The sequence below is a fragment of the Crotalus tigris genome, unplaced genomic scaffold (genome assembly GCF_016545835.1).
Source record: "Crotalus tigris isolate CLP2741 ecotype Arizona unplaced genomic scaffold, ASM1654583v1 scf7180000017800.2534000, whole genome shotgun sequence".
Classification (NCBI taxonomy): domain Eukaryota; kingdom Metazoa; phylum Chordata; class Lepidosauria; order Squamata; family Viperidae; genus Crotalus; species Crotalus tigris.
The window spans coordinates 2,061,013-2,122,169 of NW_024096645.1; the positions used below are offsets into that span (position 1 = coordinate 2,061,013).

The 61,157-nt window shown below is 36.4% G+C and overlaps 2 protein-coding genes across 5 annotated transcripts; one reads left to right on the forward strand and one right to left on the reverse strand.

Annotated features, from left to right (window-relative positions):
* The first annotated feature begins 8,426 nt into the window (after positions 1–8,426).
* SRP14 (signal recognition particle 14) lies at positions 8,427–12,025 on the forward strand. The gene is made up of 5 exons (XM_039342656.1): positions 8,427–8,581; positions 9,449–9,521; positions 10,487–10,599; positions 11,332–11,364; positions 11,558–12,025. Exons 1-5 carry the CDS (start codon positions 8,558–8,560, stop codon positions 11,645–11,647), a joined length of 333 nt encoding a protein of 110 aa, XP_039198590.1. The 5' UTR covers positions 8,427–8,557; the 3' UTR covers positions 11,648–12,025.
* Positions 12,026–14,965: 2,940 nt separating this feature from the next.
* Positions 14,966–58,636, reverse strand: EIF2AK4 (eukaryotic translation initiation factor 2 alpha kinase 4). Of its 4 annotated transcripts, XM_039342657.1 has the most exons (39): positions 58,394–58,636; positions 56,053–56,168; positions 54,593–54,695; positions 51,987–52,160; positions 51,412–51,492; positions 50,046–50,194; positions 48,967–49,082; positions 48,058–48,215; positions 46,709–47,244; positions 44,567–44,676; positions 43,887–44,044; positions 42,699–43,123; positions 41,362–41,431; positions 40,944–41,027; positions 39,812–39,934; positions 38,516–38,620; positions 38,114–38,174; positions 37,055–37,134; positions 36,091–36,192; positions 35,286–35,336; positions 33,757–33,993; positions 32,111–32,186; positions 31,398–31,519; positions 30,987–31,036; positions 29,778–29,946; positions 28,023–28,139; positions 26,106–26,171; positions 24,416–24,586; positions 23,811–23,945; positions 23,620–23,727; positions 23,068–23,196; positions 21,158–21,244; positions 20,585–20,697; positions 19,912–19,970; positions 19,461–19,558; positions 17,172–17,240; positions 16,018–16,062; positions 15,652–15,764; positions 14,966–15,252 (listed from the first exon to the last, which is right to left on the reverse strand). In XM_039342657.1, exons 1-39 carry the CDS (start codon positions 58,553–58,555, stop codon positions 15,195–15,197), a joined length of 4,986 nt encoding a protein of 1,661 aa, XP_039198591.1. In that variant the 5' UTR covers positions 58,556–58,636; the 3' UTR covers positions 14,966–15,194. The 4 variants fall into 4 exon arrangements, 3 of the variants coding, with proteins under 3 accessions (XP_039198591.1, XP_039198592.1, XP_039198593.1); XM_039342658.1 differs by lacking the exon at positions 56,053–56,168 and having other exon boundaries at positions 58,394–58,528; XR_005556600.1 differs by lacking the exons at positions 14,966–15,252; positions 15,652–15,764; positions 16,018–16,062; ... (2 more) ...; positions 19,912–19,970; positions 20,585–20,697 and having other exon boundaries at positions 21,224–21,244; positions 23,588–23,727.
* Between the last annotated feature and the right edge of the window lie 2,521 nt (positions 58,637–61,157).

Here is a 61,157-nt window from a genome sequence, read left to right on the forward strand (position 1 = left end):
TGATAATAGAGTAGCAGTAGCATTAGCAGAATAACAGTTGGAAGGGACCTTGGAGGTCTTCTAGTCCAACCCTCTAAATGTCATTTGCAAATAGATATTGACCTCCTCTCAAAAAAATCACATTATCCAGTCAGCCACTAGATTATTCACCACACTGTGTGAAAAAAATACTATTCTGGAAGGGAAACCCTACCCAATTTCTCCAGGGTTGGCCTAGTATCCCACAAGCTGTTGCACTGGAAATGTACTGATAAGGTTTTACAGCATCATATACTGTATAGGCTTTCAGTATCTGATCAGTAGATTTGGCTTCAGGATGGACTGTGATTTAGACAACCGATTTCATGATGTTCCATCGGCAACTGTCTCTATGGAGATTCTCCATAGTCATCCAGGTCAGGGTTGTACCAAAAATGCTTTTTCAAGAGACAACTGGACTTTCTTGTTTTTCTTTGAAGACATTTTGCTTCTCATCCAAGAAGCTTCTTCATCTCTTCAAAAGGGTCAGAAGCTTCTTGGATGAGAAGCGAAACCTCTTCAAAGAAAAACCAAGGCAGTCCAGTTGCCTCTTGAAAATGCATCTTTGGGTTGGCAATTGGGGCACATTTAAGACAATCTGCTTTGCTGACCACAAACAACTGAGCAGTGACTGAGTGAGCACCTATCTTTATAGCCAGGTGCCCATAATCCATTAGTCCATAGCCTGACAGTAGGCTTACTTGCGTACAGTACAGGAGGAGTGATTTATGCTTTCAGTCCTGGATACTGCATTTTGTAACAGGCTTGCCTTTTCAGCTGTTCTTTTGCTTCACTTCATGTTCTGGGAGAGAAGCTCTGTACTGCGTGTCAGTGGACTGGGTTAAGTATTCCCACTGTTGCAAGAATCTCCCTGGGATGCTTTCTCTGAGGGGAAAAAAATGCAAAAGGCAGCTGCTTGGAAAGAAGGTACTTATTTTATTTGGGTCAGAAACAGTACAAAGCTTGTTTCTGGGACAGCTGACAACACACGGGCACACCAGCAAGGTTTATATACAATTTTTAGCCTTTGGTGTGAGTGGAATATGTTTTTATGATCACGAGAAAGCAGGAAATATAGCTTTTATGGATGAAGGAAATCTTCTTTATCAGCAGAGATCTTCCTGACTCGGCAGAAGTGTAAGAGCATGGGCCCAAGTGTTTAAACTTTCATGCCTTTTAAATGTTGATTGGTTCCAAGGCTGTCTGTCAGCATTCTATTGCCTTTAAGGAAACACTGTATTTTATTAGTGGAGATGGGTTTTTCTGACTTCAGATCTGAAGGCTGTTAAAAAGAGTGGGGAAGGGGGGCTTCTATCACCATAATGTGGTTGACCGGGTGGGGTTAATTTAGCTGTGGCTGCAAGACCCAGGCTACCAAGTTCTAATGATGAGTGTATGACAATTGTGAATTAAAAATTTCTGTTATCTTTTTACAGCCATCTTGTGGTCATTTTTTAGCTCAGATCTGGTAGCCTAATGGCCATGCAGAAAATAATTGTTATTCCAAGGAGTTTAGTGGCATATTTTGATTTCTCCTTCGTGTTAAGAAAAGTCTAGAAGTTTAGAGCTCTTTCTGAAGACACCATAATTGGATCTCTCCATTTTTAACAAATGTAGATTGGTATTGAATTTGCCAATCAAGGCCCTTCAGCTGTATGATCACTGTTGTCAATAAAATCACATGACTTGTCATAGGTTTCTATGGTAAAATTTAAACAGTACATTGTTGATTCTATATTATCACTATATTCTTGAAAATAAAGATTTATTGGAAAAATATTTTGATTGAAAAATCATCTTTCTGATGCTGGAAAACACCATACATACATACATACATACATACATACATACATACATACATACACACACACACACACACACACACACACAGACACACACACAAACCTAAGCACATTTTTTTTGCAGATTTTTGCTGTAATTTTGTGAATATTTGCTGTAATTTTTGTTGTGAATCCAAAAAAAGTTAGAGTGTCTTTCTTTCCTCTCCTCTTTTCCATGGAGACCTATGGAATTCTTCCTCCTAACATTGTAATCTGTTGCTACTTTGGTGTGTTTAAGATTTTTTTTTTAATGACTTTTTTTGTCCCAGAGAGGATATGTTTTTATCCACTGTCTAGTCTTTTAATTTTAATGTGATTTCGTGCTTGGATATATGATATTTCTGAATACTTTTAAATTTTGTAGCTATTTACTGTGGTATAAGTTTATAGCGTATATATTTGAATATGTTGTCATTTACTAATTTTTTTAGACATTATTGTGGGCTGACTTTCCTGGGATTGTATGGTATAAAAAATGTTTAGATCAGTTTCCTCCAGCAGAAGTTCCAACTACTGATGTGTAAGGCAAATCACAATCAGGTCTTCTTTCCCACGAGCCTGGTTCTCAATCTAGATCTGCCATTTAATGTCAGAATGTTCCATGAACATCATAATATCTCATTTAATTTGAACCTCATAATCTATTATGACTGACTTTGCTTTTCTCCCATCCAGTTTCTCATAATAGCGTCTTGTTCCTGGACATAATGATCAAAGGGCTTTACTCAAATGAGTCATGAACTACAAGCCATTATCTGTTATTAACTCATCTATAATATTCTGGCAAGCAATCCATGAGCTCTGATGCTTCATAGTCTATCTAGTGCTGTACTCTGTCTTTGAAAAAGAATCTGTGACCCAGTTTGAAAAAGTAATCTTCTACAGTTCAATCTTCACATTTTCAGAAATATTAGCTGGCTTTTTACTTGATTATGTTTAGAATTTAACTTTCACGTTGCATAAAAAGTGTATATACATAGATCTTCACATTATCAATATGAGGAAGACGTGTAAATATGTCCTTGTGCTTTTTAAAGATAATCCCAATACTGTAAATGTTGCAAAAACCATGGAAATCTCTTCTCAAGCATGCATATCTGTTAAATTCACCAAAAGAAGGTATTTCTGTACTTATTTGGTTATTTGAGGGACCACCTATCTCCTGTGCCTATGGCATCTTCTCAGCCAGGATTGGGTTGCTCTGGGTTCTTTTGATTAAACAATGTCATTTCTCATGACCCTAGAAGCCCGCTTTCTCTGTAGCAGCCCTGTTTACCCTGACTTTACTTCATCATGTTTGCTATTTTTATTTGTTTATGTTGCATATTTTATTGCAATTTCCTTGTTTGATTGTTTTGAGCCACCCAAAGTTGTTGAGAGTCAGTGGCATACAAACCAACTAATGTATAACATGGCTGCAATTATAACTGAATATATTGAATGCAAAATCAACTAACAAGGGGAAAAAAAGACAAATAATGAATGCATCACCAAAATGGAAGATCAGGTTGGAAAATAAGATCAGATGCAAGCAAGCTAGAAATGAAGATGAACAAGAAGACCAAAGAATACCAGGCCTAGGAGGAAAGATCAGCTATCTTGTTTGCAATTGCCTCAGCTTTTTAAAGGACACTAAGTTCATAAATCTCTTTCTAATCACTTTTGGAAATTATGCATTAATAACTGTTAAGTTATTAGAGACCCTCAAAATGATATGTTTGAAAACACCAGATAGGTGTGCCTTCAATGAATGAATTAAAGAAAAAATAATCATAAGCCTAAGAATGTAAAGAATTTAAAATGAACAGCAAACACCTAAATAAGGTTTTGATCTTAGAAAATTATAAATGAGCCGAGGTGGCGCAGCAGTTAGGGTGCAGTACTGCAGGCCACTTTAGCTGACTGTGTTCAGCAGGTCAGCAGTTCAAATCTCACCGGCTCAAGGTTGACTCAGCCTTCCATCCTTCCGGGGTAGGTAAAATGAGGACCCAGATTGTTGGGGGCAATGTAAATATATATATACATTGCTTACTGGGGTACACCGCTTAGAGAGTGTTTGCACTTAAAGCGGTATATAAGTCTCATAAATAAATAAATAAATAAATGAACTAAGGGTCCAGATAAATTTGTGATATTGAAACTTTTACAATAAGATTTTGGAATTAATAACAAATAGCTTCTTGAAATAGATTTGTTTTGGTTTTTATAAGACAAAACAAAGATAAGCAATTTATGCTTTCAAAAACTGGACAGTAAAGGGGACTGAAATTTTTAGGCAGAAGGTAAGATTTACAATCTGGAAAAATGTTGCAAAATTTTGTACCAATAAAAATAGTGAAGGGGCATTTTAAAGAATAGAATCAGAAAATAGTAACCACGATATTATTATATTCTTACTTTTCTCTGTATTTTCACTTTTTTTCCTGCAGTTTTAACTCTTTTTTCCATCGCTATCATAACTGCAAAAGATTGCTAAATGAGGCAGTTGCTGAACAAGGGCTACCTGTATTAGCTTTTTAATCTCTGCTTCAGTCTAAATATCCTTGTCTTTAATGCTGAATAATTTTACAGTCTAATCCTGCAGTGATATATTCGAGTGGAGGCAAATCAGTTTGTCATCTCTGTTGAACTGTGAGAAATTCAGGTCTTAGTGGAAATATAAATCTATAACTTTATAATTTATAATATGCATCTAATAAATAAATAAATAATAAATGTCACTTGTCCAATCTTCTACAGATTTTCTCCTAAACTGTGTGCAAGTCAGATTTGTTTCTCTTTTAGCGGTAGAATATCAACTTCTGTTACAGCAGAAGGCAGGCTAATTCAGGGGACACTAAGTAGGTTGTGTGTTGCAAAGAGTTCTACTTTCTCAAACCTTGCATCTGTTCCCTTCCCCATGTCTACACGCTGAGAGGCCGATTCACAGTCCCTCTTGCTGATGGGGCCAGACTTGTTTATCTTCTTTTCAGTAGCAAAGACTACAACCATTTGGATTTGCTCAGTGTTATATTGGATGCAGCTCCTGCAATCTTTTATTTTCTCAGGAGCTTGTGAGAACAACAGTCTCCAAATATCTGTCTCTCACGAACCAAAGAATTCTGGCTTTTCTAGGATCTGTTACAAAGAGTGACCTAGAAATACTCTTTGCTGCTTTGTATTATGCAATTCCCCAGTGTAAACTTCTAATTCAGTCTTGCCAGTTGACCTACAAAACTTTTGATTTGTTTGCCAACTGTTTTTCCTTTACATCTTGCAAGATCTTTTAACACTTTTGTGGCAAGGAGAAATCAATCAAGTGAGGAAAAAAAACCACTCTATCTGTCAAATCTATAGCTATAACACAATTATTAAAGGCTCAACAGCCTTATTTTTTTAAAAAGCTTTTTTTATTTTAATGCCAACTTGTAGTTTATAGTCTCCACTTGGATTCATAATATTGACAGCTTTGAAAAGAAATGAACTATAAAGCTAATTAAGAATGTGATGGGCTTTTCTTGATCTAGACACCGAATGAGAAGCAAATAAAATGGACAATTAAATCATAAAAATCTGATTATTATTTAAATACCTCCCACTAAAAACAGCATATGCTTAGCAACCATAGGAAATAGCTCTATTCTGTAAATAATCCAATGACATATTATTCCAGAAATATTAATAGTGCCCTTGGAAAAGAAAGTTCATAAAATTTGTTTTTAAATAAACACATTTTCTAGTTGTTATGGTTCTCCTTAGACGATTTTAAAAATGATGGCTGTTTATCACTGAGCTTCCTATGATAGCACTAACATATTTTGAAGCTGATTTGCATTACAGTAATGAATTAATGCTGTTAACTTCATTTCACCATCCTGGGGGAACAAAGTATAATACTGTAGTAACTGTCATTTTGTTGTGAAGCCACAGCGCCTCCCCAAGATACAATGGTAAAATGCATTTTTATCCAAAGTTGATTTTCTGGAAGGAGATACCACCTGCTTTATTTCACACTATGGTTTAAAGACAAACTTATTCAATAATGCTCACTGCTGGAACTGTTTTTCAAACTTGTTTCTTATCTGTTATGAACCTGTGATATCTCATTATTAAATAATAATGAGATATCATTATTGATATCAAAATATTGATATCTGTGGCCATTTATTATTTCAAGAAAACAAATGAAAGATCTGCTAAGTTATAAGGTGCCAGAAATTAGCCTAGGTTAAGGTGTGCCTTGAAAATCTCTGAAAATGTTAACTCCCACATCTCTTCGGTAACCCATCTGGAGTTATCTCGAGTGAGTTCAATGGCCATATAAATTTTTGTAACAAGTAAATAATAATAATACCATCTAAATATGGCTTCTAGAGCTCTAAACCATTCTAAAGATGATCTTAGCATCTGGGAAAATTCATACAAAACTGAGTGATCCCCAACTTTTAAACTGGCACTGAATGGGGAAGTGTCATCCCATCCCATCCAGAACGAAGGGTGAAAAGTCTCCAGAACTGGATCCCAGCCCCCTCACACCCTCCGACAAATCCATAGCTACTCATTCTTGCTAAGGTTGAGTCATAACCTGTTTTTCTCCATCCAGATCTTCACAGCCTCCAAATACTGGACAAAACCAAGACAGCTTCACTGGGGCAGCCACCAGCAGATGTATATAGGGTAGGATAACCTTTATTGTCATTTTTTACTGTGAGCACATTGGCACACATTAAAAATGAAATTTAGTTGCTTGCTCCCACAAATGTACACATAACACACATTTAAACATGCTATATACAACATATGTATAAACCTTCACCCTTACATATAAATAACATATAAATATTACTCACTGATCATCTTGAATATGTTACAAAAAGAGGAAGCTTTAGAGTTCACAAGGTTAACACTGTATGGAACAAAACTATGACTGAATCTGGATGTTCTGCTTTGGATACCATGAAGCCTCCTCCCAGAAGGTAACAAGGAAAACAGGTCGTGAAGAGGATGTGTAGTGTCCCAGACAAGTGGCTTTCCGAGGAGTGTGCAGGCTATTGGTTCTTTTAAAGATAATGGAATCCCTCATTCTTGCTAAGATGCATTCACCATCAAGTGAATGAACCACACATCACCTCCCAAGATGCCTTAACTTAGAAGTCCCCAACCATTTTATGCACCAGGAACCAGTTCCGTGGAGATTTTTCTGCGGCTTGGAGGGGACATAGTTTCATGTACTGCCTGCATTCCGTGGATGGGGTTTTGATGGTTTGTGCAGACCGGTTTCTGGCATGCCGCAGACCGGTGCCGGTCCACGGACTGGGGGTTGGGGACCCCTGCCTTAAGCTACTGGAAGAGGCATGGGTCTGTAACACAGGTGGAGATGACACTGGGATTCTATTCAGTTCCTCAGGACTAACAGGCTCAAATTCCTCCCAATCAAGTTAGAGCTTGTCTGAATCAACTCCATTGAACCTACATAACAAGTGTCCAACTCAGGCTAGATCTGAATAACTTTATTTGACAGATAGCACCCTTGCAGGTAAATCCACTGGTTTCTACTTATGCAGGAGGGACCAGATCACCTAAAGTAATGGGTGACAGGATGCAGACATTGTTAGAGCAGAAAAATATATTTTGCTACTCTTATGGCTATGAGATAATCCATAATAAAGAGAATCATTTGATGTAGTCAGGGCTTTTTTTGTCATAGAATGCCCAGAACAGAGTTCCGGCACCTTTTTTGGATGGAACCTTGTAGGATAGGCAAGGTGGGTTGTATGAGTGTGTGAGTTCCGGCTTTTTTTTTTTTTTTTTTACAAAAAAAGCACTGGATGTACTGGTTACAGCATCAGGTTAGAAACTGGTAAATCATGAGTTCTCTAGTCCCATCTTTGACATGAAGCAGGGTGACTACTGGGCCAGCCATTTTCTCTAAACCTTAGGAAGGAGGCAGTAGCAAATCACTTCTAAAAATCTTGCCAAGAAAAGTGCAGGGACTTGTCCAAACAGTGGCCAGGAATCCAGTGACTGGAAAGAACCAAAATAAATAAAATAAAATATAAAATAAAATAAATACCATAACAAAGGCTTTATTAGGTTTTAATATTGCTCCTCACCATCCCCCCTCCGTTGATGGTAATTTTCCACAGTTTTCAAAATGCGGCAACGCACCACAACCAAGGATTTTACTGGATCTGGGTTGTCAAAACTTAGTTGATAGCAAAGAGACACTAAAAGAAAAAGAAAAAACAATTTGTCTCTGTAATCTTGTGGCCATACAGATTTTTGGCAGCCCAGTTCCAGCAGTCCCAGTATTGGTGTGGCTTTTTGTATACTTTTTCAAAGCACTATCAGGAACTCTTCTATATCACACTACTGGGATTCTTCTCTTTTTACAAAGAATTGGAGAGCAGAACTGCCACCTCATAGATTTCAGCCTTTGCGTGCACAGCGGAGAAACCGTGAAAAATCAGGCCGATCTGGGGCTCCTTCCGAAGCCGACCCACGCGACCAACCTTCGATTCCGAGAACAGTTCTGTATGCAACTCTGTCTGGAGCCCTGAAGGGGGCAGCAGAGAGATGCTGTGCGCGGTGGACGTTCTGTCTAGAGTTTCCGACTCGTGCTCTCGCTACTTCTGTTTCCTGGCCGGTTGTCCGTCAGTTCGGTCGCGGTTGTGAGTTGGCTGAGTTTGCATCAGCTGCTGGGAAGAAGCCCGCGAGCGATGGTGCTGCTGGAGAGCGAGCAGGTGCCGTGGCCTAACGCTCCGTCCCGGGGGTGCCTTTTAGGAAAGGGGCCGCTCTTTGAGCTCGCAAAGCCCGTTGCTATGAGCGGAAATGTCCTCCGACCTGGCCCCTTCATAGGGAAAAGCTGTCTTCCAGCTGTTCCTTGCTGTGTAGAGCAGATTAGGCGGCAGTGGGACGGGGGGGGGACGGGTAACAAAAAAAGGAGGCAGTTTCAGAGGTCTTATCTCTTTTCCGCATTGGGTCTGTTCAAAATCTGTACTTGGATTCTAGCAGCCGGACTAATGGTGCATAAGGCGCTTGGACAGGCAAGGAGGAGCGCCCATCCCTTCCCTCTCATAGTATTATGTCACTCTTGAAGGTTGTTTAGCCCCCCCCCCGCCCCAGCATTTCTTGGCACGGGGGGCGCTTTAAGAGCGCAGTTAATGGTGAATGCCAGAAGCTCCAGCCCATGGCACGAGTTCTTTGCTACGTGCCAGTTCGTTTCCTGGCCCCATCTCATTTTGCAACTGTTAACGTGCTTGTTGGAAACTCCTTGCCATGGAAAATTAATTATCATTACAAGGGGCTCATTTGAAGTGGCTTACATGGCACTTACTTTAAGAATATTGGCTGTGATGTATCAAGAAGTCTAGCTTAACGCAAATTAGAATCTGTTTAATAGGGAGGTAAGGGGCAATGAAAGATGTAGATTGAGCGCATATCTAGCTCCATGAATAGATTATAATGCTGTGGGTTAATAGTCAAATGCAGCGGTTTCAATTCAGTTGGCGTGACTGAAAGCTTTAGGATGGAATTGTTCACTAGCTAGAAAAAGAAAATAATTCAGAGTTGTGATCTCTGTAACAATTAGATGCTTTGTTTGTTTACAGTTCTTGACAGAGCTAACCAGGCTTTTTCAGAAATGCAGGACCACAGGCAGTGTCTATATAACATTAAAGAAATGTAAGTGTTACATTACAGTTTGTCTCACATTAGCTCATCAGTATTTTCTCATAACAAAATAAAAGGAAGATTCTGCAGTACTGAGTAGTTGAACTGCAGTTCAGTTAGTAAGTGGGTAAGCAGTAACTTCAGTAATTTCAGTAATAATATAGGAGTTGATTACTTCAAATTTAAACTTTTTTTGGGAGGGAAACCTGATTTAGATCTGTACTAAGTCAGGGGTATTTAATGCTTCCTAAACATATTTTCCCTTAATCTGAATATTTTCTGCTTATTGGATAGAAACTTCCAACTTTTTTCCTGATATAGTTTTCACAGAGATAGGTGATCTGTGGCCCGCTGTACCCATTGTTTCTAATAGTCTTTAACTGGGAATTTCTGACAGTTGAACTCCACACACCTTAAAGTTGCTACAATTGAGAAACGCTGGAATAGTGGATTGGAGAAAAGAGGAACATAACAATAATGGGGTTTTCTGTACTTCTAAGGTATCTTGCCTCCAATTCACCTGGTATTGGGGTAACAGAAAAAAAAAGCAAGCCAAATTTTATTCTCCTCCCCTTGCTTGAATCATAAACAATATGAAAAGGTAATAAATTCTCTTAGAAAAAAAAATATTTTTTTTGTCTTGTAGCATGGGAGGAAAAATGTTTGCTTCCAAGTGAGCAATCTGTATTGGCATTGCCACAACTGGGAAGTGAGTTGAGTCCTTTAACTATTAAAGAACAGCTTCATGTGTGCTTAATATTGTGAAACAGTATTATGCCCTTACTATAACAACCAGCATTCTAACAAAATTGTTGCCTCCCAATCTGCAGTTGTAGAATTCTGATATGTGAAGCAGAATTCAAAAATGGAGAAATGTATTTTATTAAAACATTATTTTGCCATTTTTGGATGGGAAAAATTAATTTGCTAGTTTTGCTAAGTATGATACCTAACTTTGATGCTTTTGTTTAATGTAGATGATGGTCGGACAAGACCAATTCCACGGAAGGGCCATCTTGAGAGTTTTGAGCCTGTAGACAACAAATGTCTTCTTAGAGCCACAGATGGGAAGAAAAAAATAAGCACAGTGGTAAGTACTATTCTTTTATGAAAGGATGTTTTTTCACCATTGCATTCTGTAAATTCCAAAAATGGAGTAATCAAGTTCAGAAGAGTTAAAAGGTCTAATTTCAAAATTATTAATTATACCTTTTGAAGTGATTTCATTGGTCTCTTTATATGTACATGATTTACATTATGGACTTGTAACTTTGACTGAATTGTTGGTCACACAGCCATATGATTAGACTAGATTGGGCATTTTTATCCACCTGTTAAGTTCTTCTCAAATACTTAGGGTGGGAAGATGTTACTTGATGGTGTTAAAGGATGCAAACTGTTCCAAATAAAACTGCCTTTTGGAATTGACTAATGGTGATTTTGTCAATGTGAGTGGTGTTCAAATGGTACCGAGATGTTTTGCAATTGCACCTAAGACACTTATTGCTATCTTTGCTTTTTTGCCACGTATTATTCTATTATTTTGTATACTTCACAGTTAGATACATTATGCTCTTCCTGTTTTCTCTATAGTCCTGATATGTGGGTTGGACTGACAAAATATGACTTACCCGGAGGGCTTTCATACCGAAGGAAGATCTAATATTCACTTTCCTGGTTTTTAGTTCAGCACTTAACCAATGCACCAAAACATAATGTATCAATTCTTATTTTTCTGAATTTTGTGATCAACAGAACCAACTGTTTTTGAATATATTGGTTCATCATCTAATAATTTTATCATGTGATTAATTCCCTATAGGTGAGTTCAAGGGAAGTTAACAAATTCCAGATGGTAAGTTTGCATCTATTCACTTAAGACGTCAGATTTTTTTATCAATTAATTTTCAGTTTTTACACTGAATGCATGACTGAAACCTATTATAAAAAAGCGTAGCTGCTTTATCTCTGCAAATATTTTGAGACAAAGATTAGCAGTTTCCTGAAACTTGTTTTTTTTTTTTAAAAAATCTTGTTTTTGATTGCAGGCATATTCAAATTTGATTAGAGCTAATATGGATGGTTTAAAGAAGAAAGACAAGAAAAGCAAAAACAAGAAAAGTAAAGCAACACAATGATATAAAAAAAATTTCTGTAAAAAATGGATCCATGTTTTACCACACATTTTTTCTTTATGTAACCACTTACCTTTTGACTTCATTTCCATCTAGTAACTTAACAATAAGATTCTTATATAAACCGAGAATGCTCTCAGGATTGTGATACACAAAAATAAATATCCATAATGCATACATTTGCGCAGTTGATTTGCTTCATACCTTTGACTTACTTCAATAAGTAAGTTTTACTTAGAAAAATAATTTTGATGTAGTAGTTTGTGTTGAGTATGTACAAAAGTTTTATAAGTGGAATAAAGGTTGAGAACGACTTTCAGTTCTGGCTTCGCTTTACTGTATTTCACGTGACCTTTAGTAAACTTTACTTTTCTCAACAAATGGAGTCAAGGATTGTTCTTGCTTAAAGGTTCAAATTGAGACACGACTGACAAAAATTATTAAATAGCTAATCAGGAAGAGGAAGATCTTCTCAGATAGGCTTTTTTAAAAAAAACTGGAAATAGATTGTCAATGATTTATGGATCTGAGCTTCTAAGAAGCATTTACTATGCTTTAACAGTGTTTTATATAGTGAACTGATGAGCATATCTGTTGCTTTTGTTAAGCATGGCACAAAATAAGTTTTCTATAATTTTAAAATATTACTTTATGGTGGCAGGGTAAACTAATCAAACTAATCTTAAGAAGCAAGTTTTGCACTCTTGAAACAAATCTAGAATCAACAGATTAAAATAGTTATGTACAAGTTTAATTGCTGCAACGGGATTTAGAAGAGGAGCAAACTTAAAACTAAAAATGGTAAAATTTGCTTATCTACATGGCAAAATCATTGAAGTAACTTTCAACTACTAGTATCTTGATTTTTAAATATTTGCTCTTAATGTAACAACTGTCAAAAGTTTGATTCAATGGTACTTGTATGGAAATGAGATTATAATTAGAAACATGCATCTTATAGAAATGAATTTGGTTCACAGCTATAGATGATATTTTTCATTAAAAATGTTACTGTTTGTACATTCTTGTACAGGTTTTTTTTTCAAACTAAACAGAACTTGGCCACTAAAATATTGGAAAATGTGACAATCCATGAATCCCTTTGTGCAAATAATAGTCAATAGAGACTTGGTCAGCAGAAGAGCCATTTTAAAGACCCTAACTGGTTATGGCTCACACGCCTATGTGCAGTTAACCCCTATGATAAATAAATACAAATGATTGATGCTCCTTTGGAAGTATCTTTATACTTAGTAATTCTGTAGTTTTGCGTTAAAGTGTGTATGAATAATGAACTAGCCTGTGTCTCTACACTGAGAGGAGAAAAGTGTCACCTAAAAGGCTTTAGGCAGAATGGTATTTAAAAGTGTATATCCGAGCTATCAGACCTACATGTATCAATCTAGGTAGTGAGCAAAGACAATCAAAATACAATAAAAATTGTCAAAACTGCCACCTCAGGCCTGCACTGAAGAGATCATCCGGTGCCATGAACTTTGTGTGGAGGGTGAGAGGGAGGAGTGCTTGAGGGGAAAGTGAAAGCTAAGAAAGTGAAGATGCCTTTCTGAGGTGGCGTTCAAGGTCGCTCCACTATGAGAAGAATGCAGCTGCAAGCCAGCCTACCATCAGAGTGAACGATTCAAAAACATCTTGGAAATCGATTGGACAGTGGGAGGCCCCAGAACGGGAAGTGCCAAAACGGGGAAAAGTTTTCACTTCCGGATTTGGCACATGAATTTCAGTTCTGGTTTTGCTTTACTGTATTTCACTTGACTTTTTGTAAACTATACCTTTCTCAACAAATGGAGTCAACAATCATTGTTGCCTAAAGGTTCAAGTTGAGGCAGGACCGACAAAAATTGTTAAATAGCCTATTGGGAAGAAGAAGATTTCCTTTTCAGATAGGCTTTTTAAAAATAGGAGGAGTTCCATTTCATCATTGTCATTGGCAGAAGAAACAGAAACATTCCTGCCCAGTGACAGGTTGGAGACCAGGAAAAATACAGCAATCTTAGGACTAATTGTTGCTTAATGAAAAATGATATGCAGTGCTACCTTTCCTATACTTCGGTTTACTTGTTCTGCCATGTGTATGTGCGTATACACTGAAAGAACAACAGCTGGGATTACTTTTTTTCCTTTTCCTTCTTTCTTTTTTTGACAAACACTTGCAACACACTACATTCTAATCAATACCTTTTGTACTTTCAAAAAACCCCATCATTTGTAAGCATTCTTAATACATAAATTCATCCACTTGTGCTAGTTCAGCATTTTCGTATTCCAATTCTTCATTCCATTTTCCATCATATTTTCAGACTGCACTCCATATGCATCATACAATCTCATATTTGCAGTGGATAGCTGAATTTATACTGGATCAATTACACACATGGGTATATGCAGTGCTTTTTTTGTAAAAAAAAAAATGCCGGAACTCACACACGTCATACAAACCGCCTTGTCTACCCTTCAAGGTTCCATCCAAAAAAGGTGCCGGAACTCCGTTCTGGGTGTTCTATGACAAAAAAAGCCCTGGGTATATGTATATTCAGTCACCAACCACCACCTTACAAGTATTTATTCCTTAGGATTCAAGTTATTAAGCAAAATATAAAGAGGTGAGGTGAGAACTCATTTGATAATATTTCTGCAATCTATCTGGATTTGAAGCAGGAAAGGTGTTTTGGAGACAGTATGGGTGTTCTCGCTGGCCCTGCCGGTGTCATTTTCCAGGGCTCACATTGGAATTGTGTGGTCCCAGGGAAGCAGCTGTGAATTCTGGAAAAGAAGTGTCTTCTTAAAGAAGGCTTTGACAGGTGCAGGTATATGTCCGTTCCCCTCCAAAACATCTTGCACTTCAGATCTGCTGTACATCCTTGCCCTTAGATTGGATTAGATCCATGCAAATTATTCATACTTGGATTTGAGGAAGGGTCTTCTCAGAAGGGGCAGAAGCAAAATTCATTACAACACGTTAGAGAAGGAAAATAGATGTGAAAAAAAAACACAAATTCCAGATTTACAAAAGTACAATAATCACCTCCCTTTTAAGAAAAACGGGGTCCTAGAGATCTTAGTTGATTCTACTGAAAAATATATCCAAGTGTCTCAGCCTCTTTCCTATAAATTCCTTTCAGTTCACAACAGTGGGATGACTAGAGATCATTGCTTTTCTGCTTAGCCTTCCTTCCCAATTTCAAAAGATGTGGAAGGAGAGTCATGGGATGAACAGTGAAAATTGCAGCAACTTGACTTTTTCATACCCAAATGCCACAATCTGCCAATTCTATTTTAAGCAAAAACAAGTGCATCCAAAAGTATCAGAAGATTGCTTTATTTTGAAAATGATACTGTACAATATATTTTGAAAATATTTACACCTTTAGATGCCAACTATAGTACATGAGCTCAACATAATACTTAAAGGCAGCGATTGTCCGAGGAACGCCTGGGGAATCAGCAAAAACAAAGTGCAAGTTTCCTTTACATGAATATAATTGGAAGCACATATTTTGTCCCATTCATTATCCTCACTTTAATATAGTAACTAAAACAGGAATTTGTAGTAGTCATCTTTGTAACTGTAGAGAACAAGGACAGGCACTCTGCAAGAAATAAACAGGTAGAAAATTGAGTAAACATAGTCAATTTTGGTAAAAGGTGCTATTGTATTTCAAATTTGTGTTAGGCTTCCTCATCAGAAGACCAAATAAATTTGTCCAACAGCTACTGAACAAATTTAATGTTGTTCTAAAAGATCTTATATCCCAGTTGAAATCATAGTGCCTTATGATTCAGGATTTCACATTATAATGGTTCCAGATTGCAGCTCCTTTAATGAATCTTGCAAAGAGAAAATTCAGCGGCCTTTAACACTAATATCAGTCTTTGATACTATAGAATTCTTGTAGTGTTTATACAATCACCTAAAATCTGCAAAATGATCTTCCAGATTCAGCATGACAGACTTATACTGAATTCCTAGTATGCCTAGGAATACTTACTTTTTTTCGATTTTGATGGTATAGATTTCATCACAAACTTGTTTAATGTATCTTTGCTTCGGCAATCGAGACATCAATTGTTTCACAGTTGTATAGAAAGCTTGGTCATCAAACTGAGAAGATGGAAAATATTCAAACCAATATCTTAGTCTGAAACAGGGACTATGAAAAAAGTAATGCTGAGAACATCAGGGTGTTTTTATTTTTTTTTGGGGGGGGGATATAAATAGAGATTATAATCTTTGATTTTTTTGGAAAAGTAGCTTACGAAAATGGGTATGTTGAATTTCTAATCAAGCTTTTTAAAAACTCAAGTTATTAATTAAATCCACCAGTAAAGGCCAATAACTTAGTTTGTAGGTTTACCTCTAATGATAAGAAGTGTATTATAGTTTCCTTTGGTAGATCAACCTGTAAAAAAAATAAAACAAAATCATTATAATGACATAAACTATGAGATACAGTTACATTTGTTTCATTTAGTCCATGTTAAATTGGGTCTTGCAGAAGGCTAAATCTATAAGGCAGTGGTGGCGAACCTATGGCACGGGTGCCAGAGGAGGCCTCGGAGCCCTCTCTGTGGGCACACACACCGTCTCCCCAGCCCCGTCTCCTCCCACTGCCCCCTCCTCACCAGCAGGCCCCCCTGGAGGAGAGTTGCCCCTGGGCGAGGCCCACGCAAAGCAGTGCAGCCAAGGACATGGTAGCCGGGCAGCGGGGCAAGACTCTGCCCTTGCGCCCCATCATGCGCAGATGATGCTGCAGGGCATGGGCGGAGGGCGTGGCTGCCATGGTGCTGCTGGGCTGCCTGGTTGATCTGTGGCAGGCCGTGGAGGTGGTGGGTGGCCCAGTGGGCAGGGCGGAGCAGGGACGGGGGGCAGTTTTTGGGCACTCGGTCTCTAAAAGGTTCGCCATCACTGCTATAAGGTATCCAAATTTTGGACTGTTTACCAGCACAAAAATTAATTAGATTGAATTTCCTCAAGCTCTGCAAGAAAATTAAAAGTATCAGAAGCCCTGATCTGTAGTCACATAGATTCATACAGCACTCATTCATACCAGGTTCTGATGACCAATAAATAAATACCCAAACCCCAACGAGAACAGAGCTTGAAAGCCTGAACTCCGACATTACAGGAGTTCTAAAAGAGGTTTCCCTTTTGGATTCCCATCAGAATATTCCGGCCCAGGCTTAGTTAGGAAATTAATAGGTCGATGAAGTCCCTAATATAGAGTACTGTCACTCAATGCTCCACATGCCCATTATTACCTTTTGTTGCGGGCAAGTTATTAGAGGCAATCATTACAAGGTTTTGGAAAGACTCAGGATAAAGAAAGTGATTTCAATGGATTTCATATAAGTGAACAGGAAATTTACCACTAATGAAACATATTGATTCCTGGAAATTACATCTGTACCCCCGATACGGCTTTAAATAGTTACTAGTTTCTTATCCAGTTATCCAGCTAACAATTGGCTTGTTGTAAAAAAAAAAAAAAAAAAAAGCAAAGTAACTTACTGCTAAAATTTCAACTTCACTCAGCTTCAGCGGGAAATTAGTAAAGCAAGCTTGGAGTTTGGTTTGTACCTGGAAGTTACATTGGATTAAAATAATTAACAAACCCAGACACAAACACAGAGAGAATATTTTATTTTTATATTAAACAAGTATATCTGTTAACTGTTCTTAACTCAAAAGTGACATGCAGGGAATTATCTTCATATTTATGAGCAGCGGGAGAAGGGGGTGCATTCTCAATTCCATTCTTGAAATCCCTACACTCATGGATTTCCATCTTTCCACCTCCTTTTCCAGATTAATAAGGGAAAGTCACACCTGGACTTTCTCCAGTATATCTTTCTGGAGTGATTTTCTTTTTTCCACACAAAGGCCACCTTATTCCTGGATTTAACCAAGAAATAGCTTCTGAAAGCTATGGCAAAAGACAGTGTATCTGCCCTTTCCCAAAAAGAAATCAATTCCAGGTTCTCTGTTGTTGTTAATTGCGAAGTCATGTCCGATCCATCGTGACCCCATGGACAACGTTCCTCCAGGTCTTCCTGTCCTCTACCATCTTCTGGAGTCCATTTAAGTTCACACCTACTGCTTCAGTGACTCCGTCCAGCCATCTCATTCTCTGTCGTCCCCTTCTTCTATTGCCCTCAATCTTTCCCAGCATTAGGCCTTCTCCAGTGAGTCCTTCCTTCTCATTAGGTGGCCAAAGTATTTGAGTTTCAACTTCAGGATCTGGCCTTCTAAAGAGCAGTCGGGGTTGATCTCTTCTAAGACTGACCGGTTTGAACGCCTTGCAGTCCAAGGAACTGCAGGAGTCTTCTCCAGCACCATAGTTCAAAGGCCTCAATTCTTTGGTGCTCAGCCTTTCTTCTGGTCCAACTTTCATAGCCATACATTGCAACTGGGAAAACCATGGCCTGGACTATACGCACTTTTGTTGGCAGGGTGATGTCTCTGCTTTTTAGTATGCTGTCTAGATTTGTCATAGCTTTCCTCCCCAGGTTCTCTACTTTTAGCCAATTGTCCCCTGCCCCTCCCAGCCCTACTCCTGATTCTGTAACCACCTTCTAACTGTACTGGAGAAATTCTTCCTTAAAATCAGATTTCAATGAAGGAGAAGTGCATCAGCTAGACGGGGAACTGAACTTGCTAGAGGGAGAAAGAACCATTAGATTAGGAAAGGAAGCAGCTCTGAGAGAAAAACATTAAGAAATGAATCATCTCGCCATATCATTTGATCTTTGTCTCCCTCTGTCTTCAAATATAGGACTGGAGTTAAATAAAAGTTTTTCAGAGGAAAGTTTCTGGGCTCAATCTTTAGAATTCCAGATGAAACAGAGAGACCTCTAACTGATATCCTAAGGAGTCACTAGCACAAAGAGTACAAAAAAGTGAAAATAGTGAACTATTATTAATATTTATTATTATTAATGTCTGGCGTTGTTACAGTAGCCAGAAGACCACAATACTACTGCAGAGTAGTACTTTGGCTTGCCAAGGTACCAGCTCTGTTTTAGGAAATGCTTGCAAGCTTCCCAAAGTACGCCACAGGAGGGTGAGTTGGCTTCGTGCCAGAGAAAGATGAACGACTCTTCCTGCAGTGTCACTCAAGATCCACTCCCTTCCTGGAGTTGCCTCGCAAACAGGCGCAAATCTGGGAAGATTCAGAACTATCAGGAATTTGACTGCTTATACAGAGCACCAGTTCATTTCCCCATTGAAGTGATACCTATTTGTTTACTTGCATAGACACATGCTTTTGAACTGTTAGGTGGACAGAAGCTGAGGTGAGTGACAGGAGCTCATCCTATCATGCAGTGCTAGGGCTCAAGCCGCTGGAGCTGAGATCAACCCCAGGGTCATTAAGCTGCTGAGCCACAGCGCCCCATGAATAATGAACTAAAACAGTCGAGGTGGCGCAGCAGTTAGAGTGCAGTACTGCAGGCCACTTTAGCTGACTATGTTCAGCAGGTCAGCAGTTCAAATCTCACCAGCTCAAGGTTGACTCAGCCTTCCATCCTTCCGGGGTATGTAAAATGAGGACCCAGATTGTTGGGGGCAATGTAAATATATATACACATTGCTTACTGGTGTACACCGCTTAGAGAGTGCTTGTACTTAAAAGCGGTATATAAGTCTCATAAATAAATAAATAAAAGAACCAGAATTCTGCTTGCCTACTCACCATTTCTTGTATTTCTTTCAACTTCTATACAGTCTTTGTGGTATAATTTCAAAACTACAAGTCATATTGCAATTTAATTATTGAGAGAAGAGATACATCTATAATACCTGAGCTTCATAACGTCGTTTGACACTTGCTGACAACTTTTCTGGTGGAATAATGCATACATTTGGTATTATCACATTTCCATGTGATTCAGACAAACCTGAAATACACAATGATTTAGTTAAAAGTTCTACTATTTCTCATAGGTGCACAGTAGAACAGGGACTATAAAAAGTTTGTCTGAAACCTCATTCAGATTTTGGATGCTGGACCACAGGTTTTATTATTAAAACTTTCCTTTTAAACTACCCCCACCCCTCCTCACATGTCTTATGTATGATAAACAGCCTCATTTGAATACTAATTTTCAAAATAACACAATTATAGATTCATTTATTTTCTGCATTCTCTTTAACCATCTTGTAGGGTACTGCTTTTCCATTTTAATCTCAACCTCTGCTACATAAATAACTACTAGATTTCTGAAAATACAACACACTAGTCATTGCATACCTGAATTACTGGAAAGTGATCCTTTTAGATTTTGGGTTGTAACATTATCAGAAATTTCTCTAAAATAGGATTCAAAAACCAAAGTTTGTAATTCAGTATTGATTTCAAAATAACAGATTAGGACAGAAACTGATACTTTATTAATAACTGAAAGCCTTATATATTTATTTGTGAATTACCAAGAATTGCTAGGTAGTGTAAAATATATAAAGTGTAAAATATATAAAGTATATAATATAATACTTTGCAGCATATATTAATTGACTATCTTTGTAACATTCACAAAGTTGGATCCAGATTTAATCCTTTGTGGAATGAAGTCATTTGTCAGTATTTTCCAGCCTAGTACCAAATTGTTTCAAAAGACCTCTCAAAGCTTCTACTTTATGGAAGTCTGGAACCAATTCAGTGTATATTACATATAAACAATTTGAATTCCATCCGATATTTACACAGGGAAGATCCCCCCTCCCCAAGCCTACAGCCCCAACGTTTATAACATTTCAGTTCAAGACATATTACAATAAAGCCAAATCACTGTATGGTGCATTGTTTATAATCTTTAAGGTGAATCACTGCAAAAACTACAGCACAACCACTTTGTTTATGGTATTTCATTTCCTGCTGCAAATAATCCTTATCTTATTCTTCAAGTTAGAGTACTTGTCGCTACCTGCTATTTCTTTCATCATAGAATTTGGTCCTCAGTTTCTGGGCCAGATGATCTACTACATCAGACTCCAAGATTCTTTTTTCTGTCTGCCTTTCCCTTTCAAAGGATTTTACCTGCAAAATAGCCCCCAAAAGTGTTAAAGCCTTTATACTGCTAAGCCTAAAGAATGAATTATCAGATTTAAATCAGGAAATGGATGAGATGCAAGTAAATGACCCTTTAAAAAACCACCAGCCTGAAGGAACGAAACTAGCACTGACCAATAAGACAAGTAAGGCCTTTGCAAGTCCTTTCTTCATGCCTGATATCTGCCCCAGTTATATTCATACAAAACTTTTAAATAGGCATGAAAGCTGGCTGGGTGACTTTGGGCCAGGCTTTCTTAGCCCAATTTACCTCAAAGGATTTATGTTGTGGGGAAAATAAGAGGAGGAAGGAGAATTAGGTATGATCTTCTCCTTGGGTTGTTTATAAAAATAATACAGAGGGGATAAAAATCTAGTAAATAAATAAATGCATTGAGTGGACAGAGTTGAGAAAAGAAGTATGGAATGATGCCACCATCACATTTACCTTTACATGATTTCCTTCTTTATCATAAATGAGGGCCACATAGGTGATTCCAGAACATCTGCAATATTCCTGTAATTCTTCCTGGGACTAGCACATTATTAAAAAGGAATAAAAATATTTTTATATCGCTAAAGAGTTTTTTTCTCTTCCCCAAAGAAATTTGAGTAGTACTTAAACAGAAATAGATTTAAATCCCTTCCTTTTTAATAGCTTGCTTGAGGCAGGTCGTTATCTTACAGATTGACCTATCTTTTATCTATTTATCACATTTGCATACTGTTATCTTTTATGACTGTAAGCTCCTCAGAGTTACCCTGAGGTAAGCTGGGGGGGGGGAGGCAGTAAGTTTTGCAAATAAATAAAAATAAGTAAAATAAATTATAATCTCTAAAGACTCCAAATGATCTGCATTGAAACATTTAGCAGTAAAAAAGAATTCCAAATATTAAATAAGTACAGAATCACTTAACAATCTTCTTACTAACTGAACAACTGCAAGTGATTCACTTAACAACTATGGCACGAAAGATCATAAAATGGGGCAAAACTCACTTAGCAACAGACATTTTGGTTGTAAGTTGAGGACGACTTGTAATATAAATATAACATCTTAAAGTAATTAAACTGGCCCATTTTAAAACAGAGCAATGAACAATAAAAATAAATTTTACATGACTGATATGGAAATAATTCCATGAAAAGGAAAGATTAAGGATGATGATCTATCTAATACTCCAACAAAGCCTTTTAACATTCACACAATAATAATAAACTGTTTCGATTTCATTGTGAAAGATAGATGGAATCCCTTCTGAAAAACATAATGCTAGAAAATGCAGATCTTTACAATGGATTCAGTAGATTCTACTAGTGCATCCAGTTTTATTAATAATATTTGTGGAAAACTACTTTAAAATTGTTACAGAAATCAGTCAGTGTCAGGATAGAGCAGGTGTTTGCTTTATTTCAATGTACCACAGAGCAATGGGAGGTTCTAACAGCGAAACTGAGATGCTCTTCAGAGCCCCACAGCTTTCAACAGGAGACAGGCTGATTACATTCTTGTTCAGTGCTCTTTTAATGATCCTTTTACTCTAGGGCAGGGAGTTGAAGTCCACGAGTCATAAAACAGCCAAGGTTGCCTACCCCTGCTCTAGAGTAAATACTTAGGGTTTTGGTAAGCCTGAAGGATGCCATATGTAAAAAACAAAAAAAACACTTAAAACTCCTGACACCTTATAAGAGTGGTGGCGAACCTATGGCACAGGTGCCAGAGGTGGCACTCAGAGTCCTCTCTGTGGGCATGCATGCCATCGCCCCAGTCCTAGGCATTCAGCTGGGTTTTATAAAACCTTTTTGCTTTAGGTCTCCGATGCCGTGTCAAAAAAAAAAAGGTTCAATCAGTCAATTTCAACTTCTTGCGGGAAAAAAAAGATCTTGCAAGTTGGAATTGATTGAACTTTTTAGTCCTACCCAGTCTGCTGTTACCACCGCAGCCACGCCCACCCAATGGGCCACACCCACCCGGCACCCGACGATGCATAAGTGGGTTTTGGGTTGCAGTTTGGGCACTCGGTCTCTAAAAGATTCTCCATCACTGCCTTATAATAATAGACCAATCTGTGATTGGTGGTTTTCAAAGGCAAGACGAATAATTCACAAGTGAATTTTCTGTTGGTAGTTGAAATTTTTCCTCCTTTAATGATTTCTTCTTTAATTTAGCTTTGCTTACCATTCTACTCCTGGTGCGCTTGGAAAAATGCATATAAGCTCAGAAACAACAATAATTAACATATATAATAAATGACTTCTTTGTGATTATATTTTTCTTGTGTTTTCTTTTGTTGCACATTAGTTTGGTCTGTGACCGCAAAATAAAAATTATTATTATATAATAAATGACAACTTACCTGGGACCAGTCATACATAATTTCAGCTGCAATTCCTGCTGTCCAGAGCTTCTGAACAACATTTATGGCTCTTTCCATTGACTTCTGGCCAACACTAACAACTAACAAATCACAAGAGCTCACTGTAAACTGGAAGAAAAGAGAAATGGAAACCAGAATGTTATTTCCTTGGATAGATTGTTCTGAAATCATTTAAACTAGAAAGGCAGGCAATGTTATTCTAAGGTTAAGATATTCTTGGTCACTTAATACAATCCATTTTACAATTTTGATCATGTTTTTGGGGGTATGTGAGACACACACCCCCAAGACAATATCTTGGCTCTTCTGAAGAGATATATTAAGCAGTTTGAAATTACCATTTTCTGCACTGCCCTCTTTTATTTGTAATTACAATTAGGTACAATTACATACAATTAGGTAATGGAAATAGTAATGTCAATTTGAAACTGAGTTATCTCATTTCATTATTTAGATTGCTTGAGAAAGATCTATATTTCCTACCCTTTATGGAGTCTACCTGAAATATGCAAAGTAGAAAGACAAACATACTGGCTCTTCCATATTCAAAACTGTAGAACTTATTCTGTCTACAGCAATGCTGACTCCAACAGCTGAAGGAATCAGACCAGCTGCATCTGGGCCTCTGAATTGTGAAATCTGCAGAAACCAGAAAAAGAAATATGCTAGAAAATGAGCAGGGTCTTTTCGTATGCCTTATTGGACAAATTTGTAACACTTACCATATGATCATATCTACCTCCAGCAGCAAGAATGTCAGTAACTGTTCTTTGTCTCCGTTTAATGTATGCAATAAACTGAAAAATAATTCCATTGTGCTGCTGTATTTTATAAACCAAGCCCAAATTTATGGATATCTGTAAGAGAAAATTCTTATGTCATTATTTTAATCACATCTCAGAAGTGGGCAAGCCTCAAACTACATGTGAGCCGCAAGGCCCATTTTCAATTTCCTGAAATTCCTACAGTGAGCTAAGCTAAAAATTTTGGATACACTATTTGTTTTTCTGGAAAATTTCAGGCACCAATACTAAGGTTGTGGCTACCATCTTGACTTTTTTGACTGGCCCTGCCATGAACACCCTTGTGAGGTAAACAAGTAACATCTCCTTTGCAATGATATATTAGTGACACTTAAACAGAAACAAATAATGTAGTTAAATCTGGAACCTGCTTATTTTTTGTAAAATAATACTACCTCCTTCAAGATTCCAAAATTTTACACCCAGATCCCTCTTTCTCTATGATGTCTGAATATTCTTTACACAGTTGACTGACATAAGCCTGTAAGAAATACCAATGATACAATTCACTTTGTTTTACAAACCTGGAATTTTATGCCAAATTTTTTTAACAGACCCACTGTTTCCTCCAGTTCTTTCATGCCAAGTTTCACCAAGGAGGCAACTCCTGTCTTTTGCTTCACCATAGTATTCAACAACGGGGATATATCTTGCAGCTCCCCTTTTTGCTCGATAAATCTGTAGAGTCGAACAAGCTGAAGAGACACATGAATATGAACTGCTGCATGCTAGAGTTCTGAACTAAAGGTGCAAAGGCCACTTTTATGTCCAATGTAACCTTTGTATTAATTGCTTTGACCTCATTTTTTAAAAAAACTGTGAAACATACAGCTAATCCTCAACTTACAATTCATTTAGTGACCATTCAAAGTTACAATGGCACTGAAAAAAGTGACTTATGACCATTTTTTACACTTATGACTTAACAAGCATGTCATTAACTTTACAACTGCAGTGATTCACTTAACAAATGTAGCAAGAATGGTCATAAAATAGGGCACAATTTACTTAACAAATGTCTCACTTTGCAACAGAAATTTTGGGCTCAATTGTGGTTGTAAGTCAGAGATTACTTGTAATTCAAAGCAAACCTTTGTAAAGACTCTTCTTTCCTCTTCATCCCTTTTTGTAAAATAACTGGCAGGAGATGATGTGGTGAGGTGAGACAGTAAATTTATAAAATAAGCGTGTACACAATCTTGTACTAACCTAATGAACTACTTGATTTATTTGTTCACACAAAACAGCTATGAATTATATCTGCACTCCGCCCATTCAGCCATCTCAGTTGAGACATCAGAAGTGCTGTGCCTCATCTGACGATGGAGAAAAACACAAAGAAAAGGTTAACTATGTTTTCAGACAAATAGAAATATTTGGCCAACGTAACCTTTTGATACTGTGTATGAAAGATAAAAAATGAAAATATTGGGTTTAGTAGTTAACTAGATAACCCATGTCATTCTTTCAGAGGTATTTCTTTACCAGATTCCTTGATGCCTTCAACAAAAATAGAATTTCTAATATATTGCCTCATTGGAAATATTGGGATACTTCAGAGATGTATCTGGGCCATGAAAATACCGTATACATTCCGGCGTATAGGGTGACCCGGCGTATAAGACGACCCCCTAGTTCGACGCCAGGTCGCAAGACGATCGATGCCGAGTCGCAAGACGATCGACGCCGAGTCGCATGCCTAGAAAGTCATCTTATACGCCAGAAACTACCTTATTTCCGGCGTATAAGACGACTCGGCGTATAAGACGACCCCCGAGTTCGGAGGTTGTTTCAACGCTCTCAAAAGTCGTCTTATATGCCGGAATATACGGTGGTCCATGTTGAATTGTATAACACAGACAATCATCAGCATAGGAAATGTTTTATGACATTTTGTATTATGTTATAAACTGTTTTATAATGATTTTAATGTTTATAATTATAAAATGTTTCACAAAACTCACCAAATTTGAATTCCATGGGAGACATGGGTCTCAGACTTTGGACACATTCTGTAAGTTAGCCCATTTGAGATACCTTGGTTTAAAAATTGTTACCCTATTATGCACCATTTATTATGCACCTTTCACCAGCTGAAAGGTTACGGGAATGAGAGTTTTAGTAATGTATACACTAATCAAAGAAAGTTTGCAGGACTGATGAATGGAACATAAATAATGTATAAATAAAACAATGAAGTTAAAAATTACTTACATTGTTTGATGAAAGGGAAAGATTGCAGAACTTGGCCTCTACTTCTCTTTTAGTTAGCTTTTCAGTCTGCAATAACACAAATAATTTTAACAGATCAGTTGATATTTCCTTATCCCTGATTTAAAAAATTATCCTGCAAATATTAAAAGTGGTTTCCATTCTAACAACAATCAGCAACTGCAGGCTAATCATTAGCAAAATTTTAAGTAAATATGGTTAGTGCTACTAATTACCATAAATTTCATTTCATGTAAGATCTCCCAACTTTATCTTGACCTTGGAGGAATGCCTAAATAAATACCTCCACTTGATATTATTTGTCAATTATCATGCCACTTTAAAAATGTATATATAACTGTTTTTTTGAGAATGAGTGTATGTTCAAACGTTCATTGCAGTGAAAGAAACAAAGTCCAAATGGAAGCCACCTATGAGCAGTGGATATGTCAAGATCTAGGAATCACCAAGAACAATGCCCTCTATAAGGCCAAACATAGTTCTGGATGTATCACCCTACTTCTGGTTCTTCTTTTATTCTCCTATATCCTCAACCATCTCTATTATTCTTCCTGCCACCAAATCCACCTTATGAGATGGTGGCACTGACATGTCTTCCATCCCTTTCCTTTAACTCTTAAAGATTTTGAAACAGAATCTTTAGAACAGAACAAAGAAGTCACATGCAATATTTCCATTTCTCCTGTAATAAAGAAAAAGGAGAGGACCTATACTCTCTTTTAAAATACAATCTCCAGTCATTGCCAAGTTTAGCAGCACCTTTTTTTAGTAGAATGACAAGTAGAATGATTGCACCACTGCCTAATTGCAATTGAAATATTTTACTCAGTATCCAACATGGTTGTTCTGATGCAACTTGAAGTCTTTTTCTTAGAATGCCCCATGTAACAATGGATGCATAATCCAGATTTTTCAAAGTTTGCCCTTCATTTATTTCCACCTTTTCTCCACCGTTTTGCTTTGCTTTTTTTTTTTTAATTCCCTTCCTTTGATTTGGGCTACAAAATTCTAAACAAACAACAGATGATGATAAAGAGCTAGAAGTTTCTGTATCTCTCTGCTGTCATTTAATGGGTATCCAGATTTTTCAGTCCAGTGGTAGGACAGGACTGCATCCAGGAATAAGACTGAGTAGGCTGAGTTCTTTAAAGAGTCTATGCACGGGTGAGGCTGAAAATCTGAGCAAGAAAGATGTAGATAAGGCAAAACAAATACTGCAGCTGCACCTTGAGGTAACTTTCCAAGCATTTTCCTTTTATTTACAGAGAGCTAATGCTGTCGTGACCGGCTAGTTTTAAAAAAATCTGTGTATATATGGGGAGGAAAATAAATAGAAAAAGTTGTCTATATAGTGTATGAGTATTTGGAGGGACAGTATGTATCGGTTTCATTACTGACTATTCATTTCTTATTGATAATAGAGGCTTTTTAGTTTGAAGTGCAGTTCATTGTAAAAGAAATAGAGCTTTCCTCTTTTTTTTGTCATAGCTTACTTTTTTGGTCACTATCCTTCTACAGCAGTGGTTCTCAACCTGTGGGTCGGGACCCCATTTGGAGTCGAACGACCATTTCACGGGGGTCGCCAAACAAGGCTGTCCGCCATTTTTCCCCCTTTTCTTTGGCCACGCCCCTGGCACCTGGTGATGTATAAGTGGTTGGGGGTCACCATAACATGGGGAACTGTATTATGGGGTCGCGGCATTAGAAAGGTTGAGAACCACTGTTCTAAAGGGTATTTTAATGGCCATACATTTTTTTTTATCTTTTCTATGAGCCTAGTGAACAACTACTCTTTCTGCTCTTTTTTAAACATCCCTCTTCAGTGACAGAGGTATCCTGTCAGCCCATCCTATAATCTACAACATAAAAGTGCAATTCAAGAACAACATAATGCCTTACCACAGCATCATACAAGATTGTGTAAACTTGATTGAGCTTATCTTCAGGGATCCCACAATGCAGAAGGATTGCTTTCAGCAAGGCAGTATGATTTAAGTAGATACTATAGTTTCTTTCCTAACAGACACAAATGAATTTCAGTTGAATTTCCATTACTTTTTCATGACAGCTAAACTTAAATTTCAGCATTCAGTGTTTCTTCTCCTATCCCACCTCTTTTGTGTGTTATATCACTACTGAGACTACCTATACTAACAGAATCTTACCTGACAATGAATTTAATTCCTAAAGGAGGAGTCTGAAGACCCATGAACCCACAGAGGCTCTTCTGGAATAGAAGCTTCCTTCTTAACAATATTCTGGGATAACATAAAGCTTCTGAATTGGATTTGATCAATGTATATTAGATTTAATTCAATTTAACTGAATTTCATTAATGAATTAAGATTTAATCAAATTGCACTGGATTTCATTAATGAAAAATATCCTTAGTTATGGCCAGATAAGAATAATTAAGTCAAGCATATACTATATCAATAATTATAAGTCACCAATAAATCACTACTTTTTGGAATAATATAGTATAATATTGTATTATATCAATATTGGAGTCTTTATTATACAATTATAGCATTCACCCATCTTTTTTACTATTTACTTTATACATATCAATGTATTTTCTTTGGTTTTTTTCCTTGTTTTATTGTTTATTTTACTTTTGTTTAAACTTCCTATTTATTTCTTCATTTTTTAAATACTTGTGAGTCACCTAGAGTAGCTCCATGGTGAAATAGGTGGCAAATAAATTTATTATTATTAATAATAATAATAATAATGATTTGTTTGCATCTACTCAGAATAGGAACGGCGAAGGAACCAACTCATATGTCTACTAGTCTTAGCAAGTCTTAGGCAAGAAAAACCAAATGCACAAGTACAGCATAGGTGGCACCATGCTCAATAGTAGTAACTGTGAGAGGGACCTCGGAGTCCTAGTAGACAATCACTTAAATATGAGCCAGCAGTGTGCTGCAGCTGCCAAAAAGGCCAACACAGTGCTAGGCTGCATTAAGAGAGGGATAGAATCAAGATCACGTGAAGTGTTAATACCACTTTACAATGCCTTGGTAAGGCCACACTTGGAATACTGCATCCAGTTTGGTCACCACGATGTAAAAAAGATGTTGAGACTCTAGAAAGAGTACAGAGAAGAGCAACAAAGATGATTAGGGGACTGGAGGCTAAAACATATAAGGAACGGTTGCGAGAATTGGGTATGTCTAGTTTAACGAAGAGAAGGACAAGGGGGGAACATGATAACAGTATTCCAATATCTCAGGGGCTGCCATAAAGAAGAGGGAATTAAGCTATTTTCCAAAGCACCTGAAGGCAGGACAAGAAGCAACGGGTGGAAAATCATCAAGGAGAGAAGCAACCTAGAACTAAGGAGAAACTTCCTGACAGTGAGAACAATTAATCAGTGGAACAGCTTGCCTCCAGAAGCAGTAAATGCTCCAACACTGGAAGTTTTTAAGAAGAGACTGGACAGCCATTTGTCCGAAATAGCGTAGGGTTTCCTGCCCGAGCAGGGGGTTGGACTAGATGACCTCCAAGGTCCCTTCCAACTTTACTACTATTACTATTACTAAAGTAGGAGGAGTTAAATCCTGGATTCTCACATAGCAAGTGAAAAAAATAATATTCCCACCCCTGATCCTATGCCTTTTGGAAAGGACATGGCAGAAAAACACCTACTTGCAATACAGGAAATTCCTGGATTATTTCACAGAGTGTGTAGATTGTTTCTGCAATAGGTAAAAAACTATTTCCAGCAGATGTGATTATATCAAATGCACATTCTAAGAGTTCTCTTGGATGACAACGATCTAATTTCCGAGGCCTGAAAACTCTCTCAATGCAGTATCTAAAGAGATAAATGTTTTCAATTGGAACACATTTGTGGTGGTATATATAAATCAATCTTTCCAGTTTTATCTACTCCAATGATTTTCAAAAGCATATTGTTTAAACTTGTTAAGCTATGCTCCCATAATTTCCCCTATATTTTGGGACATGATTTATCCATCAAACTTGACTACAGCTCAGCTCACAACAATTCTGGATGGTTTGCAAGAAGGATATTACAATAACATCAATTTAAAAAGAAGATAAAAGGTAAGAATGACAGAAAGGATGAATACAAAGGGAGGGTTCTCACTCTCCCTCACAAAAAGCCTGGACAAAGAGCGAGGTTTTCATGCCCCTTCTCAAGGGGGTCACCCGGATCTTGGAAGAACCTCATTCCAAAAGGCACGTGCTGCTACAGAGAAGGTGTGTTTCTGGGATCCCAACAGATGACATAGTTTAACTGAAGGAACCTGGAGTGCACCAACCATGTAAGATCAAATCAGTCAGACAGATATTATGGGAGATAGGTGGTCACTAAAGTAATCAAGTCCTATGCCGTGTACATTATAGGTAATGTTCAGCATCTTGAATTATGCTCTGAAGCTAACAGGCAACCAGTGCAGCTTGCAAAGCAGAGGTTTTACATGGTCTTACTGAGGCATCTATTATTGCATGCAATGTTGAAGTTTCTGGGTGATGCCTAAGGGCAGCCTCGAGTAGACCATACTGTAGTAGTCAAGCCATGAGGTAACCAGGCATGAGTAACTACTGTTATTTGAAAGGCCCACAATGACCGTGAATGATGGGGATTGTGCTCCAATATACCTAAAGTGCATGATGTTGGGAATGGTTGCTTCAAGGCCCTAAATAAGGATCTATTCCTGGGGATCCCTTTTAACTATAGAGGCCAAGAAGCTCCATTCAAAACATATGGTTTTCAGTAAATTTTGGTCCCTCTTCTAAGCCAGCTTTATTTTACAGAAGTACAATGCATAAACAATCCATCTTTGTCCAGTTTTAAAAACAATAAAAATATACCTGGGAGATTGCCCTTACCTTTTCAAATTTGTTATATTATTTCTAGCTACATATCTTGCAAATGGAATCTGAAAAGAGGTATAAAAGCAGGTTATAGTCTGAAACAAGCAGTATAAAGCAAAACATAATTGTCATGGTTATGAGCAGCAATCTTTAAGTAAAAATATAGTTTGTAATATAAAGAAATCAAGATGTTCTACTATGCATATAAACTTATTTTCCTATCAAGCACAGAACTATACTGATATTTCTTTTCTTTCTTCCCAATGCATCCCCCTTGTGTAAGCTCTTTAAATCAGTTTCTAATCCACAGTAGTTGATTTGGCCATACTGCCCTGGGAACTACAGGAGCTGTATTCCAAGAAGTCTGGAGGCCACCAGACTAGGCAAGGCTGGTCCAAGGTCCTTGAAGATGAAAATCATACTCACTCTGAGATCATAAGGAAGCATCACCAGCATTCCACTGTGGTCCATCAAATATGAAGCTTCATTGTGCTCATACAGTTTTCTATTCCTGGGCATCAGCAGGGGAGTATGCATCTTGACAGCGCCTGCGCAAGAGTTCAAACCACTTTTATAATTCCATACAACAAATAGAAAATAATGTTTAAAGAAACTGTTTCAGAAACCTATTGTTTAACATTTTCATTTTTCAAATAGTTGTTTTTATGATTTGTTACAAAGATTGTGTGTGTGTGTGTGTGTGTGTGTGTGTGTGTGAGAGAGAGAGAGAGAGAGAGAGAGAGAGAGAGAGAGAGAGAGAGAGAGAGAGAGAGAGATTGTTGATTTTGCTATTTTCTTGAGATTATTCCTTGGCACTACCAATTTATTTAACTTTTTGGTGATTTTTACTTAATTAATAATTTTTGTGCCACACATTTCCTTAAAGAAGCCTTCTTATATAAAGTAGGGACATTGAACTTCTGTGCAGTGTTTGTTTACTCATTATTTCAATAAATCTAATTATTTGAGAACTGAAAACTCATATACTGTAAATGTAATACTGAATATGTCTGAAATTAATTCAAGAACAAGGTAGGAAGAGTACAGTACAGCATCTATTTCTGCTCTCAGAATAATAATGCTGCCTATTATCAAAATATCTCAGTCTAATTCAAAAATATTCAACAAAGCATACATACCATGTCTTTTAAAAATCCGGCTAATTGTCTCACACACATGTTGTTGAATCTTGGTTGACCAAACTGAAAAACTACCCTAAAATTAACAATGATCAGAACGTAAGCAATGCATTTTTTTTCCCTCTTCAGTTACAAAAACCCAGAATGCATCTAGACCATGAGCAGCAAATCTATATTAGTTCAGCTTAACATATAGTATTAATTAGCAAAGATATTTTCAGTAAATATTTGCAGTTTCAAAGTATCAAATTAGTTTTATATTCCCAAAAAGGGAACACCAAGTAATGTTTATCTGTTACTTTCACTTCATTAGCCTTTGAGAGTTTGTATGCTTGAAATCTGGTTCTCATCTCTGCAACTTACTCCCACAGTCCATCTCAGCTCACAAATTAATACAGATGACTTTGAAAACAGTGCCTGAGTCGGCACTTCAGTGCTTGCATTTTATTTGAACATATTACAGTGAGTTTGTCCTAATAAACAGGAAATAGAGCCTAAGATTTTTTAAATTAATTTTTTGGATTTTTTTAATGTGAAACATGTTTCTGCAATGAATATGTATCATGTCTTGATTTTTTAAAGCTAACGAGCGGTAGAATGTTTAAATACATCTCAGAAATTCTGCCTTGAAAGAACTGAGATTGAAAAGGAAGCACTACCTACTTTATGTTAGTTGGGCAGTATACAAAGTTAATAAATTATTATTAAGCAATAATATATCAGATTAGCCACAACTCTGTCAATCTTCTGTAAGTCTTAAAGACCTGGTTTGTCACTAGGCATAAGGTGGGGTTGAGCATTGGCCATGTTAAGTGTTATGGGTGGGTCTGTTTTTACTCTGGCTATTGTTGTCGTGTGTGTTTTTTTTCCCTTTGTTATACTTTTAACATGGCTAGAGCTATTAATTTGGGATGGGCAGCCCTATAAATTGATTAATAAAATAAAATTATTATTGTGGCTTCAAAAGCAAATACCACTACCAATGAAAAGAGCTTATAAGACATAATAGGAAGCCACAAAATAGCAACCAAAACATTCACTAACATTTTCTTCCCCTGTCAATATTCATACTTTGTGTACGAAAGTTCTACATTGGAAGCATTAGAGCAGTGATTCTCAACCTGTGGGTCAGGACCCCATTTGGGGTCGAACGACCATTTCACAGGGGTCACCAAACAACGCAGTCCACCATTTTTTTCCCCTTTTCCTTAGCTGTGCTACTCCCTTTTATTCTATTGGCTTTTGAAAGCCAATAGAATAGACTCTCTTGAATAGAGTCTAATTCTATTGGCTTTCAAAAGCCAATAGGAATTGTCCAGGCTGTCTCTGCCCTGCTGAGCCCGCCAAAAGTCCCATTCTGCAAACGGTGCTGCACCAGTTGAGTAGTCCTCGACTTACGACCGGTTGAGTAGTCCTCGACTTACAACCGGTTGGGGGTCGCGGCATTAAAAAGGTTGAGAACCACTGCATTAGAGGTAATCAAAGCAATATTTCCCAATATTTTCCACTTTTCTTTCCTGTTATTTTGTTCCCTTTTTCTCTTCTGTTTGTTGTTTCTTGTCCTGCTATTATTTTAAAAGCAATAAAACAAGATTCCAATCATATCTAAGTCGCTGCTTCTTTTTAATGCAGACTTAAGAACACACCTTGAGGATATCACTGTCGTAGGTATAATCTATTGCAGGAGAAATGCGCTGGGAGAATATTTGGCCCATCATGATCCGGTATGCTTTTCCATCCACATTTGCTAAAGTATGATGAAGGACTTCGTGAAGTTCAGACTCTTGCCACTGAGGAGGTGGAAGATGTTCACTTTTTAAGAGCTCCATAGCAGTTGGCCGTTTTGAAGGATCGTGGTTCAATAGCCAAGCAATCACCAGTTTCTAAATGCATAGTGACATTTTAAATATATAAATTAAAGAGTTTTCTTTCTGACTTCTATATTCAGATATGTCGTCCTGGTTGCACACCAGGAAGTGTGTAAATATATCATATTTACAGCTAATATCAGAAAATACAAAAACATTGAATAATAATTATAACAACAACAATAATAGAGTTGGAAGAGATCTTGGAGGTCTTCTAGTCCAACCCCCTGCTCAGGCAGCAATACCATTTCAGATAAATAGTAGTCCAATCTCTTCTTAAAAACTTCCAGTGTTGGAGCATTCACAACTTCTAGAGGCAGGTTGTTCGCTGATTAATTGTTCTAACTGTCAGGAAATTTCTCCTTAGTTCTAGGTTGCTTCTCTCTTTGATTAGTTTCCACCTGCTGCTTCTTGTCCTGCCTCCAGGTGCTTTGGAGAATAGCTTGACTCCCTGGCAACCCCTGAAATATTCACCCCTAGTCCTTCTCTTCATTAAACTAGACATACCCAATTCCAGCAGCCATTCCTTATATGCTTTAGCCTCCAGTCCCCTAATCATCTTTGTTTCTCTTCTCTGTACTCTTTCTAGAGTCTCAACATCTTTTTTACATCGTGGTGACCAAAACTGGATGCAGTATTCCTTACCAAGGCATTGTAAAGTGGTATTAACACTTCATGTGATCTTGATTCTATCCCTCTGTTAATACAGCCTAGCACTGTGTTGGCCTTTTTGGCAGCTGCAGCAAAATCTTTCAGCCATGCTAATAATCTTTCAGCCATGCTAATAGCATCTGTAAACTAAATATTTAAGTTATTTTTGAAAAATATTACTTCAATATTTCTTTCTAAACATTAATTTTGTTTCAAGGAACTAGATTACTTTGATATGTATTATTTAATCCTAAAGGGGCAAACAGATATTATTTATGATTAATTACGAATAAAGGAGAATATTTGTAACTCAGGGTTGAAATGCGGATTCCTTGGTGCTCTCTGAGCTTAGTTGTTTTCTTACAAATGTTTCATTACTCAAACTAGGTAACATCAGTGATTATCACTAATAATGTTATTTAGTTTGAGTAATGAAACCTCTGAAAGTAAACAATCAAGATCAGAGAGTATCAAGGAATTATTATTAATTATTTTCAGGTTTAAGTAGGAAACAGACCTAATGAATCCCAATGGAGGAAACAGATATCACCTGGAGTTGCTCTGATAGTGAGATGGGTGGTCTCTAAATTTGATAAAGAAATAAATTAAAATTTAAACACACAATGTAATAATTACTTTTTTAAAAAAATGAATACCTGCTTTGCATTTTTCACTTCATCGAAGTCCTCAGGAAATTCAACAGATGGCTGAAAAATAAAACAGAATAAACAAAGATGATCTTAAAAATTATGTGTATCTAAATAAAAATATGTTTACCATACTAGCTACACATTACAAAAGCTGAAATCTATTGTATCTAGAGGGTACCAGACTGGGTAAATATGAAATACAGACCAATAACTATTTAAACCAATTCCTCACACCTGTCTTTCTACTGTTCCCATATAATACTTAACACCAGCAATTGTCTGGTGCAGATCCTGTATCTTTTTCTAAACCATCACTTTGTTAATGTAAGCTAGATGTAAGCAAAGTGTTTGAAAGAAAGAAGTGTTTCATAAAGTACATTAGTGGAGACAAAGCATCTCTCTTCAGAGTGCTAAAGCAGTCACATCTTTCAGAAGGTTACCTTCTATAGGGTACAACAAGGTTCCATTTTAGGCTTAGTACTCTTCAGTATCTTTGTAAATGACTTAGATGTTGCTATTCAACATTATTACCATACCAGATTTTTTAAAAAAATATCCTACAAAATAACAAATTCAAAAGAGGCTAATATCAATGCTCTAAATATTTTGTACACACTGTCCTGGGTATATATATTAAAACAAATACTTCTTTAGGCAGATATGACCTAGATATTTATAATAAATAATGCTATTTATTGTTAGCAACTGAGTTAGTCTTAAATGACCTAGAACAATTGTCATGAAATGTTTTTTTTAAAAAATTGCTTTATCAATTGTTGCTGAACAAATTATTAGTGAAATTTATACATACAAGCCTTAACTGACTGAGAACAAAGATTCTTTCCGATGCAGTAGTCATTGGATGATAGGACATCTCAAAGAATATTACACCCAAGCTGAAGAGGTCCACTTTCTAGAAAAAGAAGACTGGAAGTCAATATACTTGCAAGAAATAGAATTTAGAATCTAAATGGTCCAGATATCTTACTTAATCAAATTGCTTATCTTCCAATAGACACATTTAAAAAAATATTGTGAAGGAAAGTGCAAAGAACTTCTTGACTGCAAGCTGAATTCTAGGACAGTTGACAAAATAACAATGATACTGTACAATTGCTGCCATTATACTTTTATATAATACTAATGTTTGAAGTAAACAAAAAATAGTATCCAAATATCTCACTAGGCAAGAGGAAAGTGTGGAAATAGTCAATATGTAAAATTAATCCTCTCTTCTTGTTAAAGCTTCTATGTGATAGCAAATGCCATTCTAAAAGCTCTTTCCTATGAGTAATAAAATTTTATGAATAATTATTTCTTATATCCTCCTTTTTTGCCTATATTGTTTCTTAGCCTTAACAACTTTAAGAGATGTGGATTTAAATGCAAAGAATTCTGGGAGTTGAAGTCCAGACTTCTTAGAATTGCCAAGATTGAGACACGCTGCTACAGATCATGGGTGTCAAACTCGCAATGTCATGTGACGTGTTGCAACGTATCACGACTTTTTTCCCATTGCTGGTAATGGTGTGGCCATGGTTTTGGCATGACACATCCGGCCTGTGGGCCAGCACTTTGACACCCCTGATATAGACAATGCAGGGGCGTTCAATAAAACAAACCCAATTTACAAGCGCTCCGTGCAGTAACAGAAGTAAACGGCAATTTTTGGATCTAAACAAGAAATCTGGATCCAGAAACCCCTCTGTGGATTTCACATGATGTCATCGAGGCAATTTCCCTAATACGAATGTGAGTCTTACTGACATTTTTACCTGATTGTATGTAGACTTAGTACTTCCTTGGACTTCTGGACTAACATAAAGAGCAGTGCCAACCATTCCTGTTAAGTTTCCTATTTAAAAAAAAGATTTAATTATTGAACTTTATTAATTAATTTAATATATTCTGAATGCTTAGAAAGTAACACATTGCATTATTTCGTATAGTTTGAAAATGCAATTATTCTACAGTCAGTCTGCACGTATGAATCCAAGTAGAGATATCTGCCTAAACATTTTACTGAATCAGACTTTTTCTATCTCCTTAATAACAATAACAATAATAGAGTTGGAAGGGACCTTCGAGGTCTTCTAGTCCAACCCCCTGCTCAGGCAGGAAACCCTGTACGAGTTCAGACAAATGGTTGTCCAGTCTCTTCTTAAAAACTTCCAGTGTTGGAGCATTCACAACTTCTGGAGGCAGGTTGTTCCATTAATTAATTGTTCTAACTGTCAGGAAATTTCTCCTTAGTTCTAGGTTGCTTCTCTTTGTATAATCTGTTCTCTCTGTATAATCAGAGCTGTGAATATGCATGTGCGGTTATGTGTTCTTTTAAAATCCAAGTTTTCAGTATTTATTGAAATTCTTTATGTTCCAGGTATTTACTGTATTTTTACCAATATTATGTACATTATTTTATGACCAGAATTCCTGCTTTCATTACAAAATGATTAGGGAAATGTTGGAGAAAAGTCCTTGAACAGAAGCTAGACTAAAAGAAAAGGCAAGTGAGGTTTAAACTGCTGGTGAATTCAACGGAGCTGCTGTTGACACAATGCTAGAAACACTTGTTAGAACAATGAATGTCATAAATATGAAAATTTCTTTGTGTTCAAATATGAAAAATATTCATACAGGAAGTGATAGAGCATTATTGGGAGTTGCCAGCGACCGGCATAAAGCTTAAAAATTAAGCTTGGTCAGCATTTGAAGGACAAATGCTATCCCTGATCTTGTAATTTGAAAGATATTAATTCATTTCAGTCTTGGAAATCTGCATTTCAAAATAATATGTTTAAAAAAAGCAGGAAAGCATGCTGCCTTATACCTACCCAATGATTCATTTTTAACCACATTTTGGGTGGAAATTTCTTCTCCAGGTTTAGAGTCTACCTGAAAAAGAAAACCCACCATATCTGTTTATATAGTCCACATTCTTAGATCTTTAATGGCTGAAAAGTAAAAAGCAGAGCTGTTTGAAAATTTATGCAAACGGCAGTGCATTAGACTTCAATCCCTGTTCAGTTATGCAACTCATTAGCAGGATCCTGAACTAGACAGTAAGGATACAAAGATGATGTTGACAAGTATGTAAACCACAATATGATACACAGTGTAAGAATTAACATTTCTCCTGAAGATTTATTTATTAGCCATATAAGCTAAAATTAAAACACTGTCTTGTTCAATAAATAATGATATATCACAAATTATATATTACAGCATTCACTTACTGTATTTGCTGGATGATCTGTTGCCAAACCAAAATCACCAATTTTCACCTGATCTTCTGAATCTAAAAAAATGTTGACAGGTTTCAGATCTCGGTGAATCATTCCCTTTAATAAAATCAAATAAAGTTTGATATGAAACAGTGTGTATATGAATCACACCTCAAATAGAACACCAAGACTGAACCCTCCAGTATGAGTTAGTTCAGCCTTTAACAATAGTAGGGCAAACTTCTGTTTATAATTCTATGTTGGATGATGATTGTCAGAAATCTACTAGGGTTCCCATCTTCATTTTGTTTGTATTTATGTGTATGCACGTGTGTAGGATGGAAGTGGAGAGTGGCTGAGTTGTTAATTAAAACATTCCATATCTTTCATTCCGAAAATATTTTAGTCTTTTTTAACTGACTTTTATTTTATCCAAGCCTTATATATTAGTGCAGTATTTCTCAAGCTTGGCAACTTTTACTGTAAATTGTCAAGACAGAAAAAACACTTTATTATTAGTGGGTTTATAACATATAGTCACAATTTTTGAAAACCACCCAGAATATTATAGCATATGTTATAAAAATTCTTATTATTGTTAATGCTACTTGTGAGCCTCATTGGTAGGATTTATATTCTAAAAAGAGGATATACTAATAAATATGTTCGAATATCTCAGAGATTGCCACAACAAAAAAAAAAAAAAGAGAGAGAATCAAGCTATTCTCCAAAACACCTGAGGGCAGGATAAGAAGCAACAGATAGAAACTAATCAAAGAGAGAAGCAACCTAGAACTAAAGAGAATTTTCCTGACAGTTAGAACAATTAACCAGTGGAACCACTTTCCTCCAGAAGTGGTGAATGCTCCAACACTGGAAGTTTTAAGAAGAAACTGGACAACCATTTGTCTGAAATGGTATAGGGTTTCTTCCCTAAGCAGAGGGTTGGACTAGAAGACCTCCAAAGTCCCTTCCAACTCTGTTATTCTATATTCTAAATATAGTATATTAGGATTTTTAAAATAGGATTTAAAGGTTACCTATCTCTGAGCAAGGGAATGGTTAATCAGTTGGTTAGTCAGATGGTTATCTTGTTGGCAAAAGCAAGCATATATTGTTTTGGATTGTTTAAACAGATAAGGAGTTTTATTTAGGCTTAAAGCTGTGGGAAGCACAAATGAAAACTGGAGAGCAATGTAATAACTGAGACTTCCCCTGCCTTTATCAAGGACAGAATAACTTTTTGGTAAATAATTAACTAAAACCCAGTAAAGTACAAGAGGTGTGCTTGGCACGATCATCACTGACCTTTTCATGGATGTAAGCTAAACCATCCAAAATTTCCCGGAAAAGTCTCCAAAGACGATTGGTATCTTGGTATAAACCTTGATCAATAGTGTCTCGTAATGTGCTCTTTTCACAGTATTCCATCTTTACATGCAAGATTGAGGAGGGGAAAAAAAGCTGAAAGCAACTGGGAAGGTCATCACATGTATAACTGTTACTAATCTACAGTTCAGATTTGGGGTGATTAATCATTCAAATATTGGAGGCTTCTCTTTTAAAAGAAATGTATTTAAAGAAATGTATTCTGACTGGCTAAATTTAATCCTCTTTTTGAGGGCAGACACAGAAGGAGACAAAGAAGGAAAACTATGGGTTTGTTTACCTGAATTATATTTGCTTAGCTCCCTGACTGGAAAAATCAGTCCTTCAAAGAAATCAATGCATTTTCATCTTGTTATGCTAAGAGGAAATTTGTATGATTCATAACGCTTCTGCATACTTATATTGTTTGGTAAATTCTAAGGCTGTATGACACCCAGTCATGATAGCCATTATACTTTTCAAAGGTACACAGTATTTGATTAACTCAGGTATAGCAATTTTGAATGTTTCATGCAATGGGATGAGGCAAATTTAATACAAAGTGGTTTATTTTGAAGATTAGCAAAAGCTTTTAGCACCTCCTTGTGGAATATTTCTCACATCAGATGCAACACATAGACATGTTCTCCCACAGCAGGTGGCAGTATCTAGCTGCCTTAAGAAGCTGACATGGAGCAGAGACAATCAGGAAATCCCAAAGCTTTAAGCTAAAGTTAAATATCCCACGGTAATAAGCTACAAATTGGTTAATCAAAACACATCCCAGCACAACATCTCATGTCCTTATTGAAAACAGCATGCATGAATCCATGTAATTATTAAAAGCTGAGCTTGAGCTCAGAGAGATTTTGCTATTTTAAGCATGCTCTGAAAACATAAATTGTTTGCTTCCAAAACTTGTAAGTCTGAAAAAAAATCACTTCTCACTGATTTCTTAGATGGCTTCTGATTCTGGATACTGACTATAACGTTACTTCTATTTCAGAAATAGAAAATGCTCATTTTATTCTGAATACATTTATTCTAGATGTACCAAATGATAATTTCCAACCTGAATATAAAGATGGTGCACGGTTTGTATCACTGATGTTTTGTTTTCTTCATTATGACTATCTTTTTCCTTGTAATCTTCATCCTAGATCACAAAAGTATAGAAGTACAATATAAGCAAACCTAATTCTTCACCACATATATTTAATCAGTCCATAAATCCACTGATAACATTTCTTTCATTTGAAAACAAAGTTTTTATGTGCTGAAATGCCAAAAAAACCCTGCTTTATTTGTATTCTACCATCCATCATCACAACATGATGCTGGGTACAAATATTCTATCAATAAAGCAAATTGCAATGTTATTGTGGCTTTTAATTGCAAGCAGAATCCTGCTATAGCTTTTGATTTTCAGACTATTAATCCACAGATTTGAAAGAAGAGGCTTAAAGATATATTTTCAATAGAATATTTACCATCATCTGATTTCTACTATTGTCTTCTTCATGATCAAAAATGATATCACTTTCAGAATCTGCTGCTGGCCTAAATTAAGAAACAAGAGTTTTTAAATATCCAAATCTTTGCAGAAGGTGAAGAAGGTGGTTTTAAAAATTTTACCTCACATGTTCCACAGAGGTATGCTTAATGATAATTCCTTAGGTTAAAAAATTACTCTATTACTGTGATACTTAATTCTAGCTTCCATTAATTAATTAATTAATTTTGTTGTTTTAATTACACTGTACACTAGAATCAATACGATCTATTTAATTAAATGCAATGTATAATTATATTAGACAGGCAAAAATCCTAAAAGGTGGTTTATCTTCCATTTCAGATACTGTACACAGTTTAAACTCTGCTAGTCAAATGCATGTTTCAAGGAATCTGTTAGTGAACAGAAGGTGGCACTTCTACATAACACAAACTTAACACAGCAGAGAGCCAGCATGGTCTAGTGCAGGGGTCTTCAAACTTGGCCCTTTTATGACTTACAAATAAATGAAAGTATCATTCTGCAGATTTGAGTCTATACTTACTTTACAGATTTTACAGATTTCACAGATTCAATTAACAAAATAGTAAACATGGCAGGGACAAAAATTTGCAGTGATCCATTTTGCAGATGCAAGTAATCTGGGGCCATATCGAGGTTTTTCAAGCTGATTTCCAATAGTCAGTGAAGAAATTGAAGCTGAAAAGAGACTGCACATTTCAACCTGGCAACAATATAAAACTTATAAACCATGAAGTACTTACAAGAAAGAAAGATAAAGATTTTGGAGTGGATTTCAGAGATTCCATGCTGAATATTAGTAAAAATTTATGAGGAAACTGAATACATGCGGTGCATCCAAGGAGACTTAAAAATATTTCTGAATTAGAACTGCAAGGAAGAGCAAGGGGAAAAAAAATTCCAAAAGCAAGAATAGAAAGAAAATGTTACTTCTACCAAAGGAAGTGCTACAAAATTTTAACTGAAAGGATGTCTAAACTTCTGCATTTGCCACATTCTAGTTTTCTTACTCTGAGTCTGAACCTGTAAATATCTGTACATAACTAATAAGTATATGTTCATATCTGCAGAAAGATGTTGCATGTAACTTTGTACCATGTAACCCCTGAAAAGTGGAAGGTTTCTGCAGGTCGGAGGTCTAGGGGGAATCAGCAAAAGTCATCTTCCATTTTCACAGCTGCTTCTACTAGATTCCAAGCATCAAATAAGCCCATCCATGAATGAACAACTCACAACCTAATCAATTGAGAGTAAACAAGCAAAAGGAAAGAGAAACTAATTGTTCCTACTTACAAGAAAGACTGTGAAAAGACTCCTTCCCCTTCATCGTCATCATCATCATCATCACTGGATTCCTGATCAGCTCCACTGAACCTGGCACTGGTTGATCTTTCACAGGAGGTGCTCCACTCCACCGAACTGGTCAGAACAGGAGAAGGGGCATTTGCTTCTATGTCATCCACAAACGCCTGCTCACCTTTCCCATTTTCAGCCAGCCTCTCAGCTACTTTCTTTTCTTCTGTGCTTTCTGATGTGGAATTAGGAAGTAGAGAACCCTCATATTTCTCTATCCAGGCGTTGTAATATCGCACAATGTTCTCATGGTTTAGTCGTGACAAAAGTGTTACTTCCCCTTTGATTCTTCGGAACTGCTTGCTTGTGGGATTTATACGAATACGCTTGACAGCATAACAGCAGCCATCTAGTTTGTTCTGGACCTGCCCATTGAAAAATGATACAAGACAGATGTGTCAACATCCAGCTCAAGAATCCGAGTTCATTCCGTCCCCGAAAATCTTACTGTTTATTGAATACACTGCATGGTAATGTCGAAGCAAAACTAACTCTGAGGATCCCAGACATCAGTTCATAGACTTAAAAACAATAATTTTCCCAGCCAAATCCCAACGTCTTATGTAGTCCATATAAACTTCACTTTGTTATGGGAACTGTCTGCTTCAAATCCACATCTGTTATGATGTCCTTGAAAAGGTTTCAGGCTCTCACAGTCTTCAGTGGAATCATACAAGTTTCGTTTCTCCAACTAACCCACTTGAAAGTAACACCTCCCCCCCTTACTCTAAAGCAGGGGTGTCAAAATGGCGGCCTGCAGGCTGGTTGCATCATACGGAGGCCGTGCCCACCCCAGCTCCAGCAATGCAAAAAAAAAAGTCACGATATGTTATGACACGTCACATGACGCAGCGAGTATGACACCCACGTTCTAAAGGCAAGTTGAAACGCAGAAGCACGTAGCTGCCAAAGTTTCATCCTTGACAAGATGCTTCAATGGAGATCATATAAAACAGTTTCTTCAGGGCACCCACTCATTTCCTTTTATCCCAAATAAACTCTAAACCTTTTATTATCTGCAAAGCTGGATAAGGTCAACATTTATTACCCAATCCCTGTTTTATTTACACACATACCTCAAAGAGATTCTACAGAGTAAAATCTGTTTCACAGTGAACGCTGCTTTACCTTGATGACTGCTCCAAAGGCTCCTTTTCCAAGCAACTGTTGTTCTTCAAATTCATTGTAATAACGGGAAAGTTGCCTTTGTGTTTCTGTGACATGAACATCACTAGCAATCTGACTGCTAGAAATAACTGTTTCAATATCATCTATTGCTGGTGAATCTGAATTTGTTAAAAAAAATATAATAGAAAGGGCAATGATTTGTATATAATCTGATATTTAAAACTAACAAAAGCTGGTGTGACCCTCAGTGTGGAAGATTAAAGCCTCTACTGGACTGCAGTTTAAAGTGCTGATTATTACAATGTTTTATTGGCAGGTGTCTCAAAGTTATCCAGCCAGCTTTCAAGCCTAAGGGAAACTTAGAACTCGAATGATGAGGACTATGTAAACATATTTACATCAAGAATATAAGACAGGACCATTTTGTAATGACTCAGGCATAAATAATTGTTTAGAATTATTTTATTGCCTAATGACGATATTGCATATCTGAAATTCAAACAAAATATTTAAATAAACATGTACCAAAAACTAGAAAATCACCTCATTGTTTTGACAAGCATTTTATATTAAAATATGCAACTCTCTTAACATAATTTAAAGATGTATGCAGGCATTTTTAAAACACAGTTATACGTTTACCTAAAAGGTTAGCACATTAGAAACACTGAAATATTTACCATCTGGGCTTTCTTCCAATATGGGTGCTTTTACTAGTGGTGGATTTATAAAACTATGCTGTAGTAGTTGCTGAGGACTCCATCTTTCTTTATCTTCCAAGCAAACACACCTGAATGCAATCCAGAAAAAGATAGGGTTAATGTTGCTATTTAGGTTGTTACTCCATGAATCTTTCACATGTTTGCAATTAAAGCTGCAAAACTTAAGTATAGATAGTCCTCGACTTACAACAGTTCATTTAGTCTCCGTTCAAAGTTACAACAGCACTGGATAAAGTGACTTATTGCCATTTTTCACATTACAACTTTTGCAGCATCCCCATGGTCTTGTGATCACAATTCAAATGCTTTGGCAACTGGTTCATATTTATGAGAGTTGCTGTGTCCCAGGGTCATGTGATCGCCTTTTACAACTTTCTGAAAAGCAGAGTCAATGGGGAAGCCAGATTCACTTAACAACTGGGTTACTAACTTAATAACCGCAGGGATTCACTTAACAACTATGGCAAGAAATGTCGTAAAATAGGGCAAAACTCAACAAAATGTCTCACTTAACAACAGAAACTTTGGGCTCAATTGTGGTCATAAGTTGAGGACTATCCATATAGCCTTTTTATAGCCTTGTGCTCTTCAAGGGTTGAAATCTTGGGAGACGGAGTCTCAGATCTTTCTGGGAAAAATGGCTAAGTAGGAAGTAAAATGTTTTCCTTAATCAATGTCTCTTAATATGCAATTTATCACAAGAAGAATTAGGTAGCAACATCCTAAAATAATGAAGTTAGATAATAATGCCAAATCATATAACTTTATTCAGATATTGTCCGAGTCATATTTTAGCATTTCAAAAATCCCAGGTTTTATGTATACAGTAGTTTTCTGTCAGCAAATAAAATAATTCTCCTTCCAGAGCAGAACGTAAAGGATGTGAGGAAATGGACATAAATTACATATAATCCACAACATACATAGATTGCTATGAATTAACAGTCTGATCCTGATATTTATTTATTAAACTTTATATCATGCATCTAAACTTAGTGGCAACTTTATGTGGCTTAACAATCAATAATAGCAATAATATGAAACATTAAAATATTAATTAGATATACCTGATAAATACCAGGAAAAAAGGATCACTATTTATTTTAGTAGTTGGGATGTGATCTTAAGTACCAATATTATATGTATTAATCCATTTAAGTAAAGTTTAAGATACCAAAGCACAGTCTAAACCAAAAACCCTCTTACATCCAACTAAAATAGTGTATTATCACAAAGGATTTAAAAGCTGCATTATATCCTTCAAATTAAACTGAAACATATGTTTGCAATATTTTTTATCTACAAAAAAAATAGTGGTTAGTCTTCTGATCAAATAAAGGACCTAAAACTTGATTAAAACCCCCACTCATAATTATCTGATCCACAGTCAAAGTAAAAATAAGCATGCAAAACATCTGTGAAGTATTTCTTGAAATCCTTAGTACAGCCATAAAAGTTTAGGATTTACATTGTTCTATTTGGTAAAAGTCGACTTCCTCTGGGCCTGAGGCCTTTTATGTCCCACAAAAGTAACAGAAATATTATGTTGGGCTACAACTCAAAGTATAGAAGCACATATGCACAGCTTATATCTCCAAAAGGGAAAAAATAGGGGAGAAATTATCCAACATAAATTCTTATAAAGAAATGTAAACAAAGGAAATTAGATAGGTAATTAGACAGTAAAAAAAAAACAGAAAAAAAAACAGAAAAAAAAATCCAGATGAAAAAATTTAAGTGTAGAACCAAAACTAACAACAACCCACCCATCCCAAGTTAGCTAACACAGCATTATAAAATCAATATAAGGTGTATATTACTTTTAATTATGTACCAACATTTAATTTTAGAATAATGCATGCTTTTTATTGACCAGCTAATAGGGAAAAACTTAAAACAAAAAAACCCAATAACCTCATATTCCTGGATGCATACATTCCACTTGCACATCTAAATAATTATCTTGGTTTTTAATCCTTGAATCATGTTGAAATCACAAAGAGCAATTATTATTAAATTATTGTTAAAATTCACACCTATATCCTAAATTATAATTATGTATATTCAATAATAGTTAAACATTATGGGCTATTTACATACTTTTTCAAAAAGTCTTCAAAATCATCAGGCAAATCACTTGGAATTGTGACTGGATATTCCTTGGTTAGCCATCCTTGGCTGAGAGCAAGCAACATCAAACCCAATCTCCATATATCTCCTTTTTTCCCTGGTTTGTTGGGCAAGGCGTCCTCACTAAATCGGACTTTGGTTTGCTCAAAAACATCCTCCTTACAGATTTCTGCCAACCGTTTGGAAATACTGTAATCAGTCATCTTGATGTTTCCTTCAGTATCTACCAGAATGCTGGATGCACTCAAAACTTTGTGGACTACTGAATTACTATGTAAATAGTCAAGAGCTGACAAAAGCTGAGTTGCATAATGGCGCAACTGATCAACAGGAAGCGGGATCTCTCTGTCCAAGTACACGGAAAGGTTAGATCCATTGATGTGTTCCACCAATATGTGTACTACAATTGAGTCACTGTGCTCTTTAAAGGTCATAGATAGGTAACGAACTATGTTAGGATGGCTTAATTTCATCAGAGAACTGAATTCTGTTTCTGCTCCCTGTATCTTTAAAAGAAAACAAACATTTTAATTAGTATTGAATTATGGAAGGAATATGATCACTCAAGATATTTTCCGTACAAGGCACTGAACAGCTCAACTGAATTCCATTGATTCAACTGAGGAAGCTAGATAAAAGACATTTGTAAGCTTTTAATCATGTGTACAACCTATTTTTTTTCTATTTTTGCACAGAACGTTTCATTAAGATCTGAATTATGGAAAGAAAGGATTATGGGGATGACCTTTAGGGCTGTGCAAGCTACCAAAATTATTCAGAGGAAGCAAGCATGGCATCTTTGAAAGAGCTGAATTAATGAATTGATTCTTGAACTACTTTTGAATCATTTTCAAAGCATGCAAAATCCTAATGATTAATATAACACAGAATATTCATGCTGTGTTTAAATGCTTACAGATTAGTACTGGAAATCTATGTTAACCTTGCTAAATCCAATGTCTTTCATTTATGCTTTGAATTCTCACAGAATCATGGCATCTATAGGACTGCAGAATAGACAAAGATTGATTTATCTTCCTTCATGCATTTGATAAAACCTTAACAGTTTCTACAAAAATATGTATGTATGTATGTGTGTATGTGTGTATGTATGTATGTATGTATGTATGTATGTATGTATGTACTGTATGTTCTGTTCCAAAGTACCCAGGAAGATTTTCAAATGCATTACTGATATTAATTCAGTTTTTTGTTATACAGCGCATCTCAGATGCTTGATGTTCAGTTATAATTGTCAAGTAGCAATAATCAAAGGGGCCACAAGACTAAATAAAACACACACACAAAAGAATGATTACCTGTTTTTTACACTTTTCAACCTTTTCCTTTTCTTGAGTTGTGAGAAATTTTCCCATTTTCTTTTGCCACTGAAGTACCCATTCATTCACTTGGACAAAGTTGCCAGAACAAATATCTAAAGCATTGTAGATTGATTTACCAAGTTGTTCATCTTTGCCTTTAGATAAAGGTAGGTTAAGATATCAGTTATTAATGCAGATATTCCTATAGATCCCAGGTTCATAATAAATTAAGCATTAATTCCATCTGATATGTCCTCTCTCCTTTTGTTGCTACTGTTTTAGATACACTGGGGTGAGGAAGGGTTGCATTCAAAATTAATAAAAAAAACTGTCAACAATTTTGGTGGACTTAACCTGGGACATTTTGATCATCTCTCATATGGAAGGGGAAATAATAAAAAAATGTTGATATTCACAATTGCCCAAATAGACCACACATACATGGTAGAGAGACAATCATTCTCACAATTGTTGCTACCATAAAAGCCATCATATTATTATTCAACTTCACAAGTGGCTTGTTGCTTCAGCAGAATGACCAGCACAGCCTTAGCCACACCCTGGGTCTTTATTTGCAGAGGCATCTGATATCACAGAGATTCCATTTGGTGGAAAAAAATCATAGCTTTTTTGGCCTAATTTGATGCAAACAATGGTAAAAGCACAATGTCAGAACTGGAAAGAATGTAATATTTGGCAAGTTTACCTTTTCTAACATTTAACAATGCTTAAAGATAAAAAATGAATAGATTGGATCCTTTGAACTGTCAAATAAACACCGGATCACAAAAAAAGGGGGGTAGCTTTCCTCTTTCTCAAAGTACAAATAGGATATTTTTATCCTGAATTAAATGGACAAACACACAATATATTTTTGCATTTCTAATATGTTTATGTTCAACTTACCTATACATTTTCCTTTATGCACTTTAAGCTGACCATTTGCACTGCTATGAAAATTCAGAATTTCACACATTCCTTGAGATTCTTCATTGCTGCAGCTAGAGTACTGACGCTCTCTCCTATACAGCCAACATTAATATTATTTTCTTTGCAAAACACACACACACACACACACACACACACACACATGCATATGCTTAGATGTCCCATCCCCCTCTCTCTGTATATATGTAACAGCCATTCAATTCACTGAGAAGATGGCCAGAATACTAGTTTAAGTGTGTGGTACTAATGGCAAATTAATGTATTTCCACAGAACTTGGTTCATTTCTAATTTCAGTTAAACTATTATAAAACAGAACTGTTCATTTGAAACAGCAGAAAGTCATTATCATGTTCTTTAGAAAATGTATATCATTTTCAAAGAAAAAGATAACCAAGCAAGAATTTTTATATATGTTCCTATATAAAATTCATTTATTTATATAGTACACCCTCAGCTTCATGGACTTCCTGTGAAGAACAGGAGTCAATTATAGCTGAACATCTATGAACTCTACATAACTTTACATAATGAACTAAAAGTTAACAATGTATATAGCTTTTGTATAAATTAGAAGAGGGTTACATATTTGCATAAAATATGAATGTTGTTCAGTCTACTTTGTCAAATAATGGACCAGTCTATTGTTTGATGATACTGTCTAAAATTAGATTTTGTTTGTTGCATTCAAAGTCCACTATAGGGGGACAGAAAAATCAAAGTTTACTATATTTATCTAACTTATCTAAGTGGAAAATTAAACATATATAATGGCATAAGCAAATTTCTAAGATGTCTAAGTCTCCTGCAATAGAATACTTAATCAAACAAAGACAGATGGAAAACAAGTATTTGTCCAGCCTTACAAATGTTATTATTTTTGTAATTGTAATGCATGCAGTATTCATTATTTTTGTTCTTTTTGTTAATTTTCACATCATTTGTATATCATTCAAATGACGTGAACATGTACAAAAACCAAGAAGTTTCATGAATGAAAGCAATTAATTCTCTTAAAATATTGTGATAAAATACATACTTTGAACGTCCTGTGGAATTTGCACGATATTTATTATTTCCTACATGATTTGTTGCACCAGTTGTTATGTTGACAGTCGTTTTGCTCCCTGCAACATCTTGAACAATAGAAGGATCCTGCTTTATCAGAGTGGCGTTACCCAAGCGTTCCTGGAAAGATAGGCGGGGAAAGTGAATCACATTAGTGCACCAAAATCTTTTAAGTAACTACAAGTCCTTGACTTGTAACCAGAATTGGGGCCAGGAATCTGGTCATAAATCATTATGATCATAATTTGAGACTCAAATGAGAGGAAGTAATTTTGGGGCCTTTTTTGCGGTGGTTATTAAGTGAATGCTGTGGTCATTAAGCTAGTCCATTCATTTGAATGGGTATTTTTTTGCCAGAAACAAACAAAAAAATGCATTCATGTGACCACAGAATGTCCTGACCAGTTGTAAAGCTGACCCACCCAACATGCAGTCATGTGATTGGGGGGGGGGTAATACAATCATTTACGAAGGCTGAGAATGCTTTCCAGACCATAAATCACCCATTCGGTGGCTTTCATAACTTTGAATAGTCGTAAAACAAGTCATAAGTCTAGGACTATTGTAGATGGGCTCCTGACTGGTGCTCCCTTCGGGGGATGGCTTTAAGAGTCATAAGTTCCTTCCTTAACTGAAAATTATTATCCTTGCTATTCAAAAAGTCAGTTTTGACAGCTTGCAACCTGAGGCAAGAGGCAGAGATATTTATTATATGCGGCTTTTGCGTGCAAATCTCTATTGAGTACAAATGTAAACATTGGGGTAATCTAGGTCAAATATATCTGTAGCTTTTAGAAAAGGGGAGGAATACAGAGTCTGCATTGGTAAAACCCACCATTCTATGTTTGGAACATATAAATCTATGGCAAGAATACTACACCAATCTTCTCTTGCTATCCTCAATCCCTTTTATTCCCCCCTGCTTATTCCTGTGCTATCTCAGAGAGAGATGAGCAGCAAATAAGTCTGTGACTTCCAAGTCCACAGAGAATCTAGATCAGTGTTTTTCAAACTTGGCAGCTAAGATGTGTGGACTTCAATGCTCAAAATTCCAGAGCCACCTTATTCCTAAACAAATCATGAGAGAAATTCCAATGCTCCTATCCAGTTTTAAAATTCTTTAGGAGATGTTTTCAATTTGGGAGAATTGCAGGGCGTAAGCAAAGAGAGATCTGCCTACAAACTTTCTGAAGAATACTGATGATGTTTATGGCCTGCAGTCTCCAAACCTGAATCAAGACATTTTGAAGCAATTCATAAAGAATTCTAGAGAAGAAAAAAGTGGCTGATATACATATTTCTTATTCTTTGGCAATACAGAGATATTTTTATAATACCTGTTTTGCTATTTCCTTCCTTTTTCTTTCTTCTCTCTTTTCTTCCTCTCTTTTCTGAATTTCATCAAGAATTTCACGTTGCTGAAATACATTCATTGATATGCCATAGAATAGTATCTTATTTTACTAGGCAAGAGTTTAGAAGATTAACACCAAACAATCAAGCATAAAACAATACAGTAATCAAGGAATTACTAAAGAGGAAACCACATCCTCATCAACATTGGCAGGGCAAGCTACTATATAAACAGGAAGCAAACTTCACATTCACTAGCATTAATGATGTTACCTAGTTAGATAATAAAACATCTGCAAGCAAACAACCAAGCTCCGAGAGCATCAAGGACTCCATAGTTCAACCGTGAACTACGTATATTCTTTTCTATTGGACAGACTGACTGGTTGATTGATTTGTACACTTCTTTGTCCTTTGGAAGAGTAGTATAAAATATATTAGTAATAATACTCATATAAATGAGTAATACAGACTGTAGGCATGGTCTTTTTTTTCTGCTGAGATGAACAGAAATTAAAGGAATAAGATGGTGAGGACAGAAATATTACAATGTTCTCACCATCTGTTCTTCTTTTTTCTTCAGGTTTTGAATTCGTTGTTGTTCTTCCTTGGCTAGTCTTTCTTGTTCCTTTTGTTGATTCTTTAGCATTTCTTCATGGAAAGATTTTGAAGGGGGTTTATTGTAATCACTAAGAAATGACTGTATGTATTCTGCCAGCTCAAATATCATCACCTAGGAAAGATAAAACTGTTCAAATGCTTGCACTAGTTGCACTTATATATACACAGCAGCACATCCTTCAATGAAACACAACTGATTTTTTTCTTTTAACCTAAATAACTAAACCAGCATAAGACTCAACTAAACTTAACTTCAGAAGATCCTGTCCCATTTCAATAATGACTATTATAAGAGTTTCTATTGAATGCGTACCTTGGTGGTAAGGCATAGCGCATTGTCTTTAAATGTATTATATTTCTAAATCCTACTAATTAAAGCAGAATCAAAATAATTTCTCAGCAGTGATTCAGATGAAACTATATTGAAAAGTCATTAGCAATCTGCATTTGACAGTATATAGGAAATACGTGTGGACACCATTAACATTATACTGTCTATACCAACATTTAAAGATGATATCTATCATTTTTAAGACTTACACTTAACAATAATCATAACAGTAAAAAAATAACTTTGTATTGATCTGTCTCATTAATTTAACTATCCAGTTCACCTTGCTAAAATATGATTACACATTCATATCCTTCTAAATATATCATTTCTGCTTTGAATAGATAATCAAAATATATCAAGTTCAAAATTAATGCCTGTGTTTCTTTTGGCAGAAAAATATAATAGTCATAATTGCTGTAGAAACGTAGGCTTCATTCTTCTCAAACCTAAACTGCATTTGAAACTTTGGAAATTGACAATGGAACTTTGTTACATTTAATTGGTTCCAAAAAAAGGGGGAGACTAATCATTCCATTTATTCATATCTATTTCTGCTCTAGAGCCAAGCTGATATAGTGATTATGGAACCAAATGAGTTCAATCTTAGGCACAAAGCCAGCTGGTTGACCTTGGGCCAGTCATTGTCTCTCAACCCTAGGAAGGAGGCAATGACAAAGGATTTCCAAAATCTTGCCAAGAAAACTGAAGGGACTATGTCCAGGAATCAACACTGACTCAAAGGCACATAAACACACACATTTCTGTTCTACTTTATGGGGCACACTGTTACTGGAAAATAATATATAATATGTAAACTCCATCAAACAATAGAACAGGATTTTCTAGTTTGGGAAAACAGGAACTATTCAGATAAAAGTACTAAATTACTTCAAAACTCATACTAACAAATAAGTAACACTGGAAAGCAATCATTTAAGGCAAAGATGACATGACGTCGCTGCAATTAAGTCTCACTAGGAGAATAAAAGTTATATTCTCCCGATAAAGAGGGGCAGGTAACAACAGCACATAGTGCTAAAAGGCAGAGTTCTTTATTCTTAAAGAGAAGGCTCGCCATCATCACTAATGTGATGTTTTCTTCAAGACAAGCCTAGTTTCTGGTGACTTCACAGACATATATTTGTATATTTTGGGAAACACTATTTATGTGATGTACCACTGCTTCCTCTGGGATTTTTTTTTCCAACTTTTCATGTAACCTAAAGTTTTGGCGGTTTTTGTGCCTGTGCACGAGCCCCATTAAATTTACCTCATTGAACTTACTAAAGGTAGCTAGATAATAGTATCTCTCTCAGCATTAACGTACTGCCAACTCTAATGAGACCCTGTTAATGTTCTATGACAATTTTATAATAAACACTTATATAGCTATCCCTCCTAGATAATGAACACTCACGAAGTAATCAAAGAGATTTTAAAAACCCTCTAATCAAACATGACAAAAAGTAATACAAGGATATATATAAAAAGTAATGTATAAGCTAATTAATAATTATAAAATGCCTCCTTCCATAGGTTGGCTCCTATACTAACTTTATTCCCCGGAGCTGTTAAAACAGAACTTTTATGTAGAGCTTTTTCAACTATAGAGCTGCTTTTGCTGCAATGGGTTTGATACCTGCGCTCGTCTATTTTTACCTTTATTTTATGGATCTTCATTTCATTACGATTTTGTTTTTTATTATCATCATATTGCAATGATATGGTTCTTTGTATTTTCACTGACCGAAGACACTGAGAGGATTTATTTTATTATTATAGCAGTACAGAAGTGCAATAAATAAATCAGTAAATAAAAATAAAATACACAGCACTAAAAGGGGCATTCTAGCAAGAAGACACACATCTGGTAATGATTTACAGAAAGAAATGGAAAGGTCTGAAGATCACAGTATTTACAGAAGTAGCTATTAGAAGCAGAACTGATCTTCAGATTGCTTAGAGAGTAAAGATAAAGGTGTTAGTACACACGGGGTAAAGGAACACCAGTGCATAATGTCCAACATATATTATGAATGCTTCTGGTACAATCTTTTCAGCTAATAGAAATTATAGGAAAAAAAATCTATTTTTGCTCAAAATTGATGATCACATTCACAAAATACACATGTGCACACACAAACAATTTTCCATATTCATTTGAAACCTCAAATATTATATCAACAATGTCACTCAACATCAACACTTACCTCTCCACAACGCTCTTTTGCTAATACCTCTAGTTTGGATTTTAATAAGTTTATATTTTCATTTGATAAGCCTTTCACATTTTTAAGTTCGATTTCTGGAACACTAGAGGGAAGAAAAATAAATCACTAGAACAGGAATTTTACGAAGTGTTACCCATGTTATATCACAGCACTATTATTTCCAATAAATCATGAAAACATATTGAGCTATTTAAAAAACTAGGCCACCTTTTATTGCAATGTCCTTTCCTAAACACAAGAGAACATAACTGTAATAAAAATTTATAAAAATGTATTTATACATTTCAAAAGAACATGCCACAAAAATTAATTTAAACAGCTGTTAAGTAATGTAAAATATTTAAAATATAATTTTAAATCAACAAAGTCTAGATTAAATAGTTTCTAAAGTCAACCATTTCTTGAATCCTAAAAATATCAAGCAACACTGAGAAAGCACAGTTGCTGAGTTTTACCAGTAAATATTTTTAAAATTGCCTCGCAGGTTTTTTAAGCCAGAAGTCCCAGGCATCTGCATATAATGTAGATGTTCTTGCAGGCAAATTGGCACACAATGTTTAGCATTTTGAAAGCCATTAGAGCATCTACCCATATATTACAAAAACTCTCCTGTTTGTCTGTTTCTAACTTTCAACCGGGTGAAATGGTGCATCATAACAATTTGTGTATTAAGGTATCTGAAATAGGCTAACTTAAAGAATGCATCCAGAATCCAGAACGTATTACTCCTATAACTGAAATTTCAAGGAACATTACATCAATTGTATTCACAAAGTTGTGCCTATTAGCTGCAATCAACTGACTCTGATTTTCAACTATACTTTCAAGAAACTTGTAGGTTGTGTGATGTAAGGAGAAATGTATCGCTGTCTTCATGCCCATTTCAATTGGCTACTTTGGAATTAGGCCAAAATCTAAAATCTGTTAACGGCAGTAGATAACAAAGGAAGGATGATTTGGATGCCTGCTGGTGAGTAGGGCTGGCTGAGGTGGTTAATGTATGAAGTTTTTTCCTCCCCAGAGGGAGATGACCCCTTGGGAATAATTGAAGCGAAAACCTTCTCTGATTTGGATTGTAGATGGCATACTATCTTAACTTGATAAAAGGTACTCTGAGCCATTAATACACATTGCATGCATACAACAAAAGCAATTTTCAGGTAGAAAACATCTGGTTTGTCTAAATGTTTTGGACTTCAAGCCCATCAAGGCCAATTGTCTACATGAACAATGAGCAAAGGCAGTGTTCCAAATTATCTGAAAGACATACAGCCTTTGCCCCGATCCTGTCTGCTTCCCATCCCAGTGCATGGTTCCTCAATTAAATATCCTTTCACTCATCCATATCTATTGTTATGCTATGTCCAGATTTTTCAGAAAATTTTGTTTTCTTTTTTTAAATTTAGAAAAAGTATAACATGGATTTTTTATTTACTCACATATCGGGATAGGTTTGAGGACATTTGACCCATAAGTCAACTTTGGCATAGACTTCATGGTCACCAGTTAATCCCTGAGGTCTCAAGACTAGATTGATTTCAGGAGACTGTCGTATCTGCAACATTTTTTGAAAAAATTCTGAATGTTAGTAAGAAACTGGGCTCAATAAATCTCACAGACTTTCTATCTGACCCACAAGAATGGAATCAAAGTTTTTATTTTTCTGGTAAGTGGAATTTGTTCCCAAGAGAAATTACAAACTAAATAATATGTGAATGAGCTTTGAATAAGGAAAGATTTATCAAGTGTCATGTATAAATGCCTTGGGGAAAAGCATAGTCTTTGGGGAAGTAATAACCTTGCTAATTATGTTTAAGTAAAACATAATTACTTATTGCAAGTAAGTTGTTGATGGTTTTCACAGCACATTCACAAAACAGCAGCAGCGCTTGGGAAAAGAAAAAAAAATATTCCCTTTCATACTTTTTATCCTAATTGCTCATTTTGATAAACAGTCATATTAAGAAATAATTTGATACTCATGTGTCTCAAATTCAAGAAGGAAAAGGAAGGAAAATGAAGTAAAGGCACACTAGGAAAAAAAACTCATCTTGTTGCAGATAATCTTACTCTCCCATTAAATTTCTCTAGGCTTAGCCCTGGGGTAGGTAAAATCTAAAGTTAATTAATTTCAATTAATACGAGAGAAGAAAGCAGAAGAGGTGGATTTAATTATTTATTTGGTGATGATCATTGGCTGGACAAAGCCATACCATTATTGACAGCTGACTTGTTAAAAAAAAACTGTCTGCCAAATATTTTGCAACACTGTTAAAAGGTATTAGGACATTACACACAATTTCTTATGCTATTTTTTTAAATTCAGGGAGTAGAACTAGGCTTGTATAATTTTTATACCTGTGACTGCCAGAACACAAAATATATTCTCATCCTTTATCTTAAATAATTGATCGGTAGAGATGACATTTTTATTCCATTAACACCCACTTTTTCCAGGGAAGTTCACATAGATAATATAGATGAAGGTGTTGCCTAGTTTTATCCCCTTAAAACACGGGTGCAAACTTGCCGCATCACGTGTCGCGATGTATCGCGACTTTTTTTGCATTGCCGGACCAGGAGTGGGTGATGCAACTGGCCCGTGGACCGGCAGTTTGACACCCCTGCCTTAAAACTACAGAAGTAGGCTGGGCCAAAGAGTTAAGTGAGGTTTTGAGTTTAACCCACAAAACTAAGAGTTTTCTCTCTGATTTTCAGCTAAGAATACGAAAGGATAAAGTAAATAAGTAGCGGGTTGGATGTACATGTTCATCCTTCTAACTGGTAATACTTGCAATGATAGGACTTGTTATTAACAATTAATAACAGGTGCATATACAGTACGATGAATATATATTTTTAGGAATCCACAGACATACATAACTGAGAAATTCTACAGTATAAATTCTTCATTTTTTCTCTGGTTGTGAATGAATCCTTACTAATTCCCAGTGATCCCATTTTATTTTTTTTTACAAAAATTACACATTGCATTTTAGATTATCTCAGTGAGGTTTCTAACAGTAACAAGAATATTACCACAGCCATTAAAGCCATTAAAACTGTAAAGTTATACTGAAGACTTAAGTGAAGGACAGAAAAACCACATCTTTCTGTTTGGCATTAATTATGTTTTAGTAATTGTTACCTTACAAATAACTATCAAGTTATCTCCATTAAAATTAACTCTGAGTGTATATACGTACACATACGTATATAGCTTGAAATTAAATCATGCTACTGAAGCATACTGTACCATGCTGTTAATTTTTAGGTAGCACATCCTGTTATAATTTACTTCCTTCTAATTGACATAGCCAATGCAAGTGCTAGATGGGTTTGTAGCAAACGATGAATGCTACTTGGATAATTAAATCTCTGTTACAGAAACACAAGAATGAGGCATAGCTACCATTGGACTCAAACTCCATGCTACTTCATTGGATAGGTGTTTCAGTGGATTACAGTCATTTTTAAAATAAGCATCCTGGATGTGGAAGCAAAAGGTGTAGGTCGTTAATACGCCTTCAAATATTATGATTTCAAGCAGACAACTTTAGGAAAGGACGGGTGAAAACAAGGATTGGGACGAGTCAGGCAACCAAAACCAAAAGTTCAGTCTCAAAAAAGAAACTTCTAGCCATCTTTAAATCCGTTTAATATATAAATCAATAAATCAAAATCTACATGAGCTTCTGCGGCGATTCCCAATTTGCAACCACCAGGCATCGTCTGCAGAACACCGACAAACAGGAAACCCAGCCAGCCTTTTCGTATTACCTCCCACGGCCGGTCAAGACGCAAGTCTTGAAAGTCCCGCCCGTAGATGGACTCCAGCACCTGCAGCTCGTTCTCTTGGCGAAGCTGGTAGCTCTCCGGTTGCTCCGCGGTCACTTCGGCCGTCTCGGCTCGCGGCTGCAAGACCCTGTTCAAATGGGCCATCTCAGTTCGAGCAATTAAAGGCCGGCGGTCAACCACCGGGCCCTTGCCTTGTCGCCACGGCTGAGCTGCGGTGGGCGGAACCGCGCGGCTCTTCCGCCTTGCTTGGAGGCCCCGCCGAAGATCGGTGCTGCCCCTTGCGACGGCGGGGAAGCAGGAACCCAGAGTGGAATTGGGGCTGTTTTGCCGATGAAGCTGTGTCTGCGGCTTTCTACCCAAGACGTCCCTCAACTCCCAGTGGCTCTCTTTATATAGAATTCCTCAGCCACAAAGAAAAGGCAGGGCTGATATCTATATCATTCTAAATCTATTAATTCCTACTATCTTGTCCCCCTATATATATATGTGTGTGTGTGTGGTCAACTTTCCCTCCCCAGCTCTGTAAGGTCTTTGTGGCTGAGGAAGGGCAGCCCCACCTTCTGCAATAGTATATGTAGTCTAGGTTGCCTCTTTAGCTTAATCCTCCCTACAGAGGCTGCTGGCCTGTGCTTTCCAGATGTTCTACTTCCTAAATGAAGTTCAAGTTGTTTTGTAGTTTGAATGGTTGGGGTGCCCAGAGTTGTGGATTTCATGAAACCAATTTGGGCGCCACTAGGCACTTTTCCTCCATTTGCTTTTCCTGGTGGCAACTGCTGGCTTCAATTAGTTGCGCTCCAGTTGTAGCCGCCTCCCTTCTGGATGTGTCTTGGCAAGCAGAAGAGAGACTGAGAACTCATTCAGCAAAAATGAAACCTATCCACAGTGGTTTTGTAAACCACAGTTTATGGTCCTGGCATTGTGTGAACCCAGACTATGTATCTTATTAAACTATAGTCAAGCAAGCCAGGGGGTTGTGTGCTGTGTGAAGATGTAAGCATGCAAACTATGCTTGTTGCCTGAAAGTCTCTTTTATTTGCATACATGCAAGGTGTATCAATGGCTCAGAGTACCTTTTATCAAGTTAAGATGGTATTACAATCCAAATTAGAGAAGGTGATTTTTGCTTCAGTTATTCATAGACTATGTAGTTACACAGATGCTTGAGACTTCTAATACTGATATGTATTATTTTTATTGCTGGTTGACTGCATTATTCTACTTTTACAGAGCTCCAAAATGTATCCTTATCTTTAAATACAGCAACTGCATCTATTCTCATTAAAGTGATTCAGAAAATGAAAGATTTTGAAACAGCAATAACAATAGCAATAATACTTAGACTTATACACTGCCCCATAGTACTTTTCAGAACTATAGAAACTGAGGTTTTGATGTTTATTTGCAATTTCCCTATGTTTGCCAGTTTTAGTTACTTTTTCCCTATCTCATAACTTAAATATTTTAATACTTTGCTTTGGCCAAAGACTATCAGTTTAAAATTGCTTTCAAATGTTAAAAACATTTAGACAATAAAAATACATCATAAAACAGATATTACTATAATAAAATAGATAACATAAAAGCAGTAGGAGACAAATTGGTGCAGCTGTTGAGGAACATGGATGAACTGTTTTATTGACAACTAACTCTCTTTCTCTCTCTCTCTCTTTTTGGTGCCCTTGAATCAGCATTGTCTAGACAAGTCTCTGCATCTTTTTTTTGGCAAGCATTAGGAAGTGGTTGTCATGACGTTGCCTGATTCCTAGGGCTGAGAGGAATGTCTGGCCTAATGTCACCCAGTTGGCTTCATGCCTAAGGCAGGACCAGAACTCACAGTCTCCCAATTTCTAGTCTGGTGCCTTAACTCCCCAACTTTTCCAGCTTAGTGTCCTGTTGCGGGAGTGGGTGGGAGATGAGATGGTTTTGTGTGAGTGGCAGGTACGTGTTTGTGCACACAGTTCCATTTGTGCGAGTGGCGGATGTGTGTGCCTGCTGCTCGCGAATGGAGCTTCATGCAAATGAAACTTCATGCAAATGGAGCTTCATAATATGAGTGTAAGCACCCACAGCTCGTGCAAGATGAAGTGTGCACATGTGCTTGCCTGCTGCTTGCATGGCCTAGTTCCAAACGGGCTGGGGACCCCTGTCTTAACCAATAAAAATGTTCTACCTTATTAGTTTTAGCAGACTACCTGTCTACAAATAACAGGGTGAACAAGAATTTGTCTCAGAGTTTAGGAAAGTTGCTAATAGGATTATCAAAAGCTTGTGTAGATATCTACAGTATTTACAGTCAATCCTAAATTCTCTAGACATGTATTCATTGTACTTCAGATACAACAGACAACATTTTAGTTCAGACACTATTCCCTCACACAATGCACAAACTCCATTGCTTCTGAAGAACTGTTGACAATTGATGAAATGTATGTGATTTGTGCAATTATGTATAGAACCTGATGTTACTTGTATTAATTGGTTTGCTATTACATTATCTGAATATTTGGCCAGTATCAATGAGTGCAACTCAGGCTCATCCATGCAAGCTAGCATCTTTATTAAAAGACTATCTTGCAAGCTGATGTATTGTTGTCCGGATCCCACCAATTCAATGCTTCACTCAGTATACTGACAGACTTTCTAAATGCCAATTGTTTTGGAAGTAGATGAGAAGGCAACAAGGATCCTCCAGGATAGTGAATTAAAGTGAAAATAAAGGTCCTAAAATGATTTGGATGAAACTAAA

What these genes read in the sequence shown, in the direction of transcription:
- SRP14 (XM_039342656.1), top strand. Translation starts at nt 8,558, where the DNA reads ATGGTGCTGCTGGAGAGCGAGCAG. An exon ending in CTATATAACATTAAAGAAAT is followed by an intron (nt 9,522 to 10,486) that starts GTAAGTGTTACA and finishes TGTTTAATGTAG; the next exon opens with ATGATGGTCGGACAAGACCA. An exon ending in AGAAAAAAATAAGCACAGTG is followed by an intron (nt 10,600 to 11,331) that starts GTAAGTACTATT and finishes AATTCCCTATAG; the next exon opens with GTGAGTTCAAGGGAAGTTAA.
- EIF2AK4 (XM_039342657.1), bottom strand. Translation starts at nt 58,555, where the DNA reads ATGGCCCATTTGAACAGGGTCTTGCAGCCGCGAGCCGAGACGGCCGAA. An exon ending in TAGCTTACATCCATGAAAAG is followed by an intron (nt 38,621 to 39,811) that starts GTCAGTGATGAT and finishes ATTTTATTAAAG; the next exon opens with GGAATGATTCACCGAGATCT. An exon ending in TTCTCAGTCAGTTAAGGCTT is followed by an intron (nt 35,337 to 36,090) that starts GTATGTATAAAT and finishes TTTATTTTTCAG; the next exon opens with CCATCTGTTGAATTTCCTGA.